The 61,170-nt window shown below is 34.2% G+C and overlaps 2 protein-coding genes across 4 annotated transcripts; one reads left to right on the top strand and one right to left on the bottom strand.

Annotated features, from left to right (window-relative positions):
• Positions 1-19,653: 19,653 nt before the first annotated feature.
• Positions 19,654-47,677, bottom strand: LOC123532803 (uncharacterized). Its single transcript, XM_053517214.1, has 8 exons — positions 47,374-47,677; positions 44,446-44,589; positions 34,615-34,715; positions 33,347-33,601; positions 31,710-31,743; positions 31,421-31,486; positions 24,557-25,606; positions 19,654-24,346 (listed from the first exon to the last, which is right to left on the bottom strand). The coding sequence occupies exons 2-8, from the start codon at positions 44,564-44,566 to the stop codon at positions 23,568-23,570; spliced, it is 2,406 nt and encodes an 801-aa protein (XP_053373189.1). The 5' UTR covers positions 44,567-44,589; positions 47,374-47,677; the 3' UTR covers positions 19,654-23,567.
• LOC123532816 (hepatic lectin-like) lies at positions 38,817-58,118 on the top strand. Of its 3 annotated transcripts, none has more exons than XM_053517217.1 (6): positions 38,817-38,935; positions 53,816-53,916; positions 54,511-54,604; positions 55,668-55,766; positions 56,548-56,664; positions 57,432-58,118. In XM_053517217.1, exons 1-5 carry the CDS (start codon positions 38,902-38,904, stop codon positions 56,661-56,663), a joined length of 444 nt encoding a protein of 147 aa, XP_053373192.1. In that variant the 5' UTR covers positions 38,817-38,901; the 3' UTR covers position 56,664; positions 57,432-58,118. The 3 variants fall into 3 exon arrangements, with proteins under 3 accessions (XP_053373192.1, XP_053373190.1, XP_053373191.1); XM_053517215.1 differs by lacking the exon at positions 38,817-38,935 and adding an exon at positions 53,306-53,686 and having other exon boundaries at positions 57,432-58,116; XM_053517216.1 differs by lacking the exon at positions 38,817-38,935 and adding an exon at positions 53,307-53,686 and having other exon boundaries at positions 56,548-56,659; positions 57,432-58,112.
• Positions 58,119-61,170: the final 3,052 nt, after the last annotated feature.

Below are 61,170 nucleotides of genomic sequence, written 5' to 3' on the forward strand. Positions count from 1 at the left end.
GAAACCTTCTTATGTTGTAAAATTTGTGATATTAACACAAAAGGAATTATTCGCAAAGTAAACTTGATTTCAAACTTACACTCATTGTGTTGATATTTTTAACCTTATGATCACGATACCGCATGTTCACGCGACATTAATATATCGTCTTCGTATGACGCTACAACAACAACTTCGCACTAAAGTTAATTATTCTTCAAAATCAGTGGAAATTAACAGTCTGTGAACGAATCAAATTTTTATTTTACAAAAAAACGAAATAAATATCATTCAATAGATAAATTCATCAAAAGTAGAAAATCATTTGCACCTAAGCTTTCATATCAATGGTTTTATACAAAAAAAATGCTTTTAAGGTTACGAAGTAGGCCTTGAGAAACAAAAATCAAACAACACCAAATTATAGAAAGAAAGATTTGTTTGAAAAAAGACTGCCTAAACGGATTCCACTTCCGGACAGTTAAACAACTTTTTCTCGACGATTACTTAAAATAATTGGAAAAAGTTGTCTCCCTTTGAAAATTAATGCCATTTGTACTTAAAGTATTCCGAAGTTGTTTCCCTTTGAATACCATTTGTAAAGAAATAAAAATAAACAATTGCTGAAATTTGTGTTCCACCTTGTTCTGCGAAAATTCACCACTCGCATGCTATTGCAAATGCATCAAAACGAACACGTGTAACTATTCTTTAAAAATGGTGAGTTTGTAAAGGCGTTTAACTGTCCGGAGGTGGAGCCCCTTTAGGCAGTCCTTTTCCGGAATTCAATGTTTTTATCAGTATACTGACACTAGTTTCGTAAAGTAATATACATGTTTTACATGCTATTCAATTTTCATGTCAAACAACTCTTTCTTTCTATGATTTGGTGTTGTTTGAGTTTTGTTTCTCAAGGCCTAATTCTCATCCTTAAGAAACGCTTGTATGAGATTTTTACCCATTTGTAAGGAAAATACGAGGGTGGGATCAAAAGTAATGCCACTAGCTGTTGATAACCGCTATTTTTAGCGCGAGTACAAAATTCTCGCCTTGCACGTGTTCCCCGTTGTAATAGCTTTCAATCGACGTATAAACTATACATGTAGAAACAATATCTCGCTCACAATTCACATTTGCACAAACCTTACTCGTATACGGTTAGGCAAAATGGTTGGTAAAAGTGGAAAAAAATGCGAACGAAATTAGGTCTTACATTAAGGCTTGCACTTCACTCGGAAGAGGTTCAAAGGACTTTTATTTTGACATATGTGCTGTTTATGGTAGTAATGAAATTTTTTGCAGGCGTGGAGTCTGTCAAAAATGCGCCTAAAACTGGTCGACCTAAGTCTGCAAGTAGTCCGAGGATTGTAGAAAAAATCAAACAAATAGTACTTTCTGACGCAAGATATGCTTCTCAGCAGATTGCGGACATTGTTGGCATTTCAAAAGCATCTGTGTTGCGCATTCTGCGAAATATTTTGAAATTAAAGAAGAAAAGTGCTAGGTGGGTCCCGCATTTGCTCACTGATGAGCAAAAACGCACGTGCGTTAAGATGGCGCGCAAGCATTTGAAAATGTTTTCAAGATACGATCAAAAAACATTTATGAATGTAGTAACAGGTGATGAGTCTTGGATACATTTCTTAGAACCGCATCGAAAAATTAGTAACCGAGTATGGCTCACCAAAATGCCAGAAGGCCTTGCATTGCCAAAAGGATTGCAAGTGTGAAAAAGTTTATGTATGCCATATTTTTCACTACTAAAGGTCTCGCCATCCAGGTTCCTGTACCTAAGGGCAAGTCAATGAATGCCAAGTTTTATAAGAAAAAAAGTTCTTAGAAAGCTTCTCAAGTATTTTCAGAAACGTCGAACAAAGACGGTTATCAGAGGCATCCATTTGTTACATGACAACGCCTCGAGTCACAACGCTGGGATTGTGACGTCGTTTTTGAATGAACAGGGAGTATATGTTCTAGAACACCCACCCTATTCTCCTGATCTAGCCCCCTGTGACTTTTTCCTTTTCCCTCGTCTCAAGAAAAAGCTTGCAGGCAGAAAATATACATCCGCCAAAAGTTGGGGGCCGCCATATTTAACCTCCTTAGTGATATACCCGAAAAAGACTATCAGAAAGCTTTTAAGGATTGGATTAAAAGATTGAGACGTTGTGTATCTGTCAAAGGAGATTACTTTGAAGGTTTGAAATAAAGATTTTCTTAATCCAACCTTTAGTTGTCATTTAACACCATTGGTTGCATTACTTTTGTTTCGCCCTCGTAGAAGGGAAAAATGACGAAATGATATCATTAAGGACTATGTATTTTTTAAATTATGAATTAGGTGGGTAGGGTACATGATATTATTTCTGAGGAATTTCGAAATTACTGTAAAAGAAACTTTATTCAAATGTGACAATACATTAAAACCATGAAGTGCTGAACTCTTACTTTAATTAAAAAAGTAAAGTTGGAAAAGTTATCAGTATTTTCGTGTCACAATTTTCGGTGACAGTATTATATGCCATCAAGCAAAACTGCGAAAAACTGTAACATACATTATAAAGCTGACCTATCTGTGTAAATGAGCTGAGAGCTTTTTTTCTAGTTTCGTTTATTACTTTTCTAAAAAACACATTACAAGTTACCAGGTGTTGGCAAAATTTGTCATTTTTGTGCACATGCTTTAACACATTAAAAAAGTCATAACTATAGGTATGGTGTGCGAGAAGGGCCTGAGCGCTTACGTAATGCTCATTTACAGGGATTGTACTGTTCAGAGAAATATATATATATATAACTTTATCATAAGTCCGCATAGTGCAACAAAAGAAATAGCAGTATTAATTTTGTAATAATATTATTTATTTACAAGGTAAGTCTGATAAATGACATCGAGAGTTCTAACTGACCTTTTAGATAGCTGCATTTTCAAGAACCTGAAATTCCACTTTGTTTAAAAAGGCATTTTTTTTACTGTAAAAAAAATGCCTTTTTAAACAAAGTGGAAAATTTCAGGTAACAATAGATAATGACTGACTACAGAAGGTGATAAAATACCCTTGATCTAGAGAATGCTTCAACCAGAGATTTTAGTGACTTTTTCATCGAGAAAATTGAAAATTTTAGGAATGACATTATTTCGCACAGCCAAACTGATTGTGATTTAGTTGACTTGCATTGTTCAGAACACCAAGAAGTAGCAAACTGTCTTATTGATTTGGCTCCTACAACGATAGAAGAGGTAAAACAAATTATACAAAAATTTCCAAACAAATACTGTGAACTTGACCCTTTACCAACATGGCTTTTGAAGAAATGTCTCGATGAGCTCTTGCCATTGATAACAAACATCATAAATACATCATTGGAATTAGGTTATGTACCAAAAGAGTTTAAAAGTGCTAGGATAAGACCCCTGCTTAAGATACCAGGTCTTGAACCAAACATTCTCAAAAACTCCAGGCCTGTGTCTAACCTCCCTTTCATTTCAAAAATCTTAGAAAAGGTAGTAGATGCGCGTCTTGAGCGGCACTTGAGTGAAAACAAGCTACATGAGGGACTGCAGTCTGCTTACAGAAAGTTTCATCCAACTTAGTCGGCTTTGATAAAGGTACAGAATGACATCCTCACATCCCTTGACCAAAATTCTGTTACAGTCTTCGTACTACTCGATCTGTCTGCAGCTTTCGACACGATTGACAATCAAACGCTGTTACACCGACTTGAACATCATTTTGGAGTCACAGACAAAGCACTTGCATGGATGTCATCATATCTTAGTGACCGCTATCAAACTGTGTGCGTTGACGGTGAGTTGTCGGCGCCTATGTTGATGAAATACAGTGTGCCCCAGGGATCAGTGCTTGGTCCAAAGAACTATATCATGTACACTAAACCCGTGGGTGCCATATGCAGACGTCAAAGACATGGACTTCTACACCATTTCTATGCCGATGACTCTCAATTATACCTATCCTTTAAGCCGATAGAGGCTGTGGCTAGAAGTGAGGCTTTGCGCCGCATTGAGAGCTGTCTGGCTGAAATTGTCTCGTGGATGCATTGCAACATGCTGAAGCTTAATGCTGATAAAAACAGAGGTAATGCTATTCACATCAAAGCGTAACTCCAAGTTTATTAATGACGTCTCTATTAAGGTCGGTGACTCTGTGATAAAATCAACAAAATGTGTTAGGAATCTTGGTGCAGTACTTGACAGCAATATGGATATGGAACAACAAGTCAACTCTGTGTGCCGGGCTGGATATGCACAACTTCGCAGAATAGGTCACATCAGACGGTATCTTACCAGTGATGCCACAAAGACCCTTATCAACAGCCTGGTTACTTCACGGTTAGACTACTGTAATGCCTTGTTAAGTGGTATTCCAAACAGCACACTTAACGCGGCAGCTCGCGTCACCACCAAGACGCCCCGTCGCAATCATATAACACCGGTTGTGAAGGAGCTCCATTGTTTGCCTGTAAAATACAGGGTGCAGTACATGGTTCTGACCCACACATTTAAGGCTTTACACAGTCAGTTCCCTGCCTATATTAGGGATATGATAGTAGAAGTGTATAAACCGGTCAGAAACCTAAGATCACAAGACACACTATCACTGGTTATGCAAAAAACTAAAACCGTGATGTATGGCAATCGCAGCTTTTCTTGCACTGCTCCGAAGCTTTGGAACTCTCTTCCCGTCAAGATCAGGGAAGCTGACACGCTAGCTGCTTTCAAAAGCCTGCTAAAAACCCACTTCTTTGTACAATATTTTGTTAACTGACCGATACATTGATGCTTTTTCTTCTTCTTCTTCATAAAACTGCGTAGAACAGTAGTTTATCCTAGGGTAACCCAAATACTTTTAAATATGTATGTATGTTTGTCTTGTTTAATCTATACGTTTTACATTTATGAATTTTGTTAATGTGGAATGCATTATTTTTGTATGTGTATTTGTTAGTATTTTTGCAATTTTTCTGTGAAGCACTTTTGAACGTGTACACGTGCATGAAAAGAGTGCTATATAGATGTGGTATGGTTTAAGTTTGAAATTATATTGAATACGTTTGCTTTAATTTAAGGTGAAAAATAATCTTCATCTAGCTCTTTGATAAAAATCGAATAGCTCATTTCGGACATGTTAGAAAGTGAGAAAGCAAACATATCGTACGTATTATTTAGCATGGATAATTTGCACAATGCATAATGGTGCAGCTCATATATATTTACCTTTACTTTTTATACATTAGGAATATGTTATGTTTTACATGTAAGATCAAAGCATTAACCCCTCGTGAAAATATAATGCATGTGGCGTTCACTGTTGATATATAATTGTAATATTATAAAGTATTCGCAACTTGACCGCGGTGGTTGACCTTAAGCTGATTATTCATATCGATTATTATTTCATTGTAGAAATAAGGGGTGCTTAGGGTAGCCGTGAATATATATATATGGAATCAGTTTGTTTACAGTGCAGTATCAATGTATACTTACATTTGATCCATTAAAACTTTCCAATAAATAAATGTCGTTCTTCCATTTCCTTTCCGCCTGTCAATATTTAGAGCATTGCAAGCTATTCACCTGCAGTCTTACACATTTAACTGTATCTCTAGAGGGCACTCTTATACGGTTTTTACGTTTAATCTCACCCGTAACGAGACATTTGATTCCAGTTACTTGATAAGTTTAGCAAGGCTTAGGTTGTATAGCAATTTATTGCACGTAGGCATACTTGTATGAAATCGAACCTCACTTTTTGGTTTGTAGTACCGGTCTTGGATATGAAAGTGCAATGGTTTTATTATTCTAAATTTAGTGTCTTTAAATAGCTCATTTCTTCTGCTGTATCCCAATTAGACGGTTTACATAAAACATTTAAAAGACGGAAAGTAAAAATTGTAAGATATTGAACTATGTTGTCAAACCTGTTCTAAAAATCGCCTTTGAACAGAAGCCACAACCAATTTCCGACTTTCTTTGCAGTTATACCTTTGAATAAAACCTACTACAGATCTGTCTATCATTTAACTACCTAGCGATTTGTCTCATATTTTTTTCGCTTACCCCTATTGAATTATATTCATATTAAAAAGCATATTTAATCGTTGCAAAGTAGACAGTATTTTTTTTTTTTTTTTTTTTTTTTGGATTCCTTCAGGTCACTAAAAGAGATAAATCATTTAAAAATTACAAATACATAACATTATTTTTATCCCCAATGCTAACTTAGAAACATGAATGTATTAAATAGCTGGAAACATTGTATAACACGTATTCCTTGCGACTGATGAAGTTCTGATATTAACAGAGTGCATTGATCGATAAATTAAGTCTTATCAAGAAGGTAAAACTTAATTCTTTGTTTTTAATTAGTATTTAAATGTAGATCTGAAAACTGGATTACGCAAAGAAAGTGAAACAATGTTTGGAATTTTTGATGAAATTGAATGCTGGTAATCTTTTGACGCATTTTTAGTGTATTTTTAAACCAAACATTTTATTTATTTAAGGTATTAGATACCTAATAGTTTACCTCCTTTTTAAGAGTATTCAATTCCTACCATAAACCTACATTTGACTTAAGAGGGCAAAGGTTCTAGCCCCACTGGGACCAAAGTTTTGATTTGATAAGCGATTTCTTGCTGGTCAAAGTGAATTTACCACTGAAACATAAAGGGGCAGATATAGACATCTCGAAAAAATACCGAGTTACATGCGGTAAAAGTTCTCTATACTGTTATACTTCTGCCCCTAGCATTTTTAATGAAGCGACATACTTTTAAACAGTACCGTGGGGCTCGACCTTATTTTTTTATATCTTTGAGTTAGAAGACTGTTATGTCTCATTAAATACTTTTACTTGAGGCACCCTAGAAAAAAACGATACTGACAGTTTTATTTGTTTACCAATAGTTTGACGTTTCTTTCATCAAAATTAATTTTATAATGAAATCTTTGCAAAACATTTTGAACAATGGCCATCATTTGAAATTTGTCTCTACTTGAGCTTGTGGAAATATCATAAATAATGCAAAATTTATATAAAACAAAAACGGCACGGTAAATGTTGTTTAAAAATTGCAACACAGTGCAAAACAATGTCAACATTATAAAAATACCAAACGAAAGTTATTTTATAAACATTTCTATTAGCTATCGATTACCTTTAAACTTTTTCTGACTTTATTTCGTGTGATACTTTGCTATTATACTTTCACAAAACCACAGTCACTTGATTAGGCTAACAATAAAGCATGCATCTCTACTTAAATGTGATAAATGTTGCAGAACGATGTACTTTGCTTGGACCAGATCAGTCACATGAAAAAAATGTTAATTTTTAATGTTTTAGTTAGTGGAATTTAGGATCGACAAATCACGTTTTAATATTATTAATTACTAAGACGCATGCAATACAGCCGCTTAAGCAAAATCGTGTTTCTTTAGAAAAAAAAAAATCAGCGTAATCCTGATTTAGCCGACATATGGGTATTCAAACAAGTATGAGATTCTTAAATTTTTAAATTACAACCGTAGGGCAATTTCTATTGCTGTTATGCTACATTGACGTACTTGTATTACTTCGTAGGCAGAGATGAAAGATAAGTCAAACCCGCTTTCTGTTTCCCTGTTTCACTTTCTTATCACCATCAATGTCAGTGACATAAACCAAACTTAATGTACATTTTGGCATAATAGCGAAATATTTAGACACGGGAATATCTTCAGACAAACTCGTTCTTGGTTTACTCTGGTACGGATGTTGCTATGCTTGTGTGTTACTTACCTAGGTATCGTACTGTTCCTTAACATTAATGAAAAAAATCACTGTCATTAGTCATCGTAGCCGCAGAAGATCAGTTTACAAACATTTCAATTTGTCTAATACCTTTACATTTCATTTTTCACGTTGTCTACATAATTTACCTATTTCTGCATTTGTTTAAGTATTTTACTTTTTCTGACCCGACCGCCTCGGTAGCCTGGTTGTAGCGCGGGAGTCGTGGGTTCGATCACTTGTCGAGTCATACCAAATGCGTAAAAAATGGTACTAGTAGCTTCCTTGCTTGGCGCTCAGGATAAGGATAGTACTAGCTCTTCTCAACCCAGTGTCAGTATAATGAGACATGCTGGATCAATAGTATCTGTCATGTGTTTACGAGTCGGATAGAAATATCCGTCCCGAGGGCACCTGCGCATTGGGCGGTAATGAGGCTTGCCGAATTACCGCCCATGCGCAGGTGGCCGAGGGACAGATATTTCCATCCGATTCGTAAATATATGACTGATATTTTTTCTTGCATATCGTATACATGTTAGCATTTCATTCTGGCAGATTATTTTTCTTGCATACCGTATTTTACAAAAGGTAGAACTTTTTAGCACTCTTTCTTATAGTAGAGAATGAACACAAAGCGCGGGAAATTAACGTCCGTAAGCAGAAGTGACGTCATGATGTTTTGCGTTACGCACAATAACAAAGTTCCACATTAGTTTTATCGTTTGTAGCGTAACGTTATGTTTTTACGATAAACTAACGTATTTTGAATCGAGAAATATACTATAAGGAACGGAGAGAAACTATCAAGGTACCTGCTTTTTTCGTATTTTACATAAACAATATATTATCAGTGCATGAACCACTAGTTGTCATTAACAGCGCGAGAGTCATCTGACATAGTGGGTGCCAGATGGGTTTTGCCGGCATGGGTAAAATCACCGGAAACGCCAGTCCGGTGTGCAAGAATATCATTTCACGTGTCTACTGCGTGATATTCCAGTGAGGGAGCACTATAAAGTTGGGCATTGTTCTCACTGCTACAAGTAGACTCCGTCGTTTATATGACTGAAAAAATGCCGAAAAAGAGGTTAAACCCTAGTACACATACTTTCAGTCCCTTCATATAAGAAATATCTTTATCACGTATATTTAAATATTTACTACGTTACGTGTCAACTTTTGTACACAGGAAAACAAATATAACCTGAAGAAAGACGGTGTAAACTGCACCGAGGATTAGGACACTCATCTAGCTATTCGTCTATTATACAGCTACTGAAGAACTCAACGTCTGGACGTATACTTGATAAATCAACTATGACACCGTTCTTCAATTATCTGGTATAGTCTACGTCTTCTCATCCCTTTAACATAATATATAGAAGACAATATCATTATTGTCTGATAAACTTATGAGACAGGCTTTGAAAAGAATTATATAACAAAAATGTTTATTGCTAATATGGTGTTCTATAGAATATCAATTGTCATCAATTAAGAAATAATAAATCTGTTCCTAATTTTATCAGTTAATGAAATATGGGCAGGAGTTTGGATGCGTAATAAATAAATCACGAGTGCGTAGCACGAGTGATTTAATTATTCGCATCCAAACGACTGCCCATGTTTTATTAATTGATAAAATTATTGGAAAATATTTATTATTTCGATTCTAGCAACGCAAATAATTCGCATTTTACAGTACTACATTTTCAGCGTAATACGTCATTCGGGTCATATGATGTTACAATGTACCCCCTATGGTAAGAAAATGTTGCATAGCAAATGGAACGTATAGTTATTTATTTCTTTTTTTTATCAGAATTTTGAGAAGTATTCATGAATTAGTAATCTAACAGCTCGCAAACTAATTATGAAGAGAATCATCAAATTAGGCGGGTTGACCCTGTGTTACGAGTTACGAGCTTAACTTTATATAACGTCACATCATTATGACGTCATACTTTATGTCATACATATATGACGTCACCGCTGAATCATAATTAAGCTACATGTAATTGTAAAGATCAAAACGTGTTTTACGGTCCTACACATAGGTCAGTATGACTTTTTATCATATTTATGTTTTTGAAATGCTGTTTTCAACCGTTTGGCCCTGAAATAATTCGTATGTTATTGAACTGAAGTAGAATCTCAAGATTATGCCACAATCATATGGGGGTGAAATGTAACAGCCAACCATATTTTATCGTATATTCATGTATAGGCGATTTCGCTATTATGTTTATATAGCAATTGCTGCGGATCATGTTAGAGTATATAATATTTATCTCAGTCAACACGTCACTCGGATATGATTCTGTTTATTGACATCAAACTTTACTCTGGAAGAATGTAGATTTTAGATTTAAGGTATGCATATTTTTTCTTATGAATGAAAAAAAACACACACTAAAATATAGAACTGGACTTTTGCAGACTCTTTTTTTTCAACTTCGAAAAACTTTACATATAACATGTTCATGCCTGTGAGCGAGCTGCAGAAACATATAAGACCAAGGACGATTTATTTTTTTCTGTAGACAGACATTAATATCATTTGGGTCCTTGGCCAATGACTTAAAATAGTAAATTATATTCTAGTAGGCTCCTGCCAATTCATTTTATTTGCTTAAACTTAGGCTTAATATTGTATGGTAATAGTCTATTCATCAATGATTAATTGCTTGTCAGTGTATTCGCATTGAAATATTTATGAAAGGGCACTAAGAGAACATTCAACGTAATGAATTAGTATGTGTACTCGTAGGCAACTAGGAACACACAGCCATATACTTGCAAAGAAGCAACACATTTGCAAACAAGAGTTGCAAACAAGAGTGTTGCAATTGTTATTTCATATGCTTTTGTTTAAGAACCATTGTTAAACGTGACCGGCTAGCATAATACAAGATTTCTCGTGACCTATACTGTGTAGTAAGTAATTTTCAGCTTTGTCTGCATTTCGTACTCATTTGTCGATTACTAGTCCATATTCTATGGATGCCTTTTTATTAATCGATAGCCATATTATCTTCTATCTATCTCTTAAATTAACATATTTAAAATACTGGGTGAAACCATTTAATTACGAAACAGTGACGATTTTATAGTCAATGCTTGTTATGTTAAAAAGTTATTGTACTCATGTACCGGTGATGGGTACATACAGAAATCGAAAAGGCGGTTTTACGCAAAATTAGCGATACAAAGCAATTTCCTGTATGTATAAATCTAAACGTATATCGTGATTTACAGGACACATCATCAGGTATCATTCATCAGATGCAGTATGATGACCCGCAAAGTTTGTCTTTTAAATACACGTTTGCTGTTGACCAGAACTTACGAGGTGTTGGTATGTGGAACGCCGATTGTGTAAACTACAGAAGTCAGCTACCTGAAGATATTGTTGCTGTGAATCAAATGTGGGATGCACTTCCTGATTACAATAAAATGTAGTATGACCTTTCTAAATATGTGCCACAATTCGAAAAATAAATCTAAACGTTTTGTTTAATTAAATTATGTTTTACATTATACTAATCACAAACACTGTTTTGTGTTATTTGAAATATGAATGCATTGATAGACATTTTATTACTTGAGAGACAGTCTAAAATCGCGTAACAAATAAGCTGTAAGATATGTATAATGAGTATCTAACCCTACGTATTTTTGTTGCTATCTCTATTAAATATTGACAAAATTGTTTTAATGAAAATTAAGCACACTTTTAACGTATAGATGGACATATGTTTTACACGAAATCGAAATGTAATGAAATGCATAGCGTACAAATATATGTAAAACACTTTGCATAAAATTGCATATAAATATCGCACGAGGTGTCTTCCGGGTCACTCTACAGTTTTACGAGTACCAAATTTGTAAAGCATTTCATGGTAGAAATCTACAATGTATAGTTAATCTTCTGTTAAATATTTGGGTTTTTGGGTTTGGAGATGTGACTTTTACAGTTTTCTGTCAATGATATAGATGACTCGCTCTCTAGTGATACACGTTTATTTTCTGATGACAATCAACTATAAGTTCAGGTGATATAAATTACAATTAAAAATCAATTAACCGCGATATGAAAAGTAGTGATATCTGGGCAAAACCATGGTTAGTACAGTTTAATCGTCTAAAACTAAAGTTATGTATTTTCCGTAATCAAAGCTATCCACGACTAGCCTGCAATGTATTTTCAATTTGTTTAGATACAGCCGTTGCGAAATCCAGATTATATATTACACAATTATTGACTCTTGAGCCATTGAATATGATGTGATATTCACCGGAAGCGGTCAATATGGCCTTATTCCAGTGAATATCACATCATATCCAATGACTCAAGAGCCAATAACTTTAATTATATGGGTTCAGGTTTATGAATAAGCAACAAATATGTGTTGTAACATATTTAATGTTTGACTGTGTGAAACTTCCATTCTATTTTTAGAAAGTCATGTTTAATGGCGAAAACCCACTAACCATTAAACATGAAATATATTTTGAAAGGTGATGAATGGTTTCGGCCAATGAAATTTAGGTTATATTTAGAACATATAATAGAATGAAATATTTGCAGCTATTGTTCTGGAGTTCATTCATATATCATAAATCCGTTATTCCTTGTTCAATGAAAATATGGAACAGGCCAGATATTGACATTTGTAACGCCAATATCCTCTCGTCTTTTTAAAGTAAGCAAAAAAGAGGTATTTCAACCATTTCAAGTCCATTTATACTTTCTTAAAGGCAAAACATATACATAATTATGTCTACAGTATCGGCATTCGAAATAATTGTAGCAATCTAAATCTTGACATAATTTTATCTTAATCATTTACGGGAAATACTAAACTGCCAATCTGGCTATTACAATGAAGGCGTAGAAAGTGTTGTTTTTTTGTGTTTTTCTGTAATGTTCCTAAGTATATACTGCATAACGGTGAAGAAATTTCATCGTCTAAATACATATATATCACTCGTTTAGTGCAAACGGATTAATTTTTTGCATACTGTGCTCCCAGTTTGGGGGCTTTAAAACTATGTCCGTATGGGACTCAGTGTTGTTGTCTATGTCTTGTTTTCTTGTCCTTCGGGATCATTAGGTTTATTCAGACATGGCAGGGTAAGTTGGAAATGGGCCTTTATTCGTATATATATTGAATAGCATTTCATTTGTTTTTATAATGAATACTTTTCCGAGAAACTGGTTGTATGTTACATTCTCTGTCATACATATTAAACTTATATAATTCATATAAAGCCAATATATAAAATCATTTGTTCTTAAAGTGTGTTGAATCATTGAACATAGTTATAACTATTTTCCGATTACCTACGACATTACAAACATTCTGTTTATTTTTGTTACCAATGGATGGCTATGGGAAAGAGCTAACCCTCAATTGTTGCAAAAACTTATGGCTCAACCCTTTTGCTCTTGATAAGATTTATTGTATGTACTTGTGTTAACTATTGTATATTACGTAAATTGTTTGTATTGAAATGACAGTGTTATAAGAAAGTAATAAATATGTTGATACTAAACACGTGAACGAACATAACCAAGTCATGTAACGAAAGCGTTGTTTTACACAAAAAATGAATAGCATGAAAACATCACTTACCTTGTTTGTATATAAGTTTATCTATAATCGTCGCCGGCACCCCGTATTATGGCGACTCCTCCAATAGTCTGACTGTTAGTGATGTTAGGATAATGCAAGATACGAAATAGGAAAAGTGGAAAATCACAGGTCGCCCAAAACGACATAAATAAATATGCCGCGGACTCTGTTTGATCGAGCCTATTCGTGGACGATAGTAGAAATCAAATCTACCGTCCGCGCCCTCCAGCTCCGGGTTGATCAGAACTCAATATTTACACAGTCGTGTTAAAAGTAGCGGAATAAGATTTAGAGACACCAGCAGGTGTATTTATACGGCGGTGTACATGGAACCTTCAATGAAATATTGGAATAGTCCCCAGTAAAAATAATGATTTGCCCCAAATAAGAAGACGACCTGAAAGACGCTCCAATTCCAGAAGCATCTCTGGTTCTTTAGCATGTCAGGTGTATAGCACCCAAACACGGAACTTTTATCCCAATGTCAGTAATTTTTTGTTGCAGGAACGGGAGCTCGAACTCACGAACCCTTATTTCCTAGTCAGACAGTGGTACCATTTGACCACTGCGTCCGCTCTCTTGTTTTCTTTTGGATGTATTCATTTGCTAAATAACGTGAGTAGATCATTTTACAGTATGTTATCATTTAAGATAAACTGAGGTACAATTTGTTGTTATAGAAATCACTAATCGGTTGCCAGACCACCAAGAGACTACAAAGTCTAGCTCTAGGCCCGGTCACCGGTGCCATAGCTAATATCTTACATGCATCTAGTATGCCACGGTTGGTGTAATAATCTAGTATTATTATACCTGAATTTTAAGTTTAGGGTCTCCGTATCTGAGTGTGTAAGGTCGCTGATTTCGAATCATTTGCCGCTCACCGTTATGGGTTCGAAACCTCGTTTGGGGTATGAAATTCTTTTATGTAAGGATACCATCCAGCTGGCTTGAGGAAGGTCTGTCGTTATACCCAGGTGCCCGCCTGTGATGAAATATGCACGAAAGGATATCTGGGATCTTTCTCCACCATCAACGTTGGAAGGTCGCCATATAGCCTAAATTAAGAAGTTAAACCCGGCAGAAACAAACCAAAAATATTCCAGTTCAATGTTCCTAAAGATGATAATAGGTAAGGGTAGATTTCCTGGAAACACAGTGCACCTCAAACACAGCCTAAGAGCCCTAAAGCCCTCAAGGACACATGTGTCCCGACAATATTCCCACAACAAGTCGAACCGCAGGCCTTCAGATTACGTATTTCTAATAAGTATCACAAATCAACGCCAAAGGAAAGTATGGATACTGAAATTATAGTAAATACTTTTCTCTTAATATTTGTAGATAAAAAGGTGATACATATATTTTACAATTCTGAGACCGTGCATGACAGTTGTTTTTTTTCTCCCAAAGTATTATATCATAATTTCGCATAATTGTATAAAGCACTGTTTTTAAAAAAACACTTAAATTCTCAGAAGATAAATGACCTCCGTCACAAAAGTCATTTTCAATCGTAAGTCAGCGAAAAGACATCGACTTTGTTTGCTTTCAGTTTAGCGCCGTTTTTCAACAGTAAATCAGTTGTTTAACCGTAACCAGTTTTAACCTGTTTTCATCAAATATCTGCCAACTTTCCCTCATGAATCACAGGAGGATGACAAGTGACACAACTTTTTATCAGTCACCACAGAGAACATACGCCTCGTCCAGGGATCGAACTCCTGAATCCGAGATCCGTAGTTTTACGATTTATCTGTTGAGCCAAGCGGGCGGACTAAAACACCTTGGTAATAGGTAGATGACTGGACAACGTCTTGGAAATATCAACATTTGTATTAATGTACAATACGTATCATAACAGTTAGGAACAAAGATAGGTGAAAGGGAGATAAATCTACTGCCTATACCGATATGACGCTCACACAAGGCTGTTCGAGTTATGCGTTAATATTCTCGTAATTATCGCTCACCGTAAACATCGCCAGACGTACTGCATCGACGTAGCGAATTTGTAGACTCAAAACAAAAAGCTGAGTCAGTTCTTTCAGGTATAAATATAATACAGAATATGATTTCGATGTTTAATAGATTAAACTGTACAGAGAAACTTCAACATATTTTAGGATTCATCATATAGTCTTGTTGACAAATTAGTCAACCCTGGATATAAACTAGACATTTGTGTCAAATGTAAGCACTATTTGTCAAGTCAAACAACTGTAAAGATGATGCAAGATTATACCACAAATTAAACACTGGTAAAAGTACTTTACAGCATGTGATCACTGTATCTATGTCATGACCATGTCATCACCGTATCAACGATCTACGATAATGAATATTGCCAGAAATTAGTATACTTGATTTAACGGATTCTGATTCTTTAAGACCCAAATTCAACTATAGGCTGCGTCTTCAAAATTGTAATCTCCATATCTAAATTTTGCATGGGACTCTTCAGTACTTTTACTGACTAAACCTTTAGTTTCCAATATTATCTTAGTTTCGTAATGGCTCCACTTGCAGCATAACTTAACTATCTGATGTCTGTGTAATACGGTGTTCTGTAAGGGCCAGCGCCTGCTGCAGCGCGAAAGTACGGCGGTACGATGGCGAAGCGCGACAATACGATAGTTACAACACGCCAGTGCGATGGGGAAGCGCGACACTACTATAGGGACAGTCCGTCGTACTGTCGCGCTTCGCCATCGTTCTGTTGCGCTTCACCATCGTAGTGTCACGCTTTATCATCGTACTGTCGCGGTTAGCCATCATACTGTCGCGCTTTATCAACTTTTCTCTGTTTACTTAAGGGTCTAGTTCAATGTAAAGAAATGTACGGTCAGATGGAGGGTGTGCTTTCGAATTTCTTACTAATAATTCTGTTTAACATAAATCTACATTTTATCCAATACGTCTTTAACGTCAGTGGTAAAAAGACAGGGTCGGTAAGCGAATAGAATAGTACAAATAAATGCATACTTTTTTCCAACAGTTAGGTCAGATATAATAAACCAATGATTAAGCCGAGTGCAATTGGATATGCCAGCCGATATGATAGTTATATAGTATACAATAATATGTACTTATGGGCCGTTCTATAGGAAAACCTTATTAGTGACGAAAAAGTAAAATAAAATAACAAAATATTTAATATGAAGAACATTCGTTTATCTTTCAAATCTGAAAATCTGAAGTAATTATCTTCACTATTCCAAGAGTTATAATGCTTTTAAGTAAAGCACCGAATGCGTTTTGAGAACTGACGTTAAGAACGTCTTGAAAGCAGTATGATGTCGTCGTGCATGGCGTGTTTTGTTCAAGTCATTAATCAAAAAATATATGCGTCTCACTTACTCGGTCAATATCATTTTTACAGGTCCGTAAAAACACATATTGACCTCGACAAAAGTCAATAACTGTATAATAAGTTCTTATGAGTTCTTATGCGTAAAAATATATCACGAAGGCCGTAGGCCTGAGTGATATATTGTTTCGCATAAGAACGAAAAACTCGGGTTATTCTACGATAAATCACACTTGGGAGCTTGTTATTTCGATTCTTACACGACATACTAGTATCAACAGTGTAAGGAAAAATGGTAACTATTTTTTACGGCCGTGCTACGCACCTGGATCGGATGACGTCATTCCACACGGGTGGTTTATTGCAGAATAACCCGAGATAGAGTTTGCTCTACATGTATGTAGGTTATTCGCTGGTCGTGTTAAAATTAAATATCAGTCCTGCATTGACCGGCCATGAAAAAAAAACCTTGACGGTTTCCACCTCTTCGTATGACCTTGACCATTGACATTCTTGTCTGGGTCTTGAGCTTGAAACATCCACTCGTTACGGAAAAAAAATTGCGCCAAGTTATATGAAATTATATCTTGATTGGTTACAGAATTATTGAGCAGAGAAAACTTGTACTGTTAACTTTTGACCTCCAAATGTGATCTTGATACTTGGTGTTGCACGCGATATATTCTTTCCAGAAGAATAATAGCAAGCTCGGTTTGACCGTGTCCGTTTACGAGAGGAACTTAAATGCACAATACCCCTCACGCTCCTTAGCAACAGCTAATTATATAATAAGCGGAATGTTATTATACATTAACATTTAATAAACTCCCTGATCCAAACAACAGAATTGAATCCAAGAAAGGGTGCGGGTCTTTTTACAATCGCCGCGCGGCACTTTTAGTTACTGTTTGTGTGATAGTTTATAAATATAAGAAGATCATTTGGAAGCATTGAACGCAACAAAACAAAATAATAGCACATCCGGTTTCATGAGAGTTAATATTATGTGCAACACTCCTTAGAACCTACTTAAGCGAATTCAATTATTATTTAAAAAAATAAAATGAATGAACTGCGTTGATTCCGAAAGGATGCAAAAAAAATAATAATAAAATAACCACACTGAGCCTAAGAACGGGGCAAAACCATGTTAGAATTATTTTTGTTTCACCAAAATTAATCGAAATTTCCACTGGTCTAACTACAGTTACATGAGTAAATATATGTATAATGGCTCAATGATGGATCATTATTCACATATTATTAACTTTAATTAACACAAAATAAGACTTCGAACACAGTTTTAAATCCGTACACTCGAAAATACCAACCGCTGTTAATTTCAAAAAGTAGCTGCGAGTTTCTGTCAGTGTTGCCTTAAAGTTTCGGTCCTCAGTCGGTATAACTTTTCCTATATAATACTGCTTATCTGATCGGGCGATTTCTGATCACATGAAAGTCAATAGAAAGTGATTACACCGATATTCTTATAAACAAAGTTAGATGAGTACTGTATATAATTCAGCCAAACACCAGCCATCGTATCTGGTTTCTATAAACGCGTTATCAAGGGGGCCTCCGCGGCCGTGTGGTTATGGTCGCCGACTTCAAATCACTTGCCCCTCATCGATGTGGTTTCGAGCCTCACTCGGAGCGTTGAATTTTTCATGTGAGGAAGCCATCCAGCTAGATCACGGAAGGTCGGTGGTTCTACCCAGGTGCCTGCTCGTGATGAAATAATGCACGGAGGGGCACCTGGGGTCTTCCTCCACCATCAAAGCTGTAAAGTCGCCATATGAGCTAAAATCATTGTGTAGGTGCGACGTTAAACCTTACAAAATAAATAAATGAACAGACGCGTTATCTAATCAGCAATCTCGTTACACTTAGAAAAAAAGCTGTTTATTGACCTTCAGAATTTTTTACCTTAGGAACAACCTAACTGAGATATTACTCATACTGCTCTTTTTAAGTGTAGTCCTACAACAAAGACCTAAAAAACTGATTTTCACCTAATTATCATACAATAGCTGGCCATCAAAAGACAATCATATATATTATTAAGTTCAAAAATTCTATATTTTCACAATTCTAAACATTGTCATATTAATCGTACTGAGTCGTCTTATTATATATAACTTTAAATCCTGCTGTCTGATGGTTTAAATTTGAACAAAAGCGGTCTAATCAAATGAAAAATTGATTTCGTATTTCGTATCATATGACTATTGACTCCTAAAATATGAACCATTGACCACTTATCCAGTTGGATCCGAAGTTAATCTAGGAAAAGTCATGGTTTCATTGTTCTGTCAACTTATTCGTTGCATAAACACTCTAAGAAATGGAGGCTGCGTATATATAAACGTCTTTGACTTTGTTTAAATATTTTGATACATTTTGGTGAATTTAAAAAAAGCTGTACTAACAAATCCTTATAAGCAACGCGTACGATTAAGTAGCATCTATTTCCTTTTAGATTCTGTGGAAATGCGGATTTGACGACTTGAGAGAAATATTGATCTCGGGCTACACACTCGGCTATTATACCACTTTTTCCTGGACCATAGATACAATAATTGCATTTGAGTGCGGTCGATATGGGGATTAATCGACCTTGAAAACTGAAATCTAAAGAGCCTTATAGGCAACAATCATTTCATAATATGTAACTGATTGAACAATTTATATGTTACTTATAGAAATGTTTGCAAGCTTTTGCAGGGCTTGGAAAGTTTTTCTACTGTTATGGGCATACATTGTTCACGATGTCACATTTTATGACGTCATTGCTGCTGGTCAATTTCCGCCTTCGAGCCAATATGTCTTTTCATTATCTATCTCCTGACTGTGTTTAAGCCAACAGAAATAACCATCTGTAAAGATTTAATATTTTAACACTTCATTGAATTTCTTACAAACAAGAAAAACACAAGTACATCCTGTAATTCTCTATAAAAAAGTTTTTATTCTAAATCACAATTGACAAAAATGAACAATTAAAGAAGGAATTATTCTATCAAATATATATATAATTTGTTATGCTTCATGTATCATAAACAATTGCTCTACAGTGCTTATAAAAGCATAAATTAACAATACATTAATTGAAATAATAACCACAATCACAGATTTGAACTATGCCTTCAGAAACATATCTGACTACTAAAATCATAGTTCCCACGAGAGGTCATGTGACATTGCTTTGATTTGGACAGAAAACCATGTATTATCCCCGAATCCGTTAAATGCCACTCTAGCATCAATACGCGGAATGATACATGGGCTGTATTGAGGGTGGCCGCCAAACTTGATCTTGACACAGTTGAAAAGAAATGATTTATTAGTCATGAAACTAAAACATTGAAATAAATATGGACTACGGTTGTTTAAACAGGTCTATAAAACAAAACAAAATGATGAGCAGATAAGCTTTATCAGAAAATGTAATTTATATAATAAATTTAGATAGTATTTATAAGGCATACTATGTTATTATTTTCATCAAGTCTTTACTGTTGTTGACTTTTACAAGTATACAAAACAATACAAAGTGTGGAAGCTGCAAATTGTACATGAGAAATGCAATTTGTGTTAAATGTACATTATCAACTGCAAAGACAATTATAGCAATCATTCATTAGACATGAAAAGTAGACATTTGCAATTATTGCCTACTGTAGTTGACTGCAGATCACTACAAATATAAAATTTATGAAAAATAAGTGGTACATGAAAATGTTATTTACGCTACCAACATGAGTAGACAAATATTGCACAGATTTTTGCATATGTACAAGCAATTCTATAATAGTCATACAAATATAGCTAGTAATGAATTAAGACGAAACAAATTTCAGTGCTATTTACACATAATGTTTTGGAAAAGCGGAATTAAGAAAAAGTTTCCAGAGCTATGTATCATTGTGCTCCGACTGCTGTCCCTGAAACAAAACCTACATCTGTTTTTATTTTATTTTGTACATCGTGTACATGAATGTATATTTTAAAAAATACATAAGTAAAATGGTACCATTAGAGGGGGAAATACATCCGAAATACACACCACGGGTAAAGTTTCTAAAAAGATAACTTAAAGACGCTCGCGATAGTTTTTTTAGGCGGGTCAATATTTACCCCAACACCTTGCCAATTTGGTTGTGTTTCTAACCGATGTAGCTCATTGCAGAGTTGGAGCGGTCTTCTGCGCATGCCCGGAAGTGATTATCTAATGTCGCGTACGGCGGCAAAAATGCGAAAATTATTGCATGTTCGCATGCATTTAGTGTATAATATGTATGATATACTGACTAGAGTTAGTATCACCATGGTTACAAAATATATACATTTAAAGTACTTTTAGTTTAAATTGCTTCAATCCGGCATATACTGGAGTCTGTAATTTATACCGGCGCTCCAACTCTGCATTGAGTCACAGCTGTTTCTAATCCCGCACCGTACCCATACCGTACATCCGTATTCGTAAACTATAGGTTTTGTTCGGAGAAAGGCTGAAACATACATCGTTCTAGGACATCAAAATACTTCAGAAACACCTTGAAATCCGCTTATTAAGAAACCTGCCGTTTGATAATTTGATATATCTCTAAGTCATTTGCTCAAAGACTGAAAGAGAATTTCGTACCAACCTGCGTTTTATAAATGCCCGCCTCAACCCACCTCGTTGTAATTTGATTTAAGCGAAATCTCATATGGTGACCTATCAATTTTCTTTTTATTTTTAGATTAGGTAGACATAACCAAAGGTATATGCAGAGTTTGATTAAATTCTATTATGTGAAACTCGACAAAATAGCAGAAGAACCAACTTAAAATTGACAAAAATATGCAAAAATAGCCCTTGGGTCTGCTGAACAAGTATTCCTTTCTTTACAAAATCATTTTCTTTTGATTTCTCTGAGCATGTTTCAAATAGATATATTGTTTTCCGTTATAAAATGCTTAGATATCAAATTTATGCCGGCTATTGTACTTTACTGAAATATATTTTAGGAGTATAGAAATTTTGAAAAATGTTTAAAATAGCAACATATCTAGGGGCAAATTAGATTGAAACAAAGCTGGAGACCTAGTATTTTTATTTCATTTTTCAATAAATCATAGCATGATCTTTTAATACAGAACATTTCATCAAAATCTATAATTGAGAAAAAAATTATGAAACTGTAGCGAGCGTCTTTAAAATAAGAGATGAAAACAATGTAGGTTGCTGTTGTGACTAACAAAATTTGATGGTGGGATCACCGAATAATCCCAGTGGCCTTGCCCTTTATCAATTGACTATATGAATCTAAATTGATAAACAAAAACTAGAAGGGCTATGGATGCCCTTAGAAAAATATGTTAAGTACATTTACACTTTATAGTGATCATATGATATGAAGTTTCCTGGGAATGCCGTTAAAAATGTGAAAAAAAATGCGGACAACGTTCGCATAACGGACCGACTAACCGATTGGCCTACCGGCACACCAACCATAAGATGAATCCGATATACCCTTTTGAGTGTATAGTAAAACAAATAAAGACATCATATTGAATGAACAATTACTATACAGTGTCTATGTAAACATGTATACATGTAAACATAAAACAAACATATGTACGTGCGTGCGTGCGCGTGCAGAAAGTACTCTGTGTTAGGTTAAAGTAACACTATTAAATGTATAAGTAAACCTAAACTGTGCAAGTGGATTCAGTTAATGACTCTTCCGAATTTAAAGAACATGATGGCATGTCAGAGGCATAATTTTCAGTCTGTGAAATATGCTGTGAATTTGATCTTTGACCTTAATGATCATAGGCAATCGTTTGTAGACCATAGGACCAACATAGATCAAAATATTGGTAGGAAACCATTTCAGTCTCAATTCAGTGTGACCATTACCTTTGATACATTAGCCTCTAAATCAAAAGGAGTCATTTAGGGACCACATGCAATCATCGAGTGGTGTTTGTCGGAAATGGGACCAAGCCTTATTAAAAAGGATCAGAAACCGTTTTTCAGTAACTGTTTCGAAGTCAATGTGAAACTTACTAACAGGCCACGAAAAATAAGGGTCATCTCCTGATAGCATGAAGCTTTAAGACAGTATGCCGAAACGTTTTTAGTAATTAAACAGAAACCGTTTTCATCACTGTGATCTTGACCTTTGAGCTAGTGATCGCCTAAACAATAGCAGTCATTAAGTGACCACTTGCAAGGTAGTTTGCCATTTACAGGACCAAGTTTGATATAAGTCTGTGAGATCGTGACTATTAGGTACTGACAGAAAAAGTCATGGAAATCATTAAGTGAAAACGCAATAATCGTAAGAAATTTGATATATTATGGGAGACCAAATGTCCTACAGTCGAATCGAACGACCGATAAACCAACTGTCTGATATAAGCGAAACAGTTTTCCCCTTTTCTTCTAAGATGAGGTGGAAAATTGAATGACCTTAACTTTAATGTCAAACGTCAAGTTAAATTGACCTTGAAAAAGATCTATCTCGATATTTAAAGAAGTATTTCAAAAATATTTGTTAAACAAAATCAACATTCACATTTAAGTGTTAAGCTCCCTTGTGTCGCTTTCCCAGATCCCATCCCAAAGTGATACACGTGTCGTATTTAATATATAGAACTGAAACAAAATACAAATTAGGTGGACTTTTTTTAAAGTTCTTATCCTTAGCAAATATAGTCAGTCATTTATTAGTTGTTTTTTTTTATTTCTGGTAAACAGTTAAGATCCCTACAACGTATGTGATTGTTACGTTTATTACGATGGCAAATATTTGTTTGCCTCATATTGACGATGTATGTGACAGTCTCTTACTTATTTTGCTTAATTTGGGACAGGAATTTACCAAGCATCTCTTCCATCGATTCCTTCATCTGTAGCATGTGGTCGCGATTTTTGTTTTGCATGTCATTCATCTTCTCCTCTAACCTTGTCATTGATCGATCAATATTTGTCTGGAGTTTCGTTCTATCACTCTCAATTTTTTCGTTTATTTCTGTTTTTAAATCTAATAATTGCTGGTCCACTTTTAAATGTAATTCTTCTTTCATCTCGTTTGCCTGTCGTGCAAATTCTTGTGAAAGAGCTTGATCCATATAATCGAGTCTTTCTTTTAGGTCATTTGTACGTTCTGACTGTGTTATCCTATTTTCTGTCGCTGAAGTTTTGTCACAGCTAACTGGAATATCAGTATTTGTGTTACCTTGCATAAACTGTTTCATTTTAAAAGGGCGCGGTATATTTAGTGCACTAAAAACGTCATAAATAGGAGTGACTAAGCAGATGTTGCCCATACCAGCTTCAACCATTCCTATTCCTAGCAATTCATTTCCTTCAATAGCGAAAACCATTGCCCCAGAATCACCTGGTTTAGCAAACATTGTATCACCAACTGATTCGATCTCATACTGGTTAAATAACATAAATCCCCAGTTTTGAGCAGTGTTTGTCCTAATGGTGCTGCCACGTAATCGAAAGCTTCCTTTTGTTATTCCACTTGCGCTTCCATGTTTTACAACCAGAACCATTCTTTTAGGACTTTGTGATATTTTCCCTGAATGGAAGGTCATAGGATTTTCCTGATCGAACCCTGAAAGCAGTGTAAGTGTACAAATTAAAACGCGGCAAATATACAGTTGTATATATAGCAGTAAAACATGTAAAAGAATTTATGCCCAGTTGTCGTATCATATTTATAGTAGGTACAATGACCGTTCCGTGACTTTGGTGTGAATGAACAAATTACATTATATAAAATTCTTACATTATCCAATACTTGATTCGATTTATATATTTTTACCTGCTTCACGGTCATTAGCTGCATCAGGAAATATGCCTGAATTTGGAAAGCGTTTTCGAACATGAATAACAGCTGCGTCAACGCCAGTAGTGCCGTCTCCTCCTTCGATGAATACCGCTCTTACCAGTGTACCAAATGGCTCCGAAGGCGGAGTAGGTTGATATACGTAGTTAACAGAATTGTCATCTACCGGAAATTTTGCTGCCCAAATACCATTGCGTTGAAGGTTTTTCAAGTTTGGGTTTTGAGCAAACACATGTGCACAAGTCAAACAGTAAATTTCATTTTCAATTTCAATGAACCCACCGAGTGTCCCTATATTGGACTGCCCTGCAAAACTTTGTCCACTTATTGCGCAGCCCATTTTTACAGTATCATGAACATCATGCGAACCAAGGAATGGAACGCATATTCCTTCTCTGACATCCACAGAAAAACCGTTTAATATTTTTGGAAAGGGTTCCTCGTCGATGGGAATTAAACCTTTTTTCGGTACATAAAGAGATATGCAGACCTCGTTTGTCATTGCTGCATCAGCTAGCCCATATCTTGTAGACTTTATCCAACTAACAGATATACGAGTGATGTTACTGTGTCTTTTCATCAGTCCTTGTGAATGACGCTTCATGCGTCTTACTGCTTTGTTGATTTTTTCTTCTGGCACAGAATTTGAGTTTTCGCGTTGTTGTATATCCTTATTTTCCTGTGAATTATTCACTTCGTCTATGCATATTTGTTCCACATTGTAATCAAATGCATTGACCGTTTGGATTTTTGTCGCTGTGATCGCTGCAAATACTATCGCACTTTCCTCGGTACGTGTATTGTGGATGGTTTTATAAGCTGCATAAACATTGGCAATTTCTTTTGACTGCGCTTTGATATATAAGCGTATTTCATCACAAATAGCCTTAAGTGTTTCAGAATTCCTCCCAAATTCAATAGAAGCGTTGTGCAGCATTTCTTGAGTCAGGAGAATTCTTTCAAATATCAAACGCTGTGCTTCTTTTCTGTCTTTATTTTTGATGCATGCCTCCCATGACTCGTCATCTAATGAATACACAAATAAATATTTAAAAAATGTTATTGCATGATGTTGACTAACTAATAAATCAAGCATTTAGTTTCGTACACACATTGTAGATTCATGAGCCAGAATTGTTTTTACAATGACCTCTGTATCAAATGAAATATATATACGTCAATGAACGTATGAAAACAATATCAACAGTTTGTAAAGTCAACAAAACGTTTTATTCTTTTTAACATTTGTTTTTCTGTGTCTTTGAAAGGCAAGAGATAATATAACAATAAGTGCTACTGATGTAAATTCATGCCTAAACGGTCAGTACTAATTTCACATCGAAATACCATCACTACATAGATTCCTAATCTCAAAAAAATACTGTTTTATCAGAAAAGATAAGAACATCCATCATTTTTTGCAATATTATCAGTAAATAGTACATGTTACATAAATATATTCTTATGAGGGGAGTTTTGATTATTAAGACTTTCAGTTGTCTTTTTGGTCATTTGTCGGTCAGCCGACGTGTTATAAACAGTTATCAATATGTTATCTTTAATAAAAATCAATACTACATATGCTGCAAAAGATTTACTTCGGAAATTCTATAGTTAATTCACTGCGGCTATAAACGTCTGAAAACGAATAACTTTGAATGGTGGTTCCGAGATCTATCGAGATCAATTTTTTTTTTTAACATTGCTGCTCAATCACAGCATGAGAAGGGAGTAGTATAAGTAACAGTTACAAACACCGACTGTTAAATTTCGCAGGTATCACGATATCAACTTGACATTTTACAAGATTTTTGTCAGATCACTGAAAACACTGCAAATGATATTTGACGTCACTGACTAAGTGTATTCGACTGCAGAAGTTGGTTCAGTATCAGGTTTTTATCATAAAATCGCAAAACAAATTATAACTTTTTGTTTCTTTAACGTTGCCCCTGAGTATGATATGTAGACAGTTGGCTAACTGGGAAAGAGGCCTAAGGTTAACAAATCCGTAGGCATGTTTTAGTACAATATGGTATTATACCTCAGAAGGTTTGTTATGATTTCTTCTATTCAACCAGGGTGCATACCAGGCTTATAGAAAATGTTCATAGTATCATTAGTTGATGAAATGTATAAATGTTTTAGATTAAATATATTGTAATATGAATAAACATGTTCATCACACTACTTATTATGGAAATTGAGGCCCATACAGGGTTTTTAAAAATGTTTTGAAATTTTAAATAGGCTACGCATAATTTAGAAGAATATTGTTTTTACATTATTTTTGAAATCTCCACGATAGTAAGATGGAGTATTTAAGGTTCAGGTGCGTTACATTCATTCTATTACACAATATAACCACAAAATAATAAAAAGGCATCTCTATGGGACATGTTTATCGTAGTTTAATTGATAAATAAAAGTTCGTCAGAAAGGTTTGCTTGACTGATCTCATTTTCCATAAGTTGCAGAACATAAAATGTACCAGAATATTTTCTTCAGCACTTAAATACGAGTATATGTTCTTAGAAAGTTATTTTTACCAAAGAAAACAATTTTGAGGCTATATAGCGGTTTATTCACATTTCATGATCATTTAGATTAATAAGTTATTAGTTAACAGAATAATTGCCGAAATATGTTTAAAATATACCGATTTATGATTGAACTTCACCATTTTATAAGTATAGGGGTAGTCACTTCTCTTTAATAGGGTGTAAGTGGAACTTTAACTAATATGACATAGTATGAATATTATAATGTTAATAATCAAACGATTCCATATTGGCCTTGTTATTTGTCCAAGGATAGTCGTACTAATGCCATAGGCCGAGGGCCAATACGACTGACCAAGGACAAATAACTAGGCCAATATGATTAAAGGCACTCGCTGCAGTTTTTCCGTACGGGTCGATATTTACCTCAACACCGTGCCAATTTGGATCGATGTAGCTCACTGCAGACTTGATGGTTCGACTTCTGCGCATGCCCGGAAGTGATTATCTAATGTCGCGTACGGCAAAAATTCGCAAATAATTGTATGTTCGCATGCATTTAATGTACACAATGTATAATATACTGACTAAAGGTTAGGGTAAGTATCACCATGGTTACATAATATATACATTTAAAGTACTTTTAGTTCAAATTGCTTCAATCCGAGATATACTGTAGTCTGTTATTTATACCAGCGATCAAACTCTGCATTGAGTCACAGCTGTTTCTAATCCCGTACCGTACATTCGTAAACTATAGGGTTTGTTAAAAAAAGGGCAGAAACTTTCATCGTTCTATGCCATCAAAATGCTTCAGAAACACCTTAAAATCCGCTTATTAAGAAATCTGCCGTTTGATAATTTTATATATATATTTCTAGTCATTTGCTCAAACACTGAAATAGTATTTCGTACCAACATGCGTTGTATAAATGCCCGCCACACCCGACTTCGTTGTAATTTGATTTAAGCGAAATCTAATATGGTGACCTATCAATTTTCTTTTTGTTTTAGATTAGGTAGACATAACCAAAGGTATGTGCAGAGTTTGATTAAATTCTATTATGTGAAACTCGATAAAATAGCAAAAGTACCAACTTAAAACTGACAAAAATATGCAAAAATAGCCCTTGGGTCTGCTGAACAAGTATTCCTTTCTTTATAAAATCATGTTGTTTTGATTTCTCTGAGCATGTTTCAAATAGATATATTGTTTTCCGTTATAAAATACTTAGATAATCAAATTTATGCTGATTATTGTACTTTACTGAAAGATATTTTAGGATTACAGAAATTTTGAAAAATGTTTAAAATAGCAACATATCTAGGGGCAAATTAAATTGAAACAAAGCTGGTGACCTAGTATTTTTATTTCATTTTTCAATACCTCATAACATGATCTTTTAATACAAAATATTTCATCAAAATCTATTATTGAGAAAAAAAAATACGAAACTGTAGCGAGCGTCCTTAATGATAATTTTATTATTCAACTTTTGATAATTGACGGTAACGCCATTTTAGAACTTTTGATTTACCTTACGGTTACCGTATAAATACTGAAGTTAAAAAATTGAGTTTATCATTTTACTGGCTAAAATTTTCATTTAGCCAGAAAAACAGAATGTGTTGTAAGTATGTGTGAATAATTTTGAAAGATATATGCCTTGACATAATCAGCAACAACTTAAACTTACGAAATTTATTTTCTCTTGTGAGTAGCTTACTATTTGAGCTGAGATAGAAACTGTTTTAAATGTCATTTCTTTGTAGGATGTAGGCAACAAGGCACACAATTTACACATATGTGTTGATCAAGATAATACAACCTACCAATTAAATATTATACACCCCCTTGCCTCGTTTTGTTCTTATCCGAAATTGTGTGCAGTTTACAACTGACATTCGAGTTCGCAACCAATACCCATCTACTTACCAGAATATGAATCGTTATCTAAATGTCTAAATGTCTGTTTAAGATAAGTAAGTCTCATCCTTTCAATTAATCTGAGTTCCGCATGTTTTCTGAATATATAATTCCTTGAACACCTCTGACAGAAACTCGTTTGTACACAATAACGAATAAGCCGAAAGTAACGTTATTATTTACAAAAACGTATGTATCGACTTACTTATCACATGAACATGCATATATGTAAGATTATATTTTTGTCAAAAATGTGAAAACTATTGTAATGTATATTTTTACGTAAAAACAAAATGGAGTCATTTAAAAATCGAACGGAAGTGACTTCTCCGTATTGGCCCTGTCTTTTAAACCAACCAGAATTTTTGAATTCCGTATTTGCACTGTTTTCTCTTTTTTGTCCTGCTTTTTTCTCATATTGGCACTGTTTCCTCATATTGGTTCAGTTATGCTTTGTAAAAGCTCTACTTGTTTCATATGATGTGTGCAATTGATCTAATACAATGTGTAATATTGTAAAATTGAATAATAATTGTTGATACAATGTTCTACGCTAGATAAGTGAACATCATTTCTTTCAATAAGAATATATATTTCTGGGTTCATTCGCTTACCAACACATTCGTATTTTATTGTATAATAGAACAATCTATGCATCAAATTGCCACATGCACTTGCCAAACCTTTAAACTAGGCACTGTCAAAAGTAAAGATATTCTATGCATGTAAACGTGTAATGACAGTATAACAACCCATACAATGCATTAAGAACAATGTCAAAAAGACCGATTTCTACGGAAAGAATCGGTATTGACAGGAACCATTTTGAATGACCAAATAAAGCTACAACTAACAACTAGCAAACTGACATGTCTCATTAGTCATTGGTAGAATTGGTTTAATGCATCTGTGGTAAACATTTCTTTAATAGTTCTTATCTTAGCGAAAGCATAAATTATGTGGAGTATCTCTGAAATATGAAACATTGGGACACTGTGACTGGTGTACGGCGGAAGATAAATTACCGCTTGTTCAATATGCTTGGTACATATTCACCGAACTGCGCGTTTATGTGAGAAATGTACGATTGAAATGGGCTAGTGCACTTTCCCGTTCATGACTATGGTTTTTATAGTATACATAGGGACAGGGTGTAACATGTACAGAGGCATTTTCCTTTTGGTCTGGTGCCAGTTGGTCCTCCATGCATTATCTCATCACGAGTGGGTACAGCCATTGGCCTTCTTTAAGCCAGCTGATTGGCTACCTCACATGAAGAATCCTACGTTCTAAGTGATGCCCGAAACCCATATTGGTGTCCTTAGTCAGCGACCGTAACCTCTCGGCCACGGATGCCCAGTCAAGGTGTAAGTCAGAATGAGCAGGCAGAAGTGTGGCCAGACACAAGTCTATTTCACCTTTTTAGTTTGTCCTTAGAACGATATATTAATAAGACCATTCATTGTGGTCCTTGAATTGCATAATCATGTGATTAGGAATGGAGCAAGAGTAACTATACTTGGGTAATGTTATAGTGGAAACAGCTTGTAATCCATAAAATGTCATGAGCATGGACGCGTAATTGGAATGTAAATATTTCATGTAGGCATAGGAAATAGAAATCAATATAATTGCACCTTACCTAATCCTACCAGGTTTTCTGTATTACAAAAGTGCTTCTGTTGCGGCATTTTGATACAAGCGAAACTGTATTATCTGCACTATGAATTACTTACTGGTACTTCGTGATATTATTGGCTTTAACAAAACGTTTATTTTTTACCATATGTAAGTTGACAGAATCGTAGTAACCATGTTTTGAGGGGTAAATCAAACACAAATGAATAAATCCTAAATGTTTTTGTTGTGCAAAAAAGTATGATATTGTGTCTAAAACAGAATTCATTTTCCACTCAATTGTGTAATTGCAAGGGAAGAAAACTAATAGATATCTCTGCTTTTAAGTACTAGCCAAAGGCAAGAGTTGTCATTCTTTGTGGATCACAACGTTAAATCAAAAATTAAACATTCTGTTATTGATATTAACAAAACTATCTCATTTGGAAAAAGAAACAACTGCCCGTTTAACAGCTAATGCATGTATTTACTTCCAGTTACACCATATTACATTTCTCAAGAAGTTTTCACCTCACTTTTGCAAATATTTGTAAGGGACGCTGTCGTACAGGTGGAGCGTGCCTTCTCCTCCTCTTATAGAATTTGAGAACCTAACAGTTATTTCACTTAAATTCTGGTGCTTACTTCACAAACGGGAACATCTTTGCAAAATTTTGTCCCATAGCTTATTCATATGGCTTATATCGTACCACTTCAAGATTTAGTTCCTAGACTTCACTTAATACGTTTGTGAATGCCGTTTAAAGATACATGTAAGATTTTAAAAATACCTACCTATTTTCCATTCTGGAGCACTGTCATTTACTTCATATCCTGTGCAGACAGTGCCGCCAACAGCGCCTAAATAACACAAAATGCAAGAAAAAGGTTTTATAAAATTATATATTTGTGTTCTATTTAGGGAACTGTTCGTCAAATACCTGTTTTCAATTTACTGAATAAGCGTTACGTTTAAGCATTAACAAGATTTATCATGATTGTGGATAGTACACTACCATCCCTGTAAACAAGTGTGTCAAAGGAAACGCATTTAAACAGGGGAATAAACTCACAATGTCCATACCTGTTTCCAAATAGGACATGACGTCCTTCTCCTTCTGGAAAATAGAAAAATACAACAATACATATGTAACATCATTTTATTCTGTGTTTGATGAGAATAAGGTATAGAGATTGATATTTAGCTTCGTGTTCGGACATCATGTAAATAAATATGCAATGTAGATGCGTTTGTTTATAATTATACTACGAGCGAGGTAGGGTAGATAAATGATAACTTTATTTCATTTATACTTTTGTATTTCTGTCATTTAAAGGTATAAATATTTCATCTGCATTTGTCAGCCTTGCATACACATCTAAAGGCAGTTGTAACCAATAGTGTCATGAGGCCCTAAAGAGCTTATTACTACTTAATCGTTTTAGCACTCAATATATCATGTAAGGTTACACTTATAATTATAATTACAATAATAATATGTAACTACATGTATACTGAACAAAACAGCTTGCCATCTGTTATTTTGCCAATGTCTTGAAACTTACTTTAGGTACTTTACTCTTGAAATTTTGCGCACGGTACGAACAATATAGTCAAGTTTCTGAGGGTGGGAACATAAATTCTTATGTACAAAGGAGTTTCAGAAAAACATCTCTAGTAATAATTAAAGCAATATTTTACGTACGGTAAACTCTCCTGAGAAATTAATATGGCTGTCAATATGATGGCCAACGATTTAAAACTACCCTTTTTTAATTCGTCAGACAATTTTAAGAGCATTTAGTAAATAACTTTAAATAGCCTAAGGACAAAACATTTTCCTATATTTGTTGATTTGGTTGAATCTTGCACCACATCGCAATATAGGTGTTAAATATTTCAGAGCCATAATTATATCGAACAGTTTCGACAAAATATCGAGGATTTGTACGAAAACTGAGCCATTGTCCAAGTCCAAAAAAAATGCCATAATTCAGCCAAACTAGTTGATAGAGTTATGTACTCTTGCCTACAGGTACAGACTGTTATGATAAACAGGTGATAAAAGTTTTAAAGCCTTACGTCAAACACTTTACGCAAAATATGACCTAGTTCGAAGAACTTAACAAGGATTTGTAAATTAAAAGGGGCCATAATTCAGCAAAAATCCTTGATGGAGTTATGTGCTCTTGCCTAAAACTGGACATGGTAATGGTACACAAGTGTTGAATTTTGCAAAGCTTTATCTCAAATGACTTTGTCGAAATATGGACTGGTACGAAAGAACTGAACCGATAGGTGGTGCCGACACCGGCGACGACTCAAACGCCGACGCTGTGGTGAGTACGACATCTCTACTTAAAACATCTCGCGAATTATAAGGTGAAATTAAGGCTAATAATCCAGTATCCTTTACCAAATATTCTCTTTTTCATTTAATTCCTGTAGCTTTTCAATTTATAGACAAAATTTCTAAACATGTATATACACTATCAAAGAAACATGCGACTTCTGGTAGTATATTTGTAACAAGCAGATCTCTAAAACTGGGTGGGGAAAATCAACCCCTGAAGTCGACTAATTTGAAAATCACGAACTTTACTTTTTCTCTGAATGACATTTAAGATTTGATAATGATTGAATGTAGCGATAAAAATAAATTAACGATTATAAAATGTATACAAATGAGCTTTGAAAGCAGATCTATAAATAGTTTTCACCTGTTTGCACGCGTTCTGTATTTCTTCCAGCCTTGTTCTATCAGTCAGTAGTTCAATCGTGTTATATCCTTCGTCTTCATCTGTTTCAGTAGACTTTAGCCTTCCAACGCCGAATTCTAAACTTCTAAACCTTTGTTCTACATCATGACGCAAGTCAGCTATACAACATCGGGTATCTTTTAAAATACGGTCACCTGTGTCTACTATTTGCCTCGATATTCTTTCTAAATCATGTTTAATTTCTGCATTTAAACTCTGCAAGCAATAAAAAGGTGCGTGAATTCTCATTGTCAATTCCTAGATAAGCAATGAACAAAGAAAAAACACTAAAAATCTTACTTTTGAATTTTAATGAACGGCACCAATTAAAGAAATTACAAAAAAATCCAATGCATTAACTTCTAGAATTCGTAATATTATTTCTTAACTTATTCTTGTGACATTACGTTTGTATCAAGTTACCCGAATGTATGCATATGAAGTCTCCTAAAACGAAGAACATCGTACTGCATGTCCTCTGGTTAGACAGCTGGTGTACTGTCTAGTCTGGTAATGCAAATATTTATGTGTCAGTGTTTCTGTGTAATATTAGGTTATTTAACATTGTTCTGTACAATATAGAGATATATTTGGACGAGTGTCCAGCTGTGAAGAGGCTCTTCCAATATGATTTTCCCAGCTGGGTACCAGTGCAAATATACCTCGGATAGTACAATTAAATGTTGAATGACCTTTAATTCTATATCTATCTTATTTTAGTTTAAATTAAAAATGATTCACTGACTTTTGTATTTCTGCCGTCCTCATTTCAAGACGCATAATCTAACCCTGTACACAGAGCGCCTACTTCACCGGATTTACATTCGGAACATTTTCACGCGTTTCGGGCTTTATCGTACGTCCAACTACGGAAAAAATACAGGCTTTTTGTTCGCACGTGCGTGCAATAAGGTAATATATGGTACTGTCAAATGTTGCAAATGAACATTCAAGATTGACAAAACATAAAAAGATATAAAATAAATACCCTTAAGCTCACGTGGTACTTTTATACTTTTTATGAGACTGCTTTTTTAAATTACTGAACTAAATTACAGTGATCCTTTTCCATTTTTTTCTGTTTTTGTTTTTGATTTTGTTTGTTTGTTTGTTTTTCTTTTTTTTTAATTTGTTTTTAAATGTGTGACTTACAGATAATAATACTGCATGTGCAATTTACCCTTAAAAGATCATCTGATAACTGTTTATATTTTTATGTAACATCTTACCGTGCCATAACGGGAGGACAATGTCTCAGAGTACACAGACTGGCTCCTGTCAACTTGTCCGGAAGGAATGATGATCGGGGTTGTTTCTGTTGGGGTGTTCGCTGCAATTGTTTATGTCGTATATCAACAAATATGTAAATAAAATATTTTCATTACATATATATTCAGTATTGTTGATTTATTTTAAAGATGCTTCACCATGTTCACAAACAAACACTTTCAGCATGGCTTTCTACTCATATTTTTAATACTTAGTCTAATTAAGCTATCGTTAAAATTGTGAAATCGATAAAATAACGCATTTTAACACATAGTTTAACATCACATAATATTAGATTTTTAAACTTAAACGAACGACGTAAACGGAAAACTTACTTCGGAAAACAGTTGGGTGATTCTCAAATCATATATGTGCTGATATATTTCGTAAATATTTTTTAATTCTTTTATTGTTAATATTTTCTTAGGAAGCCTATGTGGCCGTTGACTTGCCCAATCGCGCTTCGGACTAAAACTTTCGCTTTTAATGCAGAATTCTTTTATCAGTCTATCAGTAATGAATATTTTCCAACGGTATACTATAGATTCTTATGTTTTTGACAATTGAAGAAACACAAGAAGGGATAATGAAATCATCATTACAAATGTCGCGGTTCATATTTGAAACCTTTTTAACACGGCTACTAAAACCCTAGCGCCACCACCAAGGAGTGGTGATAAGGGAAAGAGCTATCGGCATTTCCGTGGTGCAGCTATAGTCCCTGGCTCGCTCAAGTGACTGGCTTTTCATCATCTTTAATAATAATAATTTCAAACATATTTTGCTTAGATTATTTCAGTTATTTCAGTTATACGTATTTTCATAATATAAGATTTATCTGCTAACAAGATTTGATAACAATTATCTTTATATAACGAATGCATTCTTTGTGTTACTATTTATAACATCATGTTAAGTTTGTTTTTCGATGTGGCCGTGTTATGTAAACATAAATATCTACATATAGTGAAAACTTCCAGTATCATAATAATAAAATAATGAAAACAATGTCGTATCAGAGTAATTGATTTTTTTGTATTAATATAAAAAAATACAGAAAATGGTTAGTTTAAACTGTATTTATTTCCACAAATTGTATATACAAACATGAGTACTATATTTAAATTAACAAAGTTTGATAAAAAACAAACAACAATCAAAATAGTACAAACAAACAAGTAAACAGATTTTCAATCGAATGGATTGGAAAACAAGCTACTTAAAACTTATATGAATTCCGCTCCATAAGAAAAACAGAGGTTGGATGAAGAATAGTAACTAGGCTGTGTAAGTATGTGTATCATGTTGTGTTAATCGGAATATGAATGTGAAAAATATATGTATAATGCAAAGTTTGTGTGTGTGTGTGTGTGTGTGTGTGTGTGTGTGTGTGTGTGTGTGTGTGTGTGTATTTAATGATGATTGAAGAATTAACGAGCATGTTTATGCTATTGTCTCTCGTCGTCGTTTGGGGGTGGGAGAGGGGAGATGTTGATTGTCGCAGCTTATGTATTAAATCTATTTGTTGAGATGATAAATCGTTGAACGTCAGTGAATAGGGAAATATTATGTTGATAAGATAGATGTTCATCACTATACAGTAGATTGTTAAGAGTTAGAGCGCATTGGAGATTGGAAAATATGTCAGTTCGAAGATTTTGGTATTTTCGACAATGAAGCAGATAATGGTCGACAGTTTCCATCTCACCACAATCACATCTTGCGGTGTTTGTGATTCCTCGGCAGTTGAGGTCATAGTTAAGGGAGCTACAACCTAGACGTAATCGAGCATGAATTTGGCCTTTTCTGGATCCAGCATTAAATAAAGGATTTGATTTCGGTAGGTTTTTATTCAGATTTGATTTGAAGGCATTGACTGAAGGAGATGATTTGATATGTTGAGGAAGTAAGTTCCAGTCGTTTATTGTGCTAGGAAGAAAGGAAGATTTGTATGAATGTGACTGGCAAAGGATATTTCTGATGTTTCTTTGGTTAAATCTAGTATTGATATTATGTTGGTTTTCAGGAATTAGTGAAGACAGGTAGGCGGGTGATAGCCCATTGACCATTTTATAGAACAAAACAAGGCGATTTTTTTTCGTCGTTCTGTCAGAGGTTCCCAACCGAGATCGAGTAAGAGTTTCTGGATGTTACAGAGTTTAGTGGCACCGGTGACTATACGTGCAGCCTCGTTCTGGACGGCCTAGATTTCATTCTTTAGAGCTTCTGTACAGTTGTCCCAAACAACATCAGAATATTCCAGGATTGGACGAATAAATGAAAAGTACATTCGTTCCAGACTTTGTCGATTTAATAGAAATTTAAGAGATCTCATTATTCCAATTCGTTGCCAAGCTTTTTTCAAAGTAATAGATATATGTGAGGACCATTTTAGATCCGAGGAAAAGGTGAGACCGAGATGTTTGTGTTCAGTCACTTCGGTGATTGGTATATTGTTCATATATATTTGAGGATGATTGGGTTTGTAGAGTTTTCTTGAAAAGATCATGGATTCTGTTTTTGATGGGTTGAATGTCACAAGTCATGCTTTGGACCAAGAGTGTATAGTTTCAAGATCAGTGTTCATAGTGGTACTGGCTAAAGTTGGATCATCTACGATGATATACAGACTAGTATCATCTGCAAAAAGACGAATTTTAGAACCGATGTTTGAAACAATGTCGTTAATTATGTTAGGAATAACAAAGGTCCTAGAATAGATCCTTGCGGGACACCAGCGTTGATTGTCGACCAAGAGGAAAATGCATTTGCGTACATAACTCGCTGCTTGCGCGTGGTAAGGTATGAGGTTATCCAGTCCAGAAGTAAGCCCTTAATACCTAGAGAGGTTAGCTTATGAAGAAGTCCGCGATGCCACACCCTGTCGAAGGCCTTTGAAACGTCACAAAACACGGCTCGAACTTCTTTGCCGTTATCGAGAGTATTTTCCGAAACAGTTTGGTCATCGCCATTGAAACTTAACTGCTTAATGTATGAAATAAGATTCTGATCTTTACAGTTGCGAATATGTGATGCGTTGTCTCACATATAGTGTTGGTACCTATTTATAGCCTGTAAATACTTTATAGACCCTAGAGATGTTTAAAAAAAAAGAAGAAAAAAAGACAACAATATTTTGAAATTACTATACGAGTATAAAATGGGTGATTACTCCAGCAAGCATAATGAGACGGTGTTACGAGTATTCTCCCTTATATTGTAACGCACTTCGCGTGCAATCTGACTAAAGTACATCTCCTATTACGCTACGCTTAGGATCTGACAACGAGCTATTGATAGCCTCGTTCTGACGACCCTTCCGCTAGCCAATCAAAAGCTAACTTACAACATTCTGCAAGCTTTAAAAAGCCTTGGTTTTTGATATCTACAATTTTTATGTCGAAGGATGTCAGATAGCCGGTTAGCTCAGTGGGTAGGGCACTTGCTCTGTAAGCGAGATGTCACGGGTTCGAGCCCTGCATTGACTGCAAATTTTTCTTACTCTTTGACATTCGAACAAGTTGTCTGATTGGTTCAAATAAAAATAGATATGCGAAAATAAAAATAGCAATATTGGAAATCCAAAATATACAGAAGACGAATGTGAATGGGTCGTTCTCAGATCTTCGTTTAGAAGATCAAGTACTTTAGTCAGATTGCTTCGCGTGGTCCCTTCACTTGCTTACAACGAGACATTTTCGTTTGATTTAAGCTACGTAACCGTTCAATATTGAACTTTTTAATTTGAGATCGTAGTGGTACATGTAAAAGCGTAGTGCACGTTATTCCAACAAAATCGATGTTCCAAACACTGCAGTTCTTGCACGAAAAGAAATTGCAAGACTGCCGTTGGATTATGTTTTTAGTGAATCGCGCTATTTTTTTTCCGGGCTAGTTTAGAGACCCTTGCTTGAAATAGGCAAGAGATGTTTATAAGTAAAGGTGAATTTTTTATTTAAGAAACTTGAAATATTAGCTCGTTAGCATTACGGCTTTTTAATGTATACATACTACATGACTGTGTATTAAAAGATAAATGTTGAAAAGTTTTTGCACATGATAATCATGCATGGTTTTGTAGGAAGTCAGTATTGGTGTAGTATTGACATAAAATTTAATACAGACTACGTGTTTTCCGTGGTATATTGTAGATAAATTTAGTAAACAGAGTTTGTATAGAAAAATAGGTTTTATTATATGTTGTATTATATAGTGTTCGTTATATTGGATTTTAGATAGCGGAAAAAATGGAGTTTAGAGTGAACTTTGATGTTGTGTATTGTATGTTTACTAGTTTATGTACATTTTAGTTTAGGCCACTGGTAATCATTCAGGATGAATTACATAGGATTATAATTGATGGTAAAAAAAGAAGAATTTGTCAAAAAAGTATAATGACAAATAGCTGAGTAAAATAAATAAATAGTAATAATAATAATAAAATACACATTGATAAATTATATGTTTGTAGTACCCGACACGTTATATAAGCGATAAATAGAACAGACAGATCAACAGACTTTTTCATTAACAATAGGTCCAAATGAGTTTGTGTGTGAACAAATTGTACAGTGACAAAAGGACAAATTAGCTCATGTATTTAAAATAAATGAATTCGGTAATGAAATATATACAATTTGATTTTTCATGTATGAAGTACCCAATATGTTATGCCAATTAAATAGAAAATGGTTATTTTTATCATAAACGTACAATCATGCATAGCTACAGAAATATAACACAACAGGATGAAATCAGATTATTGAGTTTCACCTGTAAAAGAAATGTCAAAACTTATGACAGTAAAAATGAATGAATATGGAAGATAAATCGCATATATATATCAAAGGACCTTTCTGAGATTAATGATATGTATGCAGTTGTTTTATATTGCAAAACGAACAGTCTACGCGTTTTTAAAATTAAATAGGTGAATGTAATACGACATTCCGCTAGATACATGTATAAAATCAATGATTAAATTCACAATAATTGTGCAAATTTTAAAGCAAATCAAAATAATTTTAAAATTTACATTTCACAATTAAGAAATTATTACTAACTAAATTTTAAGACAGTACATAACTATTACAAGATGAAATAATCTTTAAAAATTTAAAAGATAAAGACAGTTTTGAAATAAAGGGATGTAAAATACAAAAATGCCTTACATTTTTTCTTTTCTTGTTGCAATAAAAAAATAAGAAGATAACCCTTAAATTTGGCGCTTAAACTCTTTGTTTTTTATGATGAAGTACTTGAAATAATAAACAAAATTATAAGAAAACGAAAAGTAAAATAAACGTAAAATGTTATAAACTTTAAGATTTATTAGTTTTTTAGCCATTTGCAATAAACGTGGTGGCAAATAATTCGTAAAATCATTCGTTAAGTGTATAAATATGCCCCGTAGCCAGCCTTACCTGGATTTCACGGTGACTGCCGGTGATTCACCGCGATCCATCGCAATTCATCGCGACCCGCTGTGATTTTTCATCGCGAGTCGCCGTGGACACTTTATCTATAATTGATTGCAGGGTCTTACAAAATCATCGCGATTTATCACAGTATTCAGTAGTGATTCAATGAGAAAAATCATCGCGATTTTCCACTCAGGGTAAATATTTGTGCCGGTGGTAACGCGAAAAAAGCAAAATCCGCGAGCCAGGGACTGTATCACCGGTTTAAAATGTAAACAGGCGAGTAAAAGTTATATTTTACGTTAGATTTTCGTTGATATCTATTATTTCAAAAATTGGAGGATGTAGTGCCGCGTAAGAACATTATTACTACAGGTTGACTGTAGTTCCGTTAAGATATTGCCAAGAGCTTTTTTCTGAATGTTTGTAAATTTTAACATCCGTATGCATTCATGCTAAATTGCGTTGCATAGACGCTCCATATGAATATTATCGCGCTTGCAAATGGTCTAAATGTGTATGGTATGCACATAGACAAGTATTAGTATCAATAAAATGTCGTGTAAATGAATACACCAGCATTTTGAAAAGTGGTGGCGCTTTCACATCATTGGTGGCGCTAGTAGTGGTGGTGCTGTGACGGATGGCTAGCGTTGTCTGGCAACAAATAAGTAGGGGTTTTTTTTTCATAACAAATAAAGTATAATTACAAGGAATGGTCATTTGCCAATTCAAGGATAACATGGTGTAATAGCCACATTTCGTATCTTGTAACTAGATGGTAATATTTAAAAGAAATTTGGTGACTTTAAAGACATTCTAAATTGAAAACTTTTCACCGAGAGATTTTTCAAATTTTATCATTTTTGGGGAGATAATCGGTATTGAAGTCAACATTGATGCCTAAGGGAAATATATAATTTCTTTGATTATGAGAATCTGAACTTGAGTTTTGAGAAAATTTTGCGGTAGAAAGCTGCATTATATGTTTCTGATACAAATATCAAAAAGAAATCTAAAATTCCCCGAAGGGAAGAGGAGAAAATCTTTTTTTCCTGTTTTCAAGGATAACTCATGAAAAACTAAAATCATCAGGGGAGGTAATCTAAAAGAATTTTTTGAGAACTTCTGCCACTATATAACTTGTCAATATGCATCTTATTTCTATCGTTTGACATTTTTAAAGCTTAGATTATCAAGTTGTATACGCTTTTGGTCACATTTAGGCCTATTACACCATGTTATCCTTAAATCTAATGTTAAAGAATGTATGTAAATAATGATTGAACGACTTATTTTTTAATGAATTTATAACATTTTTATATATTCAAGTATCATGCAGACACTGTTTATCCGTTGCAGACTGAACGCCTCGAGCGAAAATGGAAAATTGAATCTCTCCTAAAAACTGGAAAGAATAATAACATCTTGCCAGGTATTTGTCTCCGAAGAAATTAATTCAAATAAACACAATTATCTTACTAAAGGCAAGTTCTCCAAAATTCCATCACTCAAAAACGTTGAAAGATGGCTAAATTTGTTCACAGATCAAAAATAGGTCATAAGGCTGTAATCACATTTCAAATAAAAACAAAACCTTTTGACAAGTCAGTCCGTTTCAAATCAAGAAGGCATTTCAAGATATGAAACGATTCTAATCATGACAATGAATATGGAGAGGTACTTGAAAACATTAGTTAAATGGAGGAATGTGACACTTAATTGTATTAATTTGGAGCACGTGAAAACTTATCTGCCTAATTAATGACAGAGTTGATTGATTCCTTTCTTTTTAATAAAGGGAAAACCATTTCAGAAGTATTAATAGATGTTCTCAAAACATATGAAAAAAATGTAAAAATTGAATTTCTGTCAGTACACCAAAAATCTACATGCTGATGTTACATGTATGTTGTTTCTAGATGTAATAAAGTTATGCAATGCAGATGGAGTTTAGCAGGTTAGATATGTATAACGATACATTTCTCGGCGGAAATGGCAATATGATATATTATGTGGCGGGCACTTTTATTTCGGAAATACTTGGCTACGAAATGTTTTCTTTTCTGTGTGTTTTTATTGATTGAAGATTTGTTGTTTATATATGAGATATAACATTTCAATTTGTTAAGACCTTTAACAAAATAGACGTGTAAGATGGTAGCCACAATTGAACAGAAAATGCATTCCATAACCACAGCACCACCACTATTGTATATCGCCAACACTGATGCAATAGCACCACCACTTATATTTTTAAGGGAATTTTTCATTACTGCTGATGTTTGCCTGTGTAAGTATTACATATGTATCCCAGTTGCATGCGTGATAATGCAAGACTAGTGTGTCTATGCTTCAAATTACAGCTCGAATACACACAGATATCAAAATGTGTAATTGTGCGAATCAGGAGAAAAGCTCTTGACACCACAATTTTCAAGATATTTTAATGAAATTGCTCTTATCCTGTAGTAAAAGTGTTCTTACACAACGCTATATTATCTGACTTTTTAAATAAATTTTATAAATATAAGATAGAATGTTAACATTTACGGTTTGAAAATGGTGATAGCTGCACCATGGAAATGTCGATAGCTTTTTTTCTTATCACCCTATTTTGTAGTGGCGCTAGGGTTTAGTAGCCGTGTTTTATCTTGAGCCATTTTACATTCCTTTTAGTTGAAAGTGCGGAGCACTTTGGTGTTTGTTGTTGTTGTTGTTGTTATTTTTTTTTTTTCCATCACTTATAAATCAAATTTATTCTAAGTGGCAACTGTACAGTTAATATGTTTGCAATGTTCAATTCATTGATTGTATATTTAAGAGACGACATTATAGTATATAACTTCTATCGTATACTTATATCATCTAATTCTGTGCTCTGTATTTGACCTAAAATGATGAAATACCGGTAGGACACGTATCATATACATGTATATATAATCTCGTAAATATCTAACTTCATAAAATGAATATAGTTGCGGATTCAGTATTTGAAATGACCAGGTGTATTTTAACTGAAAAAGATGAGGATGATGTATTTTTTATAATGTCACACACGGCAATTAGTCCTCGTCTCCATCCCCTGGTTTTTGCCTAATCTGTGGACGGATAATTATAACAATATGGAAATCATTTCTTGAATGATTCTAAATAATTAAATTAGTTAAACCCAATAACTGTTTACAATGTTGGCGATAACGGTTAAGAGGATTGCTAAATGAAAGGCAACAGGCAAAGTCTTTGAATTTGTATCTCCCGACGAATGGGAATTTCGCCCGTGAAAGCTCATTCATTCTCTGCAAAAAGGCACTTATATTTCAAAACGGATGCAAGTTTAGTCCCAATGCTTCATTCCTTATTGCAGCTACTCTATTTCGACGAAACAGAGCTTACATATTTTTAACAACAGCATCTCAGAAGTTCTACAGTAAAACACGCTTTATATCTTAAGTAATTGTGTCACAATCAGTTTGACCCAAGCCTTAACCTATGTACCTATTTAAGTGTAAGATTTATGTCCCTTTTCCATCCTTACTGAAGTTACTAACTAACATATCTTAACCTCCACGAAAGCTACCTATAACACCTTATTTGGTCACAATTATTCATTCTTTTCTGGATTATTGATCGAAAACCATTTTTCTATAATAAGTTACAATGACATTGACTGTAACTAAAACGTTAGTCTACTTACCTTATTCTTAATCGAAGTTACTGGGAGAGGAAAATATATTTTTTTTATTTTTGATACCATTTTAAATCGTGACCTTAACTTAATGCCAACTTCCTTGAATCCAAATTTGGTCGTAATATCGTATTTATTACTGAGGTTATTAAGAAAGCTATATATGTGCTAAGCTTGGTCACAATATCCCATAGCAAAATAGACCAGTGCCATTTGCAAAAAAAATACCATACTAGTATATAGTAATCTAAATTCATTTCAAACAATTTCACTGAAATTTGTAGATCAAGTTTTCAAATAACAGTCAATCTTATTCACATGTTTTATTGAAATCCTTAAAACCATGTCTGGGATAAGACTCGAAAAGGGCGGAAAATTGAGTAAAAACACTATGTCAGATAAATTCAGTTAAAAGACAAATCTTGTCATCCTCAAACAATCTGAATGACACTTGCAGGGCCGCATTTCCATGCAGCATTTAAAATTTCTACCACGTTTTATTGAAGTCCTAGAAACCTGGTCCTAGATATTACTTTCAGTGTAAGACAGCGGTTCCATGCGAATGAATGGCGTAGACTGTAGTTGCAATATAAGTTTTGCAAGAAAAATACAGCTTGATCAAAAGCATTTCAGCTGGGTTTTATTGCCAAATATTACTTCTAAGAATGCTTATGAAAAGTTACCTTCGCATCCAAAAAGTAGAGAAGCTATTCCAAGTGGATCAGTATCCTCCTTTTCGTTCATATTTTCATGTTTGTCTCTGTCTGCTGCATGTCGGCATGCAAGGTGCCTTCCTGCATCCATTTTTCATCAAAGCTTGGTTTAGTCTGTAAATGATTTTAGTATTCAAGTTACACGAAGGGTTTTAACTCAAAAGCACACACACGCACGCACACATGCACACACATACACACCCGAGCACACACGCACAAACACACCCACACACAATGCATGAAAAACAGTAAATGTCAAAAGAGAATTTCTATAATGATCATATGACATCAATATCTGCAAACCATTTGCCATTTAAAAATAACTAATGTAAATGATGCACAGAACGTATTCTTATGGTTGTTATTTTATCCGGAGCAAGGATGTTGTGCCATAACGTTAATAGGGGATCGATCCCTCTTCGGTAACATGCGATATATACGTGCACAAAGCGTCTGAATTCGGATTTTTTGGAAGAATTCACTTTTTCCTTGTGCGTAATAAGCGTCCACATAACTTGTCCGAACCGCAACGTCTTGCACATCAGTACAGATATGGGCAGTATTGTTTTATATTCCAAACTCTACCTTTAAAAGGATACAAATGCATATTGCATATTTCTTGGCAACTGATGGACTGTAACGATTCCCGACTGAGGCATTGCCTTATTTCATTTTATGAAACTGGGAGATAGCCTCAGATAGTTATTCATAATTAGACTATTTCTAGTTTAGAAATAATATAAGGTGAGTGGAAAAGTTTCCATGCTATAGAACTACATGCATTACAATCTGTAATTTCAACACATGTATTTTGTAAACAGAGTAAAAGGTCAAAGCAAACATATTGATATAGCCTCACATCGATTAAATCAAGAAAAATACATTTCATAACTTATTGACAGAAATATAATTGATGCAATCTCCAATTACGTTTTAGAATATACTATGTATTGATTTTTGTGATAAGATAATGCAGTTATTTCTATAAATTTCAGTAACTTTAAGACTCTTTGTTTTCCTTGTCTTTGATTTTAAACTGATTTTAAGCTGACCTAAAGACATTAGAATTTTTATCATACTATGGTTCCAGATGGATTAAAGCAGTCAACAAACAAGTTTGATTAACTTTCTGTGCTTTATTTAAGAGTATAATAGCAAGGACAGGAAATTTTGTTTCAGTTTTTAGATTCGTGTGTATTGTGTTTTTGTTTGTTGTTGTTGCTGTTGCTGTTGTTGTTTTTGTTTTTTTGTTGTTTGTTTTTTGTTTTGTTTTTGTTTTGTTTTTTTTTCGTTTTACCTTACAGAAAATAAACAAATGGCCACTAGTCGTAGTTTTAACTAATGTCAAAATTGATATCGGTGGCCTCCAGAGCACGTAGTATATAACAAAGCAATTGCTTAAACAATAAACAATAGGTCCTTAACATGTAACCAATCCTTTATAAAACGTTCAAGTACCGAAATGTCAAACGTACCGAAATGTCAAACGTCGAGAATAAGACAAATGATCTAAAACGCTTACATCGACTGGATACATAGGACATTTCTGCTTTATATTTTATGTTTTGTAAGCGAATTATTCACACTCGTTCAGATAAAATGCTTAAGGATCTGTTGATATCCTGTCATCGTGTAGTGGATATACCAAAATACATTAAATGATTTACTTCTATTTATTGCAAATCAAGCAGCAAATGTAGATACCAGCAGTTCTGAAACAGTACCTTTTCTCCTTTTTTCTGTTTCTGAGACCAGGGGTTTGTCTCGATCTAATTTTAACAATGCCCTTTAACTTTCAGAGATCTATTCTCAATAAAAGTTTGCTGGGCTATAAACGTGATATAAATCTGTGAATATTTTCCCTGATGTCATGAAATAACAACTGGGCTTAACGTTTGACTTTTGACCGCAAAACAGTCAAAAGATGCATATTATTAAGCCTTCCTATGAATAGTTAAAATAGGTTCTTGAAAACGGTCATAGCAACTGTTGTTTAGAGACCAGTTCACAGTCTCTCATGCACCATAGTCACATGGTCATGGGTAACCGGAAGATCCGTGGTTTATCCCGTCGAATTTATACAGCAACATCATTTTTTCTGATGAAAAGTTTCTGATGGATCTTCATACTTCACAAAATATCGAGATAATCCATTGAAAGTGACACGTATTAGTACTTGAAAACATTATAGTTAAATATGAAGCTAGAAATAAGCTTAGGTAGATAATAACAAGATCAATAAATAGCTGGACCAGGTGCTATTATTTGCCGTAATGAAACACCAGTCTCATAACACATGTAGAAAAAGCTGTGCTATTATGACCGGACGGCAGACCCTGTTCGTAAATAAACCTCTTAATAAATTATCCGTAAATGTTGTATTTTTGATAGGCTTATTTTTCTTTTCTCATGAACCTTTCGAAATTATTCAATGAAATATAATGTTTTGCTTAGGTTGTTAATCAGAGCAGAACCGATGAGAATTATCATAACATGATTTTAATATTTTACTCTACTTTAAATTAGATAAATACCTTAATCAAGAAATCGAATAGATATAAGATAAAAAAAAAAAGAATCCAACCAATCACAATAGCAAAGGCTATATTATTCATATTCAGTTAAATATATTTACTTATGTTATAATATATTTTATATTGTTTTGAAATTGGTAATCTAAAACTATCAAAATACGAGTAGATATTAAACGGAAAACGACTACTGCTACATCTTTGTACTAAACTATGGGTTTCTTTTTTATGATACACAATTATTTTGTATAGCATAAATATCCTAATCATATTGAGAATAAACGGTGTCTCCACTTTTGCCTCAAACTGGGAAAAAATGTGATAATTATGCAGCTACTAATTGTTATATTAATTGAAATCCAAATACCTTCAAATTCTTGTTTCTATTCCATATAGTCCTTTTCTTACATAGCTAAGTATTAAGAATAGCCGACCAGTTATAGCTTCGCTTTGACACGTATATATTAACACTCATGATAGAAATGTCAAAATAACAAAGCTAAAATACACTGTTATTCACAGTACATGAAGTGAGTACATGAAGTGAGTGTTACAATAAATGCGCCAGTATGCAGGTTTTACACTAATACGCTGACTCGGACTATTTAAACTCATTTGAGCTGCACCATGAGTAAACCAACATGGTGCGTTTGCGGCCAGCATGAATCCATGTTGGTGTGTTCAATTTCAAAGCCTATTGCTATTAGAAACCGTTAGCGAGTAGCATGGTCCTGACCAGACTGCGCGGATCAATGCTGGTCGCAAACACTCTCTGTTGGTAACCTCATGGTGCGGCTCATTTATTTTATTTCATGCTGACAATGATTAGGCTGATGTGATATCGAATAAAAATGTTGACTATTAAAAGTCAAATGCAGTAGAGCCTAAATGCTACATAGAGCATTTCTGCCTCCAGTATTATTTTATGTATGAAGGACAATACTGCTGTATTGAAAATTATACTTTCTGTAGTCTGTTGAAATATAAAGGTCAATTATATTTAAAATGTCACTGTTAAAAGCATTGGGATTTTCATAATATAATTTCACTGGTACGGAACTGTACTTGGCAAAACATGTGAATATCATACATATTTTCATTTAATAGATAAAACATTAACATACTATTAGCATAGGAATAACAATATCCGTATAAGAAAAATGGATAAGTACATAGTAAACATGTTGAATAAATATAACATGCATGACAATGCCAGTAATAATATAATAATAATACCTTAATGCTTTTATCTACTATTATAATACATATATCATACTTAATATGTTTTCGGCATTTGAATGTACACTATTATCGCAATTAAACACAACTGCAAAATTTGTATAATATTGCACATAATCAGTAATTATTAATACTGAAACCAATTACCATAAAGTTTAAAACGTGCACTTGTAACTGATTAAACATCTTCGCAAATAAATAATCTGACTAACCGAGTATCAGTTTATTACCTTTAGCCTGCAGGCGGCAAGTGTTTTTGCCTTTAGGACCAGTACAGACCAAGATCAGCCAAGTGTGCAGGCTGATCATGGCCTTCACTGTTCGCTATTCAGTCAGTGAATTTTATCGAACATCCTTTCGAATAATGAATGGTACTGCCTAAATTGAATGATGGACCATTCCATTTTAGAAATTTAGCAAGGTAAAAGTTAATACTACTTCAATTTCTGCTGTAATCCCCGACTGGATGCGCTGTGTGACGCTTATTGGCTTAACAGGTGAAATATTTCAACAATCGAAATTAATATTGATTTGAATAGAATTGCTGCGAGCTTCAGGTATACACTTCAATAACTACATTAAGAAGATTACTAGAAATGTAGGTTTCGGGAAAATGTCATTATATCTTACATATTAAATGGTTTCAAAGTAAATGATCAAAGGAATATGAAACGATTGATAATCCGTTTTAACAATCTTGCGAATTAAGAACAGAATATAAGTTACATGTACATTCAAAATAGTCTTTATTATCTCCCTGGCCGAGTGGCTAAGGTTGCTGACTTCGAATCACTTGCCCCTCACCGCTGTGGGTTCGAGTTGAATTATTCAATTGAGGAAGCCATCCAGCTGGCTAAAGAAAGGTCGGTGGTTCTACCCAGGTGTCCATCCGTGATGAAATAATGCACGGAGGGGAACCTAGCTTCTTCCTCAACTATTTAAGTTGAAAAGTCGTCCTATGACCTAAAAGTGCGTGCGTGTGACGTTAAACCCAACCAAAAAGATATCTAGATTATAAGTTGAAAGCACAAAGCTGTACATGCGCGGTTATATTTATATTGCTTATTAGGCAAACAAAAAGACGAAAAGTTAAATCTGAAAAGAATCTGTGGTACCGATACGAAATGTTCACTGTATATCCGGGCAGATCAGGAAGCATTTTTATGAAACTTGTTTTTCAGACTCTCTTGATTCTTTAGGTAGTTTTGCACGTTTTGTGCGAAGTTAACTGATGTAATAGCGTAACGTTATTTATCGGGATAACGTAGAATAAATCTTCTTGTCGGTATAAAGATATGAAAATCGTTTTATGCATTTATGGTAGCCCGTGGGTAAATTTATTTAAATGACAACGTTACCACCTTTCTTAAGATAAGATATGATACCAAAACGTTCAACATGTATAATGATTCCAAATAATGTCTTCAAATCAGGATGTAATGTGTGGGTCACTGCATGGCTCAGTTTCCTGCAAAGACTTGAATTTCATTTTATTTCAAGTTATTCTATTTATGCAGAGGACGTTGGTCAAAATTATTACTTCTGATTAGACAATCTACTTAAATGAAACCTATAGGCGCTAGCGATTGTGCTGTATAAGAAAAGATTATACTCATTTTGGGTCACCATAAATGTCGCGCATTCAGCCATATATCTAAAGAGGCATTTATCTCAAAACTCGGAATTCTATCTCCCGACAGTGGTAAGGGGAGTCTTGAAATGACAAAAAGAGAATCGCAGTATAACACCTGAGTAGTAAAGGGTAATGCAATCAAGTCTTTCTCTCATACATAGACTGTACCCTCTGGAACAATAAGATATTTGTGATGTTTGATGGATGCTCCCCGAAATATGATTATTATAATATTATATCAAAAGAAAATGACGCATAAAGTCTACCAACTTTGAATAATCAAAGGGCAATATCTCATTGAAAAGCATTCAATCGGAACATGAAGATAATGCGCACCTCCTTTTGAGAGTGAAGCATCATATGCATTTTTTGTGGTTGCTGAGAAATACCCCTGACTAATGGCGCTATAATTTACTAATAATGAATAATCAAATGGCAATAAACCGACTGGAACATGAAGATAGTATGCACAAGCCCCATTTGGATATAAGTTTCCTGTGAAATTTCGATGAATTTTAGCCCGCTGTTGCTGAGAAATCCGTAGGAAAAGAAATGGTATTAGTCTATAACATTTAGAGTATAATAATGTTAAATAATCAATTGAAAAAATATTCGGCCGGAACAAGAAGACTATATCCACTTGAGTGTAAAACTTTAAATGAAGTGGTTGCTGAGAAATACTCCTGACAAGAAATGGTACTATAGTATACTATGGGAACAAACTCGGTGAAAAATCATCCGACCTGAACAGGAAATAATATGTGCATCTCCGCTTGGGATTAAAGCTTCCTGTGAGGTTTTGGTGAATTCCAACCAACGGTTGCTAATTAAAAAAAAATTATAATTCTCTGTTTAACTAACTGTCATCTTATAATAGTTACTGAAATGCATTGTAAGCTAATGATGTTATTCCGGGAACTTTTAACTTCTGTCTTGCTGTTGTCATGTTACCATTCCAGAGAACCACAATGTAAATATGGAGGTTATTTCGCCTTTTGCGTTATCCTTGATAATACATACATGCTAATGGCAGCAAGCTGTTGATGATTTTATACGTTTTCTTTGATTAGTTGTTAATTATTGTATCCATTATAATGGAATGTACTAAAAAATTTAATTTAATCGATATATCTGCTTGCCTGACTATCTGTCTGCCTGCAAGCCTCTCTGTCCTCCTATTTGTATGTCTCGGTGGAAGTGGAAGAAACAGAGCCAGTAAACTATTTAGAATATATCCTGACCTATGTGTTAGATGAGCAGTTATTAATGTGTTGGATTTCTAGTCGAATACTTGTTGATGATTTCTGTCAACTTTGTATCAATAACCATAAAAAGGTAAAAATAGATTAGAACATATTTGCTGATCGTATCTAAAAACTTTCCCGGTACACTCAATAAATATTGCCAATTTTCAATCAAATCGAGCCGACAACATTTTTATCTTTGAGCTGTTGTAAGAGCAGTGGTGTTTCTAGTATTTCCATTGTACGTCATGGTAGAACAGAGAGTTCTTTGAAGCATTGATCTCATCGAAAAGGCGTTATTATAGACCAAACTGTCATTAAAGCGTTGTATTTACAGGAAACTTCATCAGGGATCATTAATCAGAGATGGTATAATAACCCTCAAATCCTGTCTTTTAAATGCATATGTGTTGTAGATCCGAACATGCGATATGGACGTCCTAGTGTGTAACATATACAAACCGGCTACCTATTTCAGCCGGGAAACAAATGTGAGATGTACTCCTTGGCAACAATAAACTTTAATAATACTGACCTGAATGTATGCAAATGTTAACATCTGCAAAGTAAAATTTTGCATTGATTGGTGTGCTTTCAACATGACATGAACTGGTGTTAATGATAGGTTTATCGTTGAAACCTAACCGTATGACCGCAATCCTAGCGATGACTTTATCGGATATTTTGGATTTTGCCAACATCACATGCAGTTGTAGACGTGATATGACGAATTTGATACTGTTTGAACTACAGAGGCTGTTGACCCGTTTTAAATTTACCAATCTACTTCAATTCGTTTCAAGTGTCATTTGATTATTCCTGTAGGTGTCACATAAACGTTTCACCTTCATACCCATTAACGACATACCTTTTACAAAGGTATTTTCTCCTATTCAGCAAACTGTCAGCCTCCTTGTCGTTGATTTTTTTATATTGCAATAGAAGTGCGCTATAACGATATGTACATTACACATGCCAGTGAAATTAAAAGAGAAACCCTCAAGGGTGATTCCAATTGATCACCACACTAGCGAAGGAAAGGTAGTTCCGGTCCTTGTTTGCATGAAATATTCGGAATAGTGCACCAATTACATTATTATAAGGACGCCATCCGTGTTATTCATATTTCTTTGAACCAGTTAACATATTTCTAACAAATAATTCACAAATCATGCGTTAATTGTTGTCAAGGTAAAGTGCCTTACAATATGGTTTTCGATATTTTACCTGTTAGTCGATCAACTAGTCCCTAATAAGTAGTTCTCGGTTATTTTTGCAGTTGAACAGTAAGTTCACTAAAACATTATAACTTTATTTAAGCTAGGAACAAAATATTTTTCATTTGTTCGATACTTTACACTCCAGTTAGATAAAACATTTCGGATACAATTGCAAATCAATGTATACCTTATAAATATTTCCTTTATATTTTCTTTAGCAAAATACATTATATAAAATGAGAGAAAAGAATACCCTTAACGAAAAGCAAACAATACACCTTTAAACCTTTCAACAATATTTAGGATTTTATTATATATAGCAAGCCTACGACTATTAACAAAAACATACATTGATAAAATTCATAGAACGATATCATTGGTTGAAAATATCAATCCTGCCAAACGGGGACTCGAACAAAAGGCATCGAACAAATGGAAAATGGTTGATTCTCTACTATCTTCAGGATTTTTTTGTATGGTCATTGATAATCTTCGTCAATTTTGCCTGTGCTACTGCTTGATTACAGCGTAGATTTCAGATCGCGGCGTCGATTTATAGATATATTTTGTAGTTTTAGAAACCAATTCTTATACTCTATGATTACTGACGCATAATTTGATCTTTAATTATCAAATAGTAACACAGAGATATGGTTTTAACATGACAGTCTCAGTAACAAAAATTCGTCTTATCATTCTATCAACACATCAATATTTTGGTAATGTTATAATACACGCCAAGGCAAATGAGTGTAAAAATATGGAAAGTGTTGTAAAAGCAAAGCATTGCGATAACTCGTAATTACTGCAATGTTTTGAAGTTTGTATCTTTCAATAAGCAATGTCAAGTTTGCATTAATTTTCTTGATGTTGCGTGACGAATCTTCCTTGTCTCTATTCATAACTAGATTTCAAAACAAGGAAACAAACAATACAAAACATTGAATGTAGTTTGAGCCTTTCTATTGTGTTAATTGTGAAAAAAGGTCTCTTATACTTGTCATAATGTTACAAAATATATTCAATTTTTGGGACGTTCCTTTTAAGACAAAAAGTGTTTCAACGTTTCAGTCATTTTTACATAATACGGATTAGTAAACACATCTAAAATTTAAGTGGTTCAATCTACTACAAGGACAAGAAAGTACTTTTCTATTTTCCTAAGTTCCGCGAAGAAGAAGTTCTGAACAATGCTCGTTGTGATCATTCTTGTAGCTAGTGGGATTTTCCATTCTGCATTTTCTCGCCCGACTTGTCAAAGTGCTTTTGATTATAAGCGTCACGTGCTAAGAAAACTAGTTGAGTTCATGGATGCAATATCCAGTACTAAAGATGGCACTGAAGGTAAAGTAACCTTTAAATATGTACTTACTTGTTTGGTACTCCTTCCTTTTCGGAATTAAAATTTAATAACAGTCTATTGTATTTACTTGTCAGCGAGTTACTTTACATATTACTGGTTACATATTTCAGGTACAGAGTCTAGTGATACAACGTGTCCAGACATGTGGGTGACTTTCCAAGGGTCATGTTACCTCTTCGCAAATCAAAGGGTGATTTATTCGGAAGCAGAGGTAAGGCCTTTCTTGGTTTTATTGTTCAAGATCGTGATTTTCTATTCTTAGTCCGAAGGCAACAGGAGAGCACCATTTGCAGTGTACTAATAATCTGTATGTGTTCACATAATAAATCATAATGCGTCAGGCATCCGTTCGCACCATATGTGTGATCAAGTACGAATAATCTTTCTTATATAACTTGAATACTTTTTAAACTAAATGTCCTTTTCAAAGTAGATTAAACTACTGACTTCGATATTTGAACATAAGATTTCGTCTCGTATGTCAGAACCTAGAAGCCCTTTGTTGGATTGAGATATTTTCATACCACATAGATCACATTAATTAGTAAAAAATCTCCTGGTGACAATTTAGAGAAATATAACGATCCTGTTTTGTGATCTATGAAACAAAATAACGCTTCTGAAGCTACTGAAAAGATGGTTCAGCACATGTTCTTAACATTTACTTCCAGAGAAATAAAACTGGTAATAAACCAAAGAACATTGTGGCTAAAACATTTAATGTATTGCATCTTTGTAAACTGTTTTCGTTATTACAAACATAAACGAAAGTCTAAATTAAGAAATATTTTCACATTGTGTACAGCGATTTTGCCAACAACACGAATCCCACTTGGTGCACGTGGACAATGTACATGAAAACAATTTTCTTCAAGACATGATGCGCAATCGCTTGAGAGGTATCTTTTACCATTGTGAATACTGTTATTATAAAGCGCCGGAGGTAATAAAAATCAGACTATAAGGACATTTCTCTTGCATGTGCGGATTAAAATATATCCCTAAGTTGAGGGTAAATGTTTAAGATGTAACGAGGTTCTGCCCAATATTCATATCTGTAAATATAACCATTGTTTCCTTGTTTAACGTATTCTTTAATTTATTATCAGAAAAGGAATTTAAATGGTCGTTAAATAGGATTAAGGAAAGGTTGGTACTGTTTAGTTTATCAGCTTGAACTTTTCTGCTTAATGGTTCTAATACTCCCGCTTTCGTAGCTTTGGGTATTGTATAATCACCCCATGGATATAGTGCCTGCTTTTTAATTTTGTCTTTGCAGTTCCTGTGATATGCAGGTTCCATAGCCTCAGATCCCCTGTTTAAATTCCGGTTTGTTTAGTTCTACCAATTCGTTTCTCGTTCAGGACAAACCCATTATTTTAACTGGTTTAAATATATATTTATATCTACATGTATTTATAATGGTTTATTACATATAAAATATGAAGGTAATTTACCAAGCATTTTCGATGGACTTTAAAACTCTTTCATCTTTTCTTTCGGTGAAGTATCCCCATATTAATGCTTTATTTATCGAAATGTAAATTAGAATGTCTGCTACTCACCTGAACCTTGTATGGTCACATTTAGTATCATGGAGACGGTATAGATAACGTAAAATCTCTATAGGGGCCTCCATTTTAAAAACTAATCATGTGATGAACATGGTTATGAATATTTCAATAAATCTTATCTAAAACAGATACACATTTCATCAAATAATGATAGGAAGGAAAACGTTTAAACCGAAGGAAAACTTAATTGTCCCTTTTTAAGGCCTCATCTAGACTTTTGAGTTTTGTATTCACCTAGGCTGAAAAGAAGAGACAACAAGAAACGTTATTTTAGGTATGATTCCATATTGTACTAAGTAATGCCTACGGATTTGTTAAGCGGGAAAATTTTTCTTGTTCGCCATACTATTTATTATGTGTTAAACTTACTATAATTTCTGATTAAAAGAAAACAATTGGTGGAGTGGGCTTACGGACAGGGAAATCGAAGGTAAATGGCAATGGGTGGATACAGATAAATCTCCAGATTTTACAGACTGGTATCCAGGTAAACTATCATTGTAACTATACTTTGATACAATGGCTATGATGATATGCCTTAATTACGTTGCTGTTATAAAGATAATATTCTCCAGGCAATAGCGTACGTTCCAAGCCGAGAAATCGCATCATTCTATTATTCACAGCCCATTGGCTGTAATACAAAACATAGATTGTGCATTCTATTATATTCATACTACAGTCTAGAGATTGACGGCCCTCTAGAAGCAGCACTAGTCACATTTTCTGAATAAATGATGAAGTGAATATTACGTGTAATGCTTCTATTACCGAAGTGGATTCGAGTCACACTCAGGGCATTCAATTCTTTATCTAAGGAAGTCATGCAGCTGGCTTGCGGAAGGTCGATACATCTACCTAGGTATCCGCCCGTTGCAGAAATAATGCACGGAAGGAAACCTTAGGTCTTGTTGCACCATAAGAGCTGGAAAGTAGACATATGACCTATAATTGTGTCGGTGCGATGTTAAACCCAACAAAAAACAAATTAACAGACTCGAAAATAATAATGAAATATTTCTCTAAATTTACAACATTTTGTTGTTGTTTTTTTTTTTGCTCATTAGAAGAAGAGGGCTACCTTTTACCCTTCTTTCGACAAATCTATTACTATATAATAAATTATTCTATATATTTTTATTCTGTCAACCGCTAGGATAAGGACTGCACTCTTCAGTAGGCATTATCATTTCTTGAAGTAATTACTAGCAACTTTCTCCTATTTTAAATGAAATGAGTTATATCAAATTAAAGTGTATATATTTTAGGACAGCCAAACAATTCTGGAAATGAAGACTGTGGTGTATTCTGGGCCTCACATTCATTTCATTGGGGAGATTTAGGCTGCACACACAAAGCTGTAGCAATCTGCGAAAAGTGGTAAAGTAAAGAAATCCCATCTCAGGACGCACGATTTTGTTTCTTCATATCTATCGAGATTTTTGTTCTCATTTTTCAGTTGAGAAAAATTACGTCATATTAAGTATTTTCCTAATTATTAGAAAATTTTGATAGCATGTCCATATCATCTGCTCAATTTCTGACCACGGATAACTGTCATACTGGTGATACATGCACTTGCATTTCCGTTGTTTCCATATCAATTTCAGCTCGACTATGGTGAAAGCTTGGAGCTTATCTGAATCATTCGAGTCCGCATCCTGGAAAAACCTGTACTGGGTTCATATGCTACGACATGTTTGCAAAACCTAATTGGGCTCGAACCAACGACCCCCAAATTTAGCAGTCCACACCTTAACTACTAGCCCATCTCTCCCCTGTTGGGACTAGTATATGTTGAAAGGATTCACTTGGCGTGGACGACTGTTGTTAGCGCTATCCTATATATTTTGAACAAATTTTGAGTGAGGTTTGGTGCACCAATAGAATATTGAAACTCTTAAATAATAAAATGTTATATCTAGTTGTTGATGGACGAAAGGTTGTCTCTACTAATTATGTATTGAAATATCAACTTATATAAACGGACCACCAAATATTTATGCTCGAAAGCAGAACGATAGGAACTAGGGGGAAAAGCGTAATCGGCGAGTCTGAAAATGTCATTTACGCAATATAGTTGTAGAATAGAATCACAAAAGCAAAACGATATAGTATTTTCTTTTAACGAATTGTATGTACTTTTTTTCAGAAATATTTTATGCAGGGACATCGTTATTTGACGGAAACATCGGAGAAAGCAACCACGAAGATGTATTACCACGAAGTCTTATATTTTGATGTTGATATTAGTTTCGAATGATTGTTATGTATACACCTTGCAAGATCTAATATTAGTTGATATCAAATATCGGAAAATATTTCAACCATAAAAATTGAAATTATTAAAGACTTACTGAAATTCAAAATGACCCTTTTACCAGAGATGTTTAGCTTGTATTTAGATCTTGAAAACTAAAGCTGCAATTAACATAACCCATGTTATGTCCTTTTATCATGTTGAGTTTAATATTTCCCAATAATTCATTTCCTTTACTTTAACATGTTTTATTCAAAATTTCCAAGTAATTCATTTCCTTTTCACTATTACATGTTTCGTTTCCTTTACTTTATCATGTTAAGTTCAAAATTTCCAAATAATTCCTTTCCTTGAATACTATTACATGTTTATATTCAGTATTTCCAAATAATTCATTTCCTTAACTATTACCTGTTTCATTTCCTTAACAGTTACAATAACGTGAAATATTTAAATGTCCAAATAATTCATTTCCTTTACTTTTACATGTTATAGTCAAAATATCCAAATAATTAGTTTCCTTAACTAACAAAAACAATTGCATTTTATGTATAAATATAATGCAATTAAATGTAAGGATAAATGTAGCAATATATTCATATTAAACATAAACTGTATATTCAGTGTGTTTCTTTTGATTTTTAATAAGAGAGTCTTGCTGAAACTTCCATTCATGATACGGCAGTCCTAGCTGCTGCGAATAACTGCTATATGGTAGCACACATAAACCTGTGATTTCTATATCTTTAAATACAGTATGTTGTTGTGACATTATCCTTTAAAGGGAATTAATCGTTTTCATGTCTCAAAAGCATTAAAGCAGAGAAAATATCTTGAACATCTGAAATATCCTTTGTCCAAATCAATGGCTGTCATTTTGGGTACGATGATATAATTTAATTGCTGTTTTGTTTTTTGGTTTTTTTTTTCCTTTTTTTTTTCTTTTTTGTGTTTTTTTTTCCACAGTACAACATATGAACTCAATTGAAATGAATAAAAACTTAAGTTTGTACTGCACGCACGGTCGGATCTAATTTTTCCTACAATGTAGAACTTGATTTAACTCTGATTTTTTAAAACCGGAATAAATATTAGGCAAATAGAAACATAGGATCGTGAGCTTGATAATTTGCTAGATTGATTTGTAAAACAAATGCATCAACCACAAATTATCATTATTGGAGTCTATGGGAAAGTCACAATTTGATGATATATCCGCGAAGAGGATTGTCTTGCAATGTAGACTACTCACAGTAATAGATTAGCATAGTTATGGTCTATAATATGGTAAAATAAAATGTATAGATCCGTGTGCTTGTGTTTAAGATATTTGACTATGATTAAAGAGATCCGCACATACAAGTTTTATACGAAAATCACACACAATTTTGATAAGGAAGCTAACTATTAAGAAAATTTCTCACAGTCGTAATTAAACGATTAGTTTATGTATTGTGTAATAAAATATACAGGTCCGTGTGCTTGTTTTTGAAACATTTGCCATTGATGATTAAAGTGACCCACACATTACATACTGATTTGGAGACACTTTTTGGAATTATTTAACGTGTCAAACTTATTAATATCAAATTTCATTTCTAGAACGATAGTATTGTTGCCGTTTTAATAATTTTAATCACTGGTTCCCATTAATTCTTACAATGATTTCTGTTTCCTGGTGCTGAGTCCAGGCTTTATCCTACGCCATCCGGATACATGACGTTACACTATTACTTCCAGTCTACCAAACGTGTAGGACTACCTTAATAAGTAAAAACCCAAATTCTTAATTAAAATATAGAAACAAATAATCACACTGAATAAAAATCGGTTTTGATTATTCTAATCGAGTAGATAATTGTTATATTCTGAGATTTTCTTATCAGACACCGTCGTATTTATGACTGAAAAATTGCAGATTGCAGAAAAAAGCGTTAAACTCGAACACACACACACACACGCACATGCACGAAAACACACAAACACATTCTAATAAAGAAACTTACTGCTTTATAAAACTTTCTCCAACACAGGTAATATGTGGTCACAGGTATTAGGACAAAATTGATATATTCTGAATATTTTTCAAAGTAAACAATAGGTGCGTAAAATGTGTAGCCATCATGTTTTATAATTAAACTTGATCCATTGAATATCTGTATGTACGTAACCTTCGTTACGTTTTCACGAATAACAATTTAAAATCAATGTCGCAAGGGCGTCGAGCAACTGTTTACATACATGTATCAAAACAGATAAAAACAAAGTAAGGAGGAAGAAGTGTGAAGGATTAACATGTTTGAAAAGACGACTGCACGAATGATGTTATACCATTGTTTCTCATTTCATCATATCGAACGATTTAGATTAGACAAACATTGATATTAGTGATGTGCATTATTACCTACATTAAGACTTTTGGCGCGGTTCATTCCTGTTCACTCCTGCAGTGTCTTGTTGCCACTGAAGCTGTGGTGCTGTTCCAGCATGAACTCGAAATGATATTCCCCCGGCTGGGTTTTTTTTTGTTCTGATACAGAATGCTGTATTTTTCGTCGCTTCTCATGAACATATATTATCTCTCATGAACAGACCTTGTTTATATGTGCCGGTTTATTTACATGTTTTTATATCAAGATAAAATATATATAAATGAAGCGTAATTTAGGTCTTTAGCACTGGTTTAATCTGTACTGCTGAATATTCAGATGTTTTTAGCTCACATGTCACTTTGTGACAAGGTGAGCTTTTGTGATCGCGCAGCGTCCGTCGTCCGTCCGTGCGTAAACTTTTGCTTGTGACCACTCTAGAGGTCACATTTTTCATGGAATCTTTATGAATGTTGGTCAGAATGTTCATCTTGATGATATCTAAGTCAAGTTTGAAACTGGGTCACGTGCGGTTCAAAACTAGGTCAGTAGGTCTAAAAATAGAAAAACCTTATGACCTCTCTAGAGGCCATACTTTTGAATGGATCTTCATGAAAATTAGTAAGAATGTTCACCTGGATGATATCTAGGTCAAGTTTGAAACTGGGTCACGTGTCATCAATAACTAGGTCAGTAGGTCAAATAATAAAAACCTTGTGACCTCTCTAGAGGCCATTTTTTTCAATGGATCTTCATGTAAATTGGGCAGAATTTTTGTCTTCATGATATCTAGGTCAGGTTCAAAACTGGGTCACATGAGCTTAAAAACTAGGTCATTGTGTCAAATAATAGAAAAAAAAACAACGTCATACTCAGTTCAAAACTGGGTCATGTGGGGACAGGTGAGCGATTCAGGACCATCATGGTCCTCTTGTTATATCTATTCATTCGCTGTCTTTTATCTGAAAGACTACTTTAGATTGACATACCGGGTGTCCCAAAAAACATGATACATCTTTGAGCTTGTATAACGTTATTGTTAAACAATTATTTTAAAAACTAATATTTACTTACAAAGAAGAGAATTTATCACAGAATTTATCACAATACTTTGGATGTATATATCTCAGTCACAATGTTGTTCACATAAGATGTTCTATATGTACCCCTTTTGCGATTTTACCATAGAAATTGTAGTTCTGAAATTAGCGATTACTGCCTTGTAGGCGTCAACACTGATTTTACTGATTCATGCTTCTCAA

The sequence above is a fragment of the Mercenaria mercenaria genome, chromosome 11 (genome assembly GCF_021730395.1).
Source record: "Mercenaria mercenaria strain notata chromosome 11, MADL_Memer_1, whole genome shotgun sequence".
Lineage (NCBI taxonomy): Eukaryota > Metazoa > Mollusca > Bivalvia > Venerida > Veneridae > Mercenaria > Mercenaria mercenaria.

Excerpts from the sequence above, each read along its gene's own strand:
- LOC123532803 (XM_053517214.1), bottom strand. The coding sequence starts at position 44,566 with ATGGATGCAGGAAGGCACCTTGCATGCCGACATGCAGCAGACAGAGAC. Across the intron at positions 31,744-33,346 it reads TACAGAACGCGTGCAAACAG|AAGGAGAAGGACGTCATGTC; the intron begins GTGAAAACTATT and ends TCTATTTTCCAG. Across the intron at positions 31,487-31,709 it reads CATGTCCTATTTGGAAACAG|GCGCTGTTGGCGGCACTGTC; the intron begins GTATGGACATTG and ends TGTGTTATTTAG.
- LOC123532816 (XM_053517215.1), top strand. The coding sequence starts at position 53,533 with ATGCTCGTTGTGATCATTCTTGTAGCTAGTGGGATTTTCCATTCTGCA. Across the intron at positions 53,917-54,510 it reads TGATTTATTCGGAAGCAGAG|CGATTTTGCCAACAACACGA; the intron begins GTAAGGCCTTTC and ends CATTGTGTACAG. Across the intron at positions 54,605-55,667 it reads GATGCGCAATCGCTTGAGAG|AAAACAATTGGTGGAGTGGG; the intron begins GTATCTTTTACC and ends TCTGATTAAAAG.